Source organism: Saccopteryx leptura, chromosome 2 (assembly GCF_036850995.1).
Source record: "Saccopteryx leptura isolate mSacLep1 chromosome 2, mSacLep1_pri_phased_curated, whole genome shotgun sequence".
Classification (NCBI taxonomy): domain Eukaryota; kingdom Metazoa; phylum Chordata; class Mammalia; order Chiroptera; family Emballonuridae; genus Saccopteryx; species Saccopteryx leptura.
The window spans coordinates 34,662,998-34,735,086 of record NC_089504.1 but is presented as its reverse complement, the minus strand read 5'-3'; the positions used below and the strand labels follow the sequence as shown (position 1 = coordinate 34,735,086).

At 45.9% G+C, this 72,089-nt stretch overlaps 1 protein-coding gene and 1 pseudogene across 1 annotated transcript; both read left to right on the top strand.

Annotated features, from left to right (window-relative positions):
• The first annotated feature begins 22,813 nt into the window (after positions 1-22,813).
• LOC136391276 (melanoma-associated antigen B16-like) lies at positions 22,814-44,172 on the top strand (annotated as a pseudogene).
• A 10,546-nt stretch (positions 44,173-54,718) lies between these two features.
• Positions 54,719-59,439, top strand: FOXE1 (forkhead box E1). Its single transcript, XM_066367590.1, has one exon. It carries the CDS (start codon positions 54,862-54,864, stop codon positions 55,984-55,986), a length of 1,125 nt encoding a protein of 374 aa, XP_066223687.1. The 5' UTR covers positions 54,719-54,861; the 3' UTR covers positions 55,987-59,439.
• The last annotated feature ends 12,650 nt before the right edge of the window (positions 59,440-72,089 follow it).

The following is a 72,089-nucleotide window of genomic DNA, read 5'->3' as shown; positions in this document are numbered from 1 at the left end:
AAAGTTACACCTCCAGCTCCCCCATGATCTGGAACCACCCTCATGCCCCAGCCTCGCCTCTCAGCACTTTCCGTCACATACTCAATATTCCCACCATATTCAACTGCCCGCCTTACCCAAACAGGCCTCAGGCTCTTCTTGCCTTTGCTTACAATGTTACCTCAGTTGATATATCTTTACCATGAAAGAGCGCCTGCCTTGGAACTTAAAAAGCCGCAGACCAGCTACCTTATTTCCACCAATGGCCCAGAGAAGGGGAGCGGTCTACAGAGAAAGCAGAGTGAGTCCATAGTCGGCACCCACAGTGGCCAGTGTGTGAGTCCTGAGGTTCCCACCCCAGAAAGAGCAGGGCCAGGCATCCCGGGCTGGCTTGAAGCACGTTTGGCCATGATCCTTCAAGGCGGAGTATGGAGGGGGCCAACCACAGATTTCTAGGCCAAGTATATCCTTGAGCAAATTGCTCTCCCAGCCAGCGAAGAGAGGGGAGCGAGCATCTGCTGAGTGCCCAGCCTGGACTTCCACTGCATCCACTCCTTCGGCAACACTGTGGGGTGGGAGTTATTATCTCCACTTTTCAGACAAGGAAAATGAAGTTCAGGGAGGTGAACTTGTCTCAAGTCACACCATTAACTGTGGTGGAGCTTTTGAACATAGGTCTCTCTGATGACATCAGTCCCTGCCCTGGCAGGGCTCTGTGGTACAAGCAGCATTTTCCCTGGGCCTTAGAAGTTAGGTATCCTTGGTACACGGAGAGGGAAGACCGGGGTGGAGAAGGGGATGGGAGCATTTCAGGCAGAGGGAATGGATTGGCGAGGGGAGAGCGTAATTGTGGGTCTCTGGCTTTAAAAGTAGAGACACCTTTGCTTTAAAAAGAGTGAGAAAGAGAGGAAAGGAGAGACAGATAGAGGGAATATGTGCTGGGCATAGCTAAAGATCCGCCTGAGAATGCCAGTTGGGACCAGTTTGTGAAAAAGAGCCTTGAATGCCAGACTAAGGCAAGGGTTCGAGGAGCAGCTCCCTCTTCATGTATCCAGAGAGCTTCCAAGCTGGTGGCCTCAGTGGAGAAGGCAGAGTAGAACCGGACAACACAAAATAAAATGGTTTCTTGCATCATATCTAGCCAAGCAATTTTCGCAGTCTTTTGACTGCTAAAAAAAGAACAAACCCTGCCAGACTTTGCCTGATGGTGTCTACAAGGGAGTTATAGAAACAGACAGGCTGGTGGATCAAATCGTAATGCTCCCCACTTAAACAGCTTTATTTCTCAACAGATACACTAAGTCCCTAAGCCTCCCAACACAAGGGAGGAGGTAGCAGGCATCCCTGCTCCCTGCAGAGGACAATACCCCAGACTGCGGGCATCTTGGCCCCCGCTCAGACTCAGAGTCGGAAGAGGGACCCTATTATCAGTGGGTGGCTTTGGAAGGACCCAGGAGGGGGGCATAGAAGCTTCTGGGTGAGTAGGTGTGTCTCTTTAGATCCTGGATGCACCTTCAAGTCCCATCTTAACCTAACTGTGGGGACTGAAAGGGAAATATTTGGATACCTATTGGGGCTGAGGCATAGATCTCAAGTGCCCACCACTCTCAGCTCCTCTTTGAGCTTCCATTTGTTTTGCTCTAGACTCTGCCACATGATGTAGCCTGCAGGGAGCTGCTGAAGAGGCCGCCCCCCTACCCTCAGCCCATCCTCAACACCTGCAAGCCACCTACAAGGCCTCTCCTGAAGGTTAGAAAGAACAGTGGAAATGCAGCCACAGAACTGGACTACAAACAGAATTCCTCCAAGAGTCAAAAACCAAGACCTCCACAAGGGAGTCTCCTCATGTTTCTCACCTTGAAAACCACTTCCCGCCTGACCTGTGGTGGCGCAGTGGATAAAGCGTCGACCTGGAAATGCTGAGGTCACCGGTTCGAAACCCTGGGCTTGCCTGGTCAAGGCACATATGGGGAGTTGATGCTTCCAGCTCCTCTCCCCTGTCTCTCTCTCCTCTCTCTCTGCCTCTCTCTCCTCTCTCTCTGTCTCTCTCTCTCCTCTCTAAAATGAATAAAATAAAAATTAAAAAAAAAAAGAAAAAGAAAACCACTTCCCTTCCTCTCCTCTGTCAGGAAGCCTTTTGCTAGTTTTTCATCACAGGGATGAAACTAACCCAAAGTCAAGGTGATCCACAGTCCACAGTAACCCTCCAGTGGCATCCCCCCCAAAACCTGGGTCTACACTAACAGCACAAGGCCCCAGCAGAACAATATGGGGCGGGCTAGGGCACTCGAAGGACAGTCCTCATCAATGTGTCTCTACCAACATGAGCTAAAAAGGCCTAGTCATTCTCCCCACAGTCTTCCAAATGGTAATGTTTAGAACACACACACACTTTTCCAAAGCTAAACAATAATCCTCAAAGCTCTAGACTATCAGAAGAAAAGCATTTTTCAAAATCCATGTAATCTGCATGGATTCCTGTGCCCATAAGAAGATCCATCTTATATTATTACACAAAGCAGTATCGTGTCCCCCTTTTTGCTCAAGCCAGTTGGGATGAGTTTCTGTCACTTGAAACTGAAAGGGTCCTGAGGAACGCGCCTCGTCTCTCTGCATTGGTAAAAATAACTTTCAGCGGCAAATAGCAAAAACGTGTTATTCACAGAACAGAAACTCTAGAAGTGAGCTGGCCTTCAGGATGGGTTGATTCAGAGGTTCAATGGTGTCTTCAAGGTTCTTTCAAGTTCCTCACTCTGCCTAAAAACGAGATGATCATGGCGATTTCAGAGACCGCATCCATATGAAGTCATCCATGTGACATCAATCTGAGGAAGGTCACGGACCAGCTTTTACTACCTCTTTCTCAGGGAGCAGGTAAGGGCTCTCTCTCTCTCAAAGTCTCCAGCAGGCATCTCCTGTGCTTCATTGGCCAAAGCTGGGTCTCATGCCTTTCCTCAACCAGTGAATTGGGGCAGAGACGATGGCAAGTGAGATGGAATTTTTCTTAGACAAGGCGGGCTCATCTATGAAGTTGGGGGTGGGCAGAGTCCCCCAGAGGCAGGTAGTTTTGGCTGTGTATGCTGGGGCCACCTCAATCACATTAGGGTTCTGTTGGAAGGAAATGAGGGAGAGGGCACTGTGCCATATCCAATGGCTACTCTGGCCAAAGCTTTCCTTCAACTTGAGCCCCATCAGACCCTTAGGCAGGATGCTTTCTCCCACTCATCTCTGCAAGAGGATGGTGCTCAGTGAAGACATGCACATACCTGGCCTGGAACCAACCTGTAGGCAGTGATGTCTGCTCTTCTAGTCACTTTAAGAAGGCTCTCATAACTGACGTGGGGTTGAACTGGAGTAAGGTGGGGCTAGAGGCAGGAATGCCAGCTAAGAAATCAATCAGGCTGTCAGCCCAGGACCTGAACAAGGAGAGAGCCCAGCCCGTAGTGCCTGAGTCTGAGCCCGTAGTACCACTGAAGCCTGAGTCATGAGCAGGTTTTTGGCAGGAAGGCTGAAGACGAGAAGGGTATGCCAAAGGAAGACAGCAGACCCTAAGCCCATCAGTGAAGGCGAGGCAGGGAGACAAGGCCCTGTGAGGAAGGGGTGGAGGGAGAAGACCTCCCCAGAGCCGTCCCCACCACTTGTTCTACACGGTGCTGAGCAGGCTGGACAGACTCCTCCCAGGCCTCCCCCGATGGCCTCTCCCAATCAGCGCAGAGGTCATTCCTTGGGTGATGGAACAGGGAGCCTGAGATTTGATCTTGCCATTAGCCCTCCTCCATCCTCATGCCAACCTTCTCTCTCCAAAAATGCCATGCTCTTTCTTGTCTTCAAGCCTTTGCCTCTGCTGTCCCCTCATGAGGAAGGCCTCTTCCTGCCCAGAACACCCCACTCCTTCCTTCTCCTGCAGCCTCTGCAGCCCCAACGGAGTGAGTGGCTCCTCTCACACAGCTGTGGTCTGTGTATCTCTGACCCTTCACTATGGTCCTGTAAGGGTCAGATCCTCAATTTCTCCATCGGTATATTGGGGGTGTTGAATTCACAACTGGGAAATTTTGGATTAATCCTCCGAGATTGTGCAGACAGTGGCAGGAAGTCAGAGGGGAAAAATCTGTCCTAAATGGGTACAGTGTACCATGTTCCTCCATCCTTTAAAACCACTAATTAGTTAATCCCTATAGCAGCAGGGAGAGTTATCAAGTATTATTATCCCCAATTTACAAGCAGGAGGTGGATGAGAAGGATTGGCCCCAGGCTCAGGGCAGGGAAGACATCAGTGAAAAGACTACAAATTGCTCCACAATTGGGGGTGAGGGCAGTAGCAGGAAGAGGGAGGTCTGGAGGGAGAGAAACCACATAGGAATGTATTTCTGATCCTCAGGGAGTTGAGGTCCCTTGGAGGGCATCTGAGCCAAATCTCTCCTGCACAGATGGGCAGACAGAGGTCCAGAGAAGGGGAGACTAGCCCAAGGTCACATAGCCAGAATCGCAGACCAGGAGCACACAATGCCACGGATTCTGGGTGAGGCTGGGAGGGGATGTTTCCCCAAAGCTGGGCTCCCTCTGTAGCCCCCCCTGAATTCCTAGAGAAAGCAGCCAGCAGTAAACCCCCGGGGATTATGTGTGTACTAATGGCCTGTGACAAAGGCAGGAGGATAAGCTCCCTGCTCTGCAGACTAAACAAGGTACAAGAAGCCAAGTCAAACAAAAGCCCAGGTTTTGTGTTGGCCCAGCTGGTGGGCTAGAAGCTGCCGGGCCTCTTGGGAGGCCAGGCTCTGTGCCACGGCCCAGAATCTCCTCTGGTGGCCTTTTCCCCTTTGCCAGTGAAGGCTGGATGGAAACATGTCCACAACAATGACCATCTGTGTGTGCATAGAATGTACTTTCATCACATTATCCCCAAGAAAAAAAATTGGGGGCCAGAAAGGGGAAGAAAGTACAAGTCCTAAGTCAGACAGCCAGTCAGTTAAGAGGCTGGGACCCAATGCCTCCTGACTCCCTGCTCTTCCACAGCCTCCCAAACTCTTCTTTAGTGTTGACAGATGTATGAACACTAAACAGAGGGAAATACCATACTCTAGTTTCTATCTAAAGTATCATCCTACCTGATATGTCAATCAGTCCACAAGCCACAGGCTCGGGCAGCAGAGAGGCCTTGGTTCAAGTCCTGCTTCTGCCTCTTTCTAGCCCCATAGCTTTGGCAAATTGCTTCACCCCTCTGAGCCTCAATTTGCTTATCTCCAAAATGCAAGGAATACCGACACCTCCCTCACAGAGTTACTGGGATGGTTAAATGAGTGAATGGATACAGAGAGCTTTGCCCTGTGCCTGGCATACAGTAAGCACCCAATTATTGCTATTAGCAACCATGACACTGAAACACTGACTGGCCCAGGGCAGGGCCCTCCACCTCTATGAACTTCACGTTCTTCTCTTTCAAATGAGATGTCACCAACATTTCTTCTAAGCCCAGGGCTCTGTGGTTTCTACCACCAGCATTCCCCAGCCCAAAGGAAAAGACAGTCTCCGGCATCAGGAAGTGGGCTGGGAGCCTCTGTTACTCTATTTCCCTTCCTAGTCCAGGCTGCTGGCCCCGCCCCCAGTCCCACACACCTGCTCCAGGAGCTCTGGGTGTGAGTCCCACTGTAGGTAGCGTGTCCCTTCTCAGAGCCCTGCTGAGTCACGACTGGTGCTGTTCCAAACATCTGCGTGTCATTGCAAATTATGACACCTGAGCCTTGAAGAGCTGGGGAGAACTAGGACATCAGGGCTGAGGAAGAGAGCCAGGAATATTTATGCAGCACTGAGAGCATCTCGGACCTCTTCCCTGGACAAAACCTCCCTGTCTCGTTTCAGGTAAAAACAGCTGGAGAGAGGCATCCTTCTGCCTCCGTGGGACTTAAGGGTTGGTCTCAATCCACCCCTTCAGCCATGTGTCCAAGAAGGCTCTCCCCGGTCCTAATTGTGCAGGGACTGTTCTGGTCATTTTTAAATGCAGGTTCTTTTCTTACATTGTAGAGTCACTTCTGCAAAATAAGAATGATCTGACTTTGGGCCTGGGGCCATTTCTCGCTCCTTCCCTTCTGGTTCCCAAAAGCAGCAAGAAGAGATCTGCCTCGTGGGGATTAAGGTGATACTGTTTTCTACCAGCAAGGGAGGTGGCAACAGGACACAGGAGGAGATTACCTGCCTGCCCCTGCTTACCTGTCTGTGTGTCAAGTTTAAGCCCCTGGAGGGTTTGTGTAATACTGTTTAAGAATCTCAAAAAATAGAGACCCTATTTGTGGGATTATAGGGTGTGGAGGCATTCTCGCCTTTCACGTTGAGGCTTCGGATGGCTGCCAACCCCGCTCAGTCCTGCCAGTCGCTGAGCCCTGCTTTGCACAGAAGCAATTTATTCCAGTCTATTAAAAATGAGTCACATCCTAGGGGCCCCTTATCTTTAGAGCACATTCTACCATTGACCAGTGTGGCCTCTACGATTTCCAGACACAAGTGTAGTTGGGAAAATGCTGGGCTGCGTGAAAGGCTCTGCTCCTGTGTGACCTCAGGCAGGTCACTTTTCCTCTCTGGGATTCCATTTCTTAACCTGTTACCAAAACACAATAACCTCAAGCCACATCTGTTTTCATGGTTAGGTGACGGTGCTTTCTGAAATACATTTTGCGGCACAAATTCAGGGGCTTATCATTGTCAAACCTTAGAGAGTTATTTGATTTTTTAAACTAGTATATGTATAACTTTGATAAAAGTAAAACCTTTTTTAAAATGATGTGTTGATAACTGTTTTACAGTTTAGTTAAAACATTTTACAATAATTAGGGAAAGGACATAGAAAACTAATCAAAGCAATTATTAAGTCCAGGAAAAACAAAAAGTACAGGAATGGAAACATAGTACTTTAGTAGGCTTAGCCATAAACAATATTTACACAGTCATACTAATGAAAACACTAAATAGTGACCAAATTGACAAACATTGTGATAGTATAGCTGGAGGATGAAGGGAAAGAAAGTTGGGGAAAGTTAGTTAAAGAGGGTAAATGCTCTCCTATAAAAACAGGAAGTCAGTAGATGATGTCTAAAATTGATAAATCAAGAAAGAATGGTTTAAGCCTATCAATTAGAAACGATAAGTAGCAGAAGAAACAGCCAAAGGAGCTGAAAGTGGTTGCACGAAGGAAGCGGCCTGGGGAATAAGAAAGGGTAAGGAAGAGAAGTACTTTTCATTATAATCCAGACATTTAGTATAATTTGACTTTTTGAGTTATGTGTGTATATTCTTAGATTAAAATAAAAATTAATTAAAAAAGTAAAACTAGAAGCGAGTAACAGCTAATTTAGGTTCCAGATTTAAAAAGAACTTTCTAATCTATTCAAAAGTGGAACTGGCTGCCCCTACAGATAGTGAGCTCTCCATCATCAGAAGTATTTAAACAGGCCCTGGCCGGTTGGCTCAGCGGTAGAGCGTCGGCCTAGCGTGTGGAGGACCCGGGTTCGATTCCCGGCCAGGGCACACAGGAGAAGCGCCCATTTGCTTCTCCACCCCTCCGCCGCGCTTTCCTCTCTGTCTCTCTCGTCCCCTCCCGCAGCCAAGGCTCCATTGGAGCAAAGATGGCCCGGGCGCTGGGGATGGCTCTGTGGCCTCTGCCCCAGGCGCTAGAGTGGCTCTGGTCGCAATATGGCGACGCCCAGGATGGGCAGAGCATCGCCCCCTGGTGGGCAGAGCTTCGCCCCTGGTGGGCGTGCCGGGTGGATCCCGGTCGGGCGCATGCGGGAGTCTGTCTGACTGTCTCTCCCTGTTTCCAGCTTCAGAAAAATGAAAAAAAAAAATAAAATAAAAAAATAAATAAAAATTAAAAAAAAAAAAAAAAAAAAAAGAAGTATTTAAACAGAAACTAAATGTCCATGTGTCAGAAATAGGTGGAGGATTCCAGCTTCGGTTGGGAAGCCGGACTAAATAAACTTAGAAATTCCTTTCAACTCTAAGATTCTACCCAATTCTATGCATCTGTGGAAGTTGGGATATTATTGTCATTTATCTCCTAAGTAAATCATTGATCTGTGTATTTAATAAGCCAAATAAGCATCTATTTGGTTTCTGGTACTGTACCCGGTCCTGTGTTGGCTCCCATAGAGGAGCCAAGATAGATATGACATGACATATTGTCTGCCTACAAGAATCTCTAAAGGTCAGTATTGGAATGCTCCTCACTGTCAGTCTGATTCAACCCCTCATTATACAAAGAAGAAAACTGAGGCCCAGAGAGAGGCAGACACTTATACAATATCACACAGCATTAGAGGCAGAGGCAGGCTCACATCTAGCACTCTTGATTTCCATGCTAAGCACTCTTTTTGTCCGAAATGTCTCTTCTATAGAGCACTTCCTCAAAAATAGTTCTAACAAAAAAGCTGAGCCTGACCAAGCAGCGGCACAGTGGATAAAGCATCCACCTGGGATGCTGAGGACCTAGGTTCAAAACCCCAAGGTTGCTGGCTTGAGCCCAAAGGTCACTGGCTTGAAGCCTAAAGTCGCCGGCTTGAGCAAGGAGTCATTGGCTTGGTTGGAGCTCCCTGGTTAAGGCACATATGAGAAAGCAATCAATAAAAACTAAGGTGCTGCAACAAAGAATTGGTGCTTTTCATCTCTCTCCCTTCCTGTCTGTCTGTCTGTCTCTCTCTCTCAAAAAAAAAAAAAAAAAAAAAAAAAGGCTGATTCCTCATAGTTTTTACTGATCTCACATAGACATCACTGTGCAATAAATCTTATCATTTTAACTGTAGCAAGGTTTGGCTTCCTGAATATTTGCTTCAGAGGAACACGTGGTGAGCTTTCTGGAGATACCCATTCAAAGTTCACTGAACCCAAACCTCCAAGATCTAAAACAAAAGATATAAAACTAATTGGTATTGCTTTGTCTCACCATCTCGTGACATGCATGAGAATTCTTAGGTAAAGCATTATCGCCTGTGTCATGGGTAAAATTCCAAATCATTTTGTGCAGTCTGTTATTGTTCCAACAGCTATAAGAGCGCCAACATCTGCATGTACCAACATCTCTTTGTAGTATCACTTCCTGAATCCTTTTTGCTTGATTTGGTAGTCCTGTCTTTGTCACCTTGAGAAAAGTCCCATATCTTATTGAATTTCAGTTTTCTCTACCCATTTTTTGTTTTATAAATAAGAGTCACCATGGATATTAAACAAGACCAGTGGTTCTTAACCATGGCAATTTTGTCCCCAACCCCAGGGAACATTTGGCAATTTCTGGAGACATTTTTGGTTCTTACAGTTGGGGTGGGGCATCTAGTGGGGTAGAGGCCAGCGCTTCTGCTAAACATCCTACAGAGCACAGAGGAACCCCTCCCAACACAGAATGGTCTGGTCCAAAATGTCAATAATGCTGGTATTCAGAAATCCTGGGCTAGACTCTTTGGCTACAAGTAACAGGAACCCAATTCTAACTTATTTAAGCAGAAGAAGGAGAAAAACAATAAAAGAACAGGGTGGTTATTGGAAGGATATTGTCATTGCTTTAAAAATATATATATATATATATAAGAGCTCAAAAAACCTTCAGGATGGATACACCTTGGCAACTAGAATAAGTAATTCAACTCCCACCTAACAGAGAGAAGGAGAGCTACTCCTTCTCTGTCTTTCTTCTGTCATTCTTTCCATGTGACACAGGACTAGCCACCCTAGCTATGAGCTCATGTCCTCACGGTTTCACAACCAGAGAGGCTTAAAAATATCCTTTCCCGTCTGACCAGGTGATGGCGCAGTGGATAGAGCATCAGACTGAGATGCCGAGGACCCAAGTTCGAGACCCCAAGGTCACCAGCTTGAGCACGGGCTCATCTGGTTTGAGCAAAAGCTCACCAGCTTGGACCCAAGGTCGCTGGCTCGAGCAAGGGGTTACTCGGTCTGCTGAAGGCCTGTGGTTAAGGCACATATGAGAAAGCAATCAATGAACAACTAAGGTGTCGCAATGCGCAACAAAAAACTAATGATTGATGCTTCTCATCTCTCTTCGTTCCTGTCTGTCTGTCCCTGTCTATCCCTCTCTATGACCTTCTCTCTGTCTCTGTAAAAAAAAAAAAAAAAAAAAAAATCCTTTCCTAGATCCACTATCACAAGTCCCAGGGGAGGATTCTGGTTGGTCAAGCTTGGGTCATCCCCTGAACCAATGACTAAGGTCAAGGAGAGTGAAGTACCACACAGTGAGTGTCTTAGTCTGTACTACATGCCCACCTGTGGCCAGGGGTATGAATTCTGTTTGCTGAAGTAAGGGAAGGGGTTCAAGATGGACACAAACATTAGCCACCACAGCAGTGAGTAATTCATCTGAATGCTATTCTTGGCTCTGCTTCTAACTTGCTGTGTGACCTTAGATAAGCCCGTTTCCCTTTCTGGGCCCATTTTGCACCTGTACAATGAAAGGTGGAACCAGAAGTCAACGGGATCTCCCTTCTTTTCTAACATTTAATAACTTTTGGTTAGTTGTTAAGTAGCATTCATCACCCTAACAATGACGACTTTTGAAAATACTTGCTTTTAAATTGCTGGCTCAGAATATACTATCTAGTCTACAAATACATAGAAATTTTTCATATTTAGCTTAGTTTTCTGATCTTTCCCAACTCTCTAATGTTAATGAAAACAGCACCAGCTAAAATGCTTTAGCATCTATTCATATTTTCAAAATGGTCCATGTATTTCTTTGCTTTTCTCTATTATAATACTCAACTCAACCCTTGTGGGGAAAATTTGTAGACTCACAAAAACCACTTACACATTGTTTTTCTATTAAAAAATAAATTATTGGTGATTATTTTAAGAATAAATAAATGAATAAAATCTTTTTTGAACTTGGCATATAAATTTTACCTTATTCTTATTATAAAATGTACACAATCAAAAGAAATGGATTGGTGCTGGGAAATCCCCAACAAATGGAAGAAAAGGCAAAGATTGCAGTAACACTGATCAATCATCAAATATTTCACAAGCACCTTATGTGCAAGACACTATTTAATGATCTGCCCCCATGTAATAGGATTCTAGTGACTGAGGAAGGATTTCTTAAATGCTAGCCCTTCCTTCATCAGGGAGATGAAGTCCATGTTGCTCAGCCCCTTGCCAACTTCTCCAGCTTGAAGAGAACTCCCACTCACACAGCCGGCACCTCACCAAACAGAACTCTGGGTTGCCAACTCCAGAACTCAGCAGCTCCTTCACACCTCTTCCTCTTGGGGTTCTCCTGCCTTACATTTTTATCACCACCTCTGGGCAACCTCCTCAGATGGCTCTTTCTTCCTACCCTGAAGATTTAGTACCACCCCCCTCTGTGCCCCCAGAACCTCATACAGTGGCTACCACTCAGCACCTCTCATTTTATGTCAGAATTATTTATGTCAGTGCTTCCCTCATTGGACTACAGGTTTCTCTAGGGAAAGGAAAGGTTCCCATTTACCTCAGAATTTTCAGAGCTTGACCATCACCCCCCCCACACACACACACACACACACACACACGCGTGCCTCAAACCTTCTCTTCCATTGCTATTCCTCTCCTTGGCGAGCGGCATCCCACCCTTCCAGCAGCTCAGAAGACTGGCCATCATCCTTAATAAAGCCCCCTACCTCGCCTCTCAGATCCAAACAGCTGGCCAGGTCTATCTCTGTGCACCCCCTTCCCTCTGGATAAATCAATCACTTCCCTTGGCCTAGATAAATCTTACCCCACCCCCCATACCCTGGGAGCTCATTATTCAGGGTCCACTTTAACTTTGACCTCCTCTAGGAAATCTGCCTTAATTCCTTGCCTGAACAGGAGTATCTGTTTTCTGGGTAGTTTAGGTCTCCTGTGCTTCCTAGTGTATATGGCAAATATTCTTTTTCCCTATTAGACCATGAGCTCCAAGAGGGAAGGTCCTTATTTATGACTGCATCCCAAGCTCCTAAAACTATTAACTGAGATGTTCTAAGTCATCACTAATGGCTTTTTAAATAAATGCAGAAACAAACTTATTTAGACTCAGAAAGCTGGATTCTACTCAGATCTGCCATTAACTAGTTGGGTCACTATGCACTTAACTTCTCTGAGCCTCAATTTTCCCATCTGTGAAATGGTCATAATTCCTACCCAATCTACCTTTAGAGTTAAACATAAGGATCAAAAGAGAAAATAAATGTGAAAGCTATTTATAACTTCTAAGTTGGTTTATACACATAAGGGGTTATTTCTAAACATTTCAGGGTTGGTTTTTCTTTCGTTTTTGCATTTTCTCTGGATTATATCAGATATAATTAGGTATTGCTAGTACTTGTGAATTTCCTGTAGATACAGAATCCAAGACAAGAAATGTTGCTGCTGTTCATTTTTGAGACTATTTAGAAGTTAAGTGTTTTGATTTTTAAATGGTTCCTTTTCTTTAAAACTGTACAGGAGATTATACTGGAGGCATTACTGGAATTAACATAAATCCACTTGAGTAACCAATACCACATTGATACAAATTAAACAAAATAACCTCTTATAATATTAGTATAAGAGAAAAGAACAACTTAAACAAAATAGAAGGAAACATTCAAAGCAAACTTAAATTCATTTTTATACCTACTAAAATACTCATTTTTATACCTACTAAATTTGCAAAATAATTTGAAATGATAACTCTCAGGATTCTGACTCTATATATACATACGTACATTGCGTGTGGGGGGGGGGGAGGGTGTGGGGGTGTGTGTGTGTTTTAACACTGACTGGATACTTGATGAAACCATTTTAAATGTCTAGGTATAACAGGGTATTATAATTTTTTTGATTTTTTTTTTTAGGAATAAAACATACATATATCCCAGGTGCATCTGGTATTTCCTTCAAAATAACCCAGTGGCAAGGGGCTAGGAATAGATAGGGTGTAAATGAAGCAAGATTGGCCACATATTGACATTATTAAAGCTATATAATGGGGATACGAAGGTTCAGTATATTAATATCTCTATTTTTGCCTATAATTTAAATTTTCATTAAAATTTTTAAATAATAGCTCTAGCCAAAAACATGGGTGGTGGGGAGGTGTCTTCAGGGATGCATCTCTGAGTGATGTGAGTATAAGAGAGACAGTCTCTACCTCTTCCCCTCTCACCAAATGCCCCTGCACTTACAGGACTAGAAACCTAAAGAGGCATCTGAAGTCACATTTTAAGGATGCATAATGGAGGGGAGTTTGGAGAGGGAACAAAATTATTAAGGAGGATTATACTGTCACCACTCGACACAATGGGGATTGATGCTTTTAACTTCTTTAAACAAGTCTTACTTCATACCAGAGCTTCGACTCAAGAAGGCGTCGCCATGGGAAGTGGATCCTGCCCAGGAGATCAAATCTTTCTTCCTGGCTGGGTCTTTGAGTGCGTGCTCCTTTCCTACCCAGCAAGAGAATGGAGGTGGTACTTAAAATGCACTTGAAATTCTTTGTTCCTCTTCATGGTGTCCTTGCAGCCAGGTGTCTTGGAAGGTCCAGGAATAAAGGCGCCTCTGCATCAAGTGGCCATCCTGCCTGAGGAGCCGGGGGCCCACGGCGCGTTTCTGCCTTCCTGTGGCTCTCTATTTCTTCCAGATGCAACGAGGAGCGGTATGGCATAAGGTCGGCCAATGGGCTCTGGACACAGCTGGTTCTGCAAGTCACCAGCTGCGTGGCCTTTTGCCACATTGCATCCCTGAAAGCAATACAGGTCACTGGCAGCTTTACTGGAGCTACCAGTAAAAATTCAGCCAGAGCTCACCCTCTCTCTGCATCTGCTCAAACTGACACTGTCTGATCCGGAAATACAGCCTCGATCGGGGCCTCCAGCTTCCATTAGTATTCAAAAGATATTCTTCATCAAGTTGGACTCTGTGTTCCTTCCTGAATAGATGTCCGAGACACCTACCTGATGAAAGAAATAATGCTAGCTAGCTCTTTGTACACAGAAACTTTTATAATCTAAAAAAAAATTGATATGATAACTTCCAGTTCACATTGTTGTTAAAAGGATGAAATTAGGCTCTGGCCAGTTGGCTCAGTGGTAGAGTATCAACTTGGCATGTGGAAGTTCCAGGTTCAATTCCTGGCCAGGGCACACAGGAGAAACACCCATCTGCTTCTCCACCCTTACCCTCTCCTTCCTCTCTATCTCTCTCTTCCCCTCCTGCAGCCAAGGCTCCATTGGAGCAAAGTTGGCCCAGGTGCTGAGGATGGCTCCATGGCCTCCACCTCAGGTGCTAGAATGGCTCTGGTTGCAATGGAGCAATGTCCCAGATGGACAGAGCATCGTCCCCTAGTAGGCATGCTACGTGGATTCCAGTCAGGCACATGTGGGAGTCTGTCTCTCTGCCTCCCAGCTTCTCACTTCAGAAAAAAAAAATGACAAAATTAGGTAATCTATGTAAAATGCTCAGTATGAGTCCTAGCATAGAGTCAGCTCTCATTAAATAGTTATTACTATTATCTATTTCTCCATAAAATATGGATTGGCACTACTGAATGTTAGGGGTCCTCCTAATTCTAACATTTGAGAAGCCATTCATTTATACAAGAATTTCTTGTCAAACTGTACACCAGGTGCTCGTGCTAAGGTAGACAAAACGAATATGGGAGTTGGGGCTAAACTTAGCACAGAAGGCAAAAACTCCATATAAATCAGAATTACTTTTTTTTTTAAATTACTTTTAAGATTCTTCCACCATCAGCTGATTTCCCGATCATCTACTCCTGCATTCAGAGATGATGTCAGAGGTATTGCTGGAGGGAGGCTACACGGTTTGGGCCATGGAGTGATGGTGGCTGAGTGAACGAGGCAACTTGTTTCCTTCCAGAACCTGAAAGGTGAAAGCCCTAAACTCTCCTCCATTCAGATCAAAGCTGCTCCCTCCTCCCTCCTTTGCCTTTGAGCCCTCAGCCCCAGTCTGGATGAGAAAATGGAGAGCAGCCTCAGGGGTCACCATCCACCAAGTCACCATGAGACAGTCATAACTGTAGGCTTCCCACATCTCCTGTTCTCATCATTCCACACAAATGTACTGAGCACTTCCATGAGTAAAACCTTGTGCTGAGCACTGGCAGGAGTGGGGTAAGCAAAAGGTGGCTTTCCCCAGGGCTGTGTAGAAGCAGACTCCAAGCACAGCAAAGTACGGTTGACAGGGCCGCAGGAAGGGCCAGAGATGGGCTGTGGGGAGCTGGGGGACAGGAAGAGGGCCATCACCTTCCTGGGAGGTGTGATTAGACCTGACCCTTGGAAAACAGAGATCTGAGGGGCAGAACATTGGGGAAAGAGCAGCCGGGGTAGAGACAGGCATGAGGCAACGTCTGGAGGCAGGAAAGGTGTGCTGTATCCAAGTATTGCAGGTAGATCATGGTTGGTTGAAGGTGGAGGTAAAGTTGGAGAAGTCAATGGGGCCAGGGGGCAAAAGACCTTAGGGTCAGGCCAAGGACAGTGGACTTTACTATGCAGGCAGCAATAAAGAACTAGGGCTGGACTTGGAAAGAGGACCCCAGCTGAGTGTGAAGCTCTTCTCCCTATACCTGTGCACACCCCCTCATGGGACCTTACACAGCACCCTCCCAGGTTTGTAAAGCCTCACCAATAAACCTATCAACGCCAAGATCAATCTTTTCCATAGTGGCTTCAGCAGCAACTTTAGGGTCATGAGTGGCAACTGTGTGTTGGCAAGGATATGGAGGAACTAGAACTCTCCACCATATATCCTTGGTGGGATTGAGTGTTACAATCACTTTGGAAAACAGTTTGGTAGTTTCTTTAAAAGTTTCCCATACACTCCTGACCTGTGATGGCGCAGTAGATAAAGCGTTGACCTGGAATGCTCCGGCCTCCGGTTTGAAACCCCGGGCCTGGCCCAGTCAAGGTACAAACGAGAAACAACTATTGTACTTTGAGCTGGTGCTTGCCCTTCCTCCCTGCCCCTTTTTCTCTTTTCTATCCCTAAAGTCAATAAATAAAATACAATTCAAAAAGGTTTCATTATACCAACTACCATATGACCCAGCCATTCCTTTCCTACGTATTTCAAGAGAAATGACAGCAAATGTGCACACAAAAAAACTTGTATACAAATATTCGTAGCCAAAAACTGGAAACAACCAAAGTCTATCAACAGAGGAGTGGATAAACAAATTGTGGTATCTCGTACAATGGAACATTATTCATATTCAGCAATATAAAAAGAATGAGTTATTGACACATAGAACGATCCAGAAGACTCTCAAAAGAATTCTACTGAGTGATAAGAAGCCAGACAAAAATGAGTACATACTGTATGATTCCATTTATAGAAAATTTTAGAAAATGCAAATTAAGCTATGGTAACAAAAGGAGATTAGTGGTTGCCTGGTGACTAGGTGATAGGGTAGATTGGTGGGAAGGGACAGGAAAGAGGTTTCAAAAGGACACCAGGAAACTTCTGTGAATAGGGGATATATTCACTATCCTGATTGCGGGTAAAGGCTTCACAGGTATGTACATATGCTAAAACCTATAAAATCAAACACTTTAAATATGTGCAGTTTATTGTATTTTAATTGTATCTCAATAAAGCTTTCTGAAACATTTTTAAAGTATATATAATAAGAAATCTTTAGGAAAGAAAATATAAATATTTTCTACTAGATTGTGCAGTTATAATTTTTGTCTTTAAAAAGTTTAATATTGCTCCAAAAGATGAATGTTATATTTTAAAAATTAACTAGTGTGGCCTTGGCCGGGCCAGTCTGTTGGTTAGAGCATTGTCCTGATATGCCAAAGTTGTGGGTTTGATACCCACAACAGGGAACATACAAGAACCAACTGGTAAGTGGAATAATAAATTGATTTTCTTTCTTTCTCTCTCTCTCTCTCTCTCTCTCTCTTTCCTCTCTTTCTATAAAATCACTAGATTAAAAAAAATTTTTAATTGACTGTGTTATATACTCAATGTGTTGTATCAATTGCTCTACTGATGAATGTACTGGTCAGAATAGGCTAGATTAAGCTACAGTTAACAGCCCAAATGTGAGTGGCTTAATACCACCAAGGTTCTACATATCCATAACAGCTAATAGAGGGTTATTTTTATGGTAGTTTCCCTGTAACCCAGGCCAATGAAGCTCCAATATCCTGGAATATGGCCTCCTCCATCAGTATGGCTGGGATAGAGGAAACTAAGGAGTCGAGCATTTGCAATTCAATGTTCCAGTCCACGAGTGCCAATAAATCAGATTTATTAGCAAAAAAAATAGTCTTGTGACCGTGCTTTACTTCAAGGAGGCAGGGGAGTATATGCCTCCATGTACCAAGAAGTAGCGAAATAGATATCATGAACATTAAAAATCTACCATAATAATCCATAAAACCAGAAATTATCTCTACACCAACATATATATGACAAAGGAATTGAAACCAAATGTACGCAAAGAATGTGAACTATGAACCCAGAGTTCTGCCCAGAAGAGTTGGGAGAACTGCAGCTCCATCCACACTCAGAAGTGCCCTGTTCTCTCAATACAGTCCTTGAAGTTCCAGATAACCAGGGACAGCTGGGTGGCGATTCTATTTGACTTTTAAAAGTCTCTTAGCTGCCTAGAAATCAGCTCTTTTACACTTGCTGTACATACCATCAAATACCTCCACTACTCATTTAGTATGTGCCCCCTACGCCCAGGTACTGAAAAAACCCACCAGGTGGGGCTTACTCACAAGAGGTCTAAACAAGGTGCTATGGGAACACAAAAAAGGGGGCAATGAATATTTTTTAATGTTTTAAATGTGAATAGCTTTTTTTGTGCATGCTTTTGTGATACAAATCTGTCTCCACCTGCCAATTCTGCTCCTTACCAGCTCTGTGGCCAGACAAATCCCTTCACCTTTCTGAGGCTCAGTTTCCTCACCTGTAAAATGGGAATAAGACTTACCTCCCAGAATTGTTGAGAGACCATGAGATCATGTCTATGGCAATTCTTTGTAAAGTTTTGTGTCAGTCCAAGTTATCATCACCATAACTATCACCATCATCATGGCTGTCTTGCTCTGTCTAGAAGGAGGCCCCTGGGTTAGGGAAGGCCCACAGGAGAGAGGGGCTCTCAGTCTGACCCTGAGACCCTGCTGGAGTCAGGGCCTCTCTCTAATTAACTCTTCCTGGCAGAAGTTCCTTGCTGGACATGTTTGCCTACCAGCGAAAAGCCAGGTGAGGCTTCCAGGGGCCGCCCACTGGCCCTGACACACCGGGGAGGAATGATGATTCACCAGCCCTCTAACTGCCTCACTGACAGGCCTCTTGGCCCAGCCCTGGCAGAGGATATAGAGGGCTAGCAAGGGTGCAGTGGGGCCATTGGGTTTTTGAGAACAGAAAGACAAAAAGAGGGAAAGGGGGAGAAGAAGAAAAAGGAGAGGTAAAGGAAAAAGAAAGGCACAAAAAAAGGCAAAAGAAAGAAATGAAGAAAAAGAAAGTAGAATGTGCTTTACCAGAGGCTGGGAGGAAAGCGAATTGGGCAGTTGTTATTCAATAAATATGGTTTGTTTTGCAAGACAAGAAAATTCTGGAGATTGGTTACACAACAATGTGCAAATACTTAACAATACTGAGCTGTACATTTAAAAACGGTTAAAAGGGTAAATTTTATGTTGTGGGGTGTTTTTTTTACTACAATTAAAAATTGAATTTTAAAAATTATTTTTAAAAGTGAAGAAATTAAAAGGGAGGGAGAGGGGAAGGAGAAAGAGAGAAAAAAGAAGAAAGGAGGGAGTGGAGAAAGAAGAGAGGAAGGAAGGATGGAGGAGACAGGGAGGAAGGAATAGAGGATAGGAGAAAGAATAGGGAGAGGAAGAGTAAGATGGAGGGAAGAAGAAAAGAAAAAGAAAAAGGAAGGAAAGAGGAAGGGAGGAGTGTAAGGAAGAAAGGAAGAAAGGAAGAAGGAATCAGAGGGATGAAGGGAAAATTTTAAAGGATGAGGAAGGGGCTAGTATAGCTCGTGGTCACTGAGGGAAGCTTTTAGGCAAGACGTCTGGAAAACATGAGGAAAAAAAACAGGTATACATCATCACTGAGATCAAGTAAGTACATAGTCTTTCTGCCATGTCACTTTCTCTTCACAAAATGTTTGACACCTGAACCACACCCAGTCACCTGGCCACTTCCAGATTTGGATGAAATCCACACCATCTGCCAGAGAGCCATGGGAAGCATTCTGGAAGTGCATGGGAGTAACTTCATGTGACATAAACCTCGACGACTAGAAACAGGAAATGGGAGGGAGCCAGGAGCCTGTTTTCTCTCTACCCAAGCATAGTTTCTCTTCGCAACCCTTCGCACATGGAGAATGACCACGTTCAATAAACAACCTGCTATAGCTCTTTGAAGCTAGTTGCAAAACAATAATCAGACAATAATAACAATAACACATCACACTGCATTCTATCTTTCCTTCCCTCGCTTCTCTTCCTCCCTTACCTTACTGCCCTTGCCGGTACATCCCATAGAGAAAAGGAATGTCTCTCAGCCTAAACCTGGTAGCTCAAGGCTGGCCCCTTCCCGCTGTCTCCCCTAGGTCTGCCTGGAGCGCAGGGGGCGGAAGACTCGGGGGCGGGGCTGCCGAGCGTGACGTCATCGCGCCGTGCCGTCTCCCAGCCTTCCGGTCCCCGCAACCCGGCGTTGTGCAACCTCCAGCCTCGCCGGTGGCGGGCTCCATTAGCGGTTGCGGCTCTCCATGGGTGGCTGCGAGTCCCCTGGCTTTTGGTCGTCTGCCCGGCCAGCCCCGGCGGCAGCAGCGGCGGCAGGGCGATAATTGCCCAGAGACGCAGCACTTATCTGGGCGGGTTGTGCAAGGCGCGCGGGAGGGAGGGCCCCGGGCGGCGGCTCTCACGCCTCAGCGGCCTGGCATGCGCGCGGGGGCGAGAGGCGGGCGAGGGTCCCAGGGGGCGCCTCCGGGTGTTCCCGCTGAGGGCGCTGCCCCCTCTGTGGAAGGAGCTGCCGCTGGACTGCCTGATCATGGTTGGGGATGGGGAAGATCTGAGTTCTCAGCCCGGCCCTGGCACCTGCTTAGCTTCGGGGCCCATGGCTCCTCGGCAGTCGGAGTAAAAATACTACCTCTCGAGGTGGTTGTGAGGATTATAAATAATGCACGTGACGCCTAGAGCAGTGCCAGGAACACATTAGGTACATGGTGAGTGGTACATTATTTTCTTATCACCCACGGGAAGACCTCACGCTAAAATCTGTGTGCTAGGCTCACCCACTTGACCCCACACTACCAGTCAAGACCTGGGTTCAAGTTTTGTCTGCCATTGACTTGCTGGATGACCTTGGGAAATTTGCCTTTCCTTTCTGGTCTTCAGTTTCCTCTTCTGAAACTGGTGATGAAATACCTGCCTCACCAATCTGCTGGGAGGATTACATGAGGTGACCCTTAGAAAGTGTTAGGGACATAGCCCTATCAGGTTCTGCCAACCACTGTCCTTGAAAAGTTCCTTCGCTTGGCTTCCATGGCAGCAGATACCTGGGTGGGGGAGAGGTTCCTGCCTCTGGCCGCTCCTTCCCACTCTTTCCCAGGCTCCTCTTCCCTGGCACATCACTTAGAAGTTGATATCCCTCAGGGTTTTCTCTTAGACATTCCTTGGTGATTTGGTGACTGCATCCTCTCCAAGACTTAAGGTCCCAGCAGCCATGTGCAGCCCAGACCTCTCTTCTATAGATCCAGATATTTAGAGGACACCCACTTGGATGAGTCCCACAAGGACCTCACATTTTAACATGTTCCAAGCTGAAACATCATCTTCCTAGCCCCAAACCACAGGACAATGTCTAAGTCTCCCCAGGTAAGATAGAGACCTAAGAGCCATCCTTAAGTTTTTCCTCTCCCATCCTCATAACTGTCCAAATAAACAGTAAGTCCTGTCTTTCCTACTTTAACGTCCCTCATTCTGTCTCATTCCCACTGTCACTATCTCAGTCTTGGCCACTGCCATATTGCTCACTTGAGGAAATGCAACAGCTTCCTAACCTGTCACTCTTTCCAGTCTGCCCCCTTCAATCCATTATCTGCACTGAAACCAGTATAACCTTCCTAAAACAAATCTTATCATGTCACTCCACATGTTACTTGCCAGCCCTTCAAACTCTAACCATATGGAACTTATTTCTGTTTTCAGTGCCATACGTCTGGGCCTTCTCACAGCTGTTGCCTCTGTGTTTGTCCTACAGATTTCTACCTAGATACTTCCTTTGCATAGCTTCCCCTGACCTGTCCAGTCCCTAACTAACTTAGACATCCCTCCTCTTTGCTCTTAGAATGGGAATACATAAACTCCTCTTACAGTGAATTTGTTTTGATACAAATACAAACTTTCTAAAAAGCAAACGGAACTGTGTGACAAATCTTTTAATATGCCCGTACCCTTCAACCCAGTAATTCTTCTTTTCAGACATTTAAGAAAATCTTAAAGATATACTCCAATATCTAAGGACACTGATAATCATCAAGTGAAAACTACAAATCAAAAAGGTCCATTAATGGCCCTGGCCGGTTGGCTCAGTGGTAGAGCGTCGGCCTGGCGTGCAGAAGTCCTGGGTTCGATTCCCAGCCAGGGCACATAGGAGAAGTGCCCATCTGCTTCTCCACCCCTCCCCCTCTTCTTCCTCTCTGTCTCTCTCTTCCCCTCCCCCAGCCGAGGCTCCATTGGAGCAAAGATGGCCCGGGCGCTGGGGATGGCTCCTTGACCTCTGCCCCAGGCGCTAGAGTGGCTCTGGTCGCAACAGAGCGATGCCCCGGAGGGGCAGAGCGTCGCCCCCTGGTGGGCGTGCCGGGTGGATCCCGGTCGGGCGCATGCGGGAGTCTGTCTTACTGTCTCCCCGTTTCTAGCTTCGGAGAAATAAAAAAAAAAAAAATAAAATAAAAAGGTCCATTAAGGGCCCTGGCTGGGTAGCTCAATGGATAAAGCATCAGATGCCCTGAGGTCGTGGTTTCGATTAGATGGTCAGGGCCCATACCAGAAGCAATCAATGAGTACACAACTAAATGAACAATTAGTTGATGTTTTTCTCTCTCTCAAATCAATGGGGAAAATTTTTTTTCTGTACTTAAAAAAATTTTTTTAATGTATTCAGAAAGGTCCAATAAGGTATTTGTTAAATATTATACCCATACAATGGAATATTATATAGCTATTAAAAGTGTAGGAGAGTAGGGAAAATTGTTAGGTGGAAAGGATAGTTGCAAAAAGTTAAGTATGTCCACTATGGATCTAATTTTTTAATTAAAATTAATATAGAAAAAAGTACCTGGAAGGGCCACATAGCAAAATGTTGAGAGTGTCATCTCTAGCTGGTGGGATTTTAGATTATAATTTACTTCATTTTACTTATCTGTGTTTTCTCCCATAATCTTGTATTTACTCTTTATGTGATTTTTTTAATTAAAAAAAAATGAAATAAATTTTTGTTGACTGATTGGATATTTTTATCCAGAGACCTGAACCAACCTGGCTGGGATGGTTGGGCCTTTCGTAGCTCCTCACCAACATGAGAGGGAGAGGCCCAAACAGTAAAACCAAATGCCTCTCACCCCTGCGTGCGGAAACCAATATGTAGCAATGTCAGCAGGAAGGGAAAACAGTTGCCGTTTGGGTAGAAGTGGACACTGGAGGAATTTTCAGTCATTGAAGAACTTGGCTTGGGAAGTTCTAGACTAGTAGTAGTCAGTGAGACCTTGGAAATGTTCAGATTCCACCCCCTCATCTTGGAATCAGGGAACATAAACACCAAAGGTGATTGGCAACTTGTCAAAGCGGCCAGATCGCACATGAAGGTAATGGCAGAGCTGGAATTTGAACATGTTTCCTCACCCCCTGGTCCCTACTCATTCCTATATACCTACTCATCCCCAGCGACTGACACCAAAACTACACGTACACACACACACACACAGAGGCAACCTGCTTGAGTTTCATCCAAAGCTCATACATCAGAAAGCAGACCACACTTGGATTCATTTAACGTTTACCATGGGGATCTCTAATGCTTGAGAAGTTGACACAACGAAACCCCCATCAAACTCTGTTCTAAAGAATTTCCAACTCTGTAACGATTATATTCCAAACTCCACTGCTTTCTCTGTGGCAAGCCCTTTTTCCATAAGGTAATCTCTCTTCTTTTATTTTTTTATTTTAGTCTCTCAATAGCTATACAATATTGGTATTACAGCACATCCTCAAATAACATCATTTCATTCAATGTCATTGATGAGATGCCTTAGGAAATTAACTCTTGTTTATATCAATTAGGCAATGGTAAAATTGGTTTCATCGTACATTTTTCACTTAAAGTCACAGAACATATTGATGACATTAAGTGAGGACTGACTTACTGTGCTTTTGCCCTATGATGAAACTGAGATTCAGGGAAGTTAAATAACTTTCTCAAGGTCACAGCCATAAGTAGCACAGCAAGGATTCAAGCTCCACTCTCAGCAGAGTCTGTCCTATACTAGTGTGAACCTGTGTCCCTGGTGTACACTGCCACGCCAGAGAAGATATCCCTTTTTATAGTCTGCTGATAGGCATTCTTAAGACTCAGCAAAAATTAGAGCTAAAGAGACCTAGGATGTCCTCATTTCATATTGTTTCATTCTTCAAACAAACTATGTTGTACAGAGTGGTTTACACCATGAACTGTGCACAAAGGATCTAAACTTAAAATCTGGCTCTGCCACTTCCTAATTACATGACTTTTGAGCAAGTGACATACTAAACCTCTCTGTGCCTCAGATTCCTCACCTGCAGAGCGTAGATAATAATAATTGAGCGTAGATAATAATAATTCATAGAATTGTTATAAGGATTAAATGAGTTACAACATTAAAGCACATACAATAGTGCTTGACACACATTATCATTACTATGCTATTATTACTACTAATGAGAGTTTATGGTGCACCAGGTGTTAAAATAGTGAATGGGAAAAATGAAGATAATGTAGATATTGTCCTCTCTTCAGGGTACTTGTGGTATGGGAGCAGAGTACAGAAACCATATATAATTACAGTTTAATAATGTAGTAAACACAATAACATAGACATTTGTGGGCACTCAGAATGGATGTGACTTGTACTAGGAAGCAACAGAATCAGGACTTGGGTTCAAGTACCCTGAGCCTCTTTCTATCCTACCTCATGGATTAGGAATTTGCCAATGGCATATGTCCAAAGTCTTTCCACATGGCACCAAAAAGAGGCTCCTGAGGCCATGGCTGCCTCAGCTGAAGATGTTACTAATGTGTAGGGATAGTCAATAAACATTTGCTGAATGAATCAATGAGTTGAAAGTATTTATTAGTGAGAAGGCAATCAACTTTCCCTTCAGCTCTCACTTCCTCAACGTGTAGACATGAGGCCGTGGCACAGGGCAAAGCAGTGATGAGACCTGGGGGACAACAGGTCACACCCTCTTTACCCCCCAAAAGGGTGGTTCATTGGAGCACCACCAGTCATTGGCTTGGCTCCTCCTTTGCCACAGCTGTTTCTGATGCCTTCAATGGAAATTTTTACTTCACTCAACATAATCACTTTTATAATTACATATCATTTGTATGTGACCAACTCTGCACAGAGGAAGGTGAATCAACCCAAATCACTGCCCTCGAGGAGTTTGCATTCCAGTAGAAGAGATGAACCATGACAAATTGCTATCCTACAAGGTAGAAAGTGCTGGAGCCCCAAGAAAGGGACAGACTAACCACATAATAAGAGCCTCAGGAGGAGTGTAGCAGGCTGAGTAATATCCCCGAAGATGTTCATTTTCTAATCCTTAGGATATGAGAGTATTGCTTTATGTGGTAAAAGGTCTTTTTTTTGCAGGTGTGAGTGAATTAAGGGTTGTCCAGGGTGGGCTCTAAATATAATTACAATTACCCTTATAGGAGAGATGCAGAGGGAGATTTGACTATGAAGAAAAAGTGGTGATAGAAGCAAGAGGTTAGAATAATTACTGAAAGGGGTCATGAGCCAAGGAATGTAGGCCACTTCCAGAATCTAAAAAAAAATAAAGGAAATGGATTCTCCCCAAGAGCCTCCTGAGGAATCAGCTCTGCTGATAATATGAATTTAGTCCTGTGAAACTGATTTTGGACTTCTGGCCTCCAGAAATATGAGAATAAATTTGGGTCATTTTAAGACACCAAGTCAGTAGTGATTTGTGTCAGCAGCCATAGAAAGCTAATGCAGATAGCTTACTGACTGTTAGGCACTCTATTGGGGTTTTATACATGAGCTCTGGAGCCAGACTGCCAAGCTTCAGTTCCTGGCTCCACCATTTTTCATCTATATGGCTTTGATCAACTTACTTCTCTGGGCTTCAGTTCCCTCATTTATAGAAGAGAAAGACTATTGAGTACCTCTCTTCCCTCCACAGGAATGGTGTGAGGAATAATGTATAGGAGATATTACTAATGCTCACCATTATTTGGTTCTCCTTTCCTTCTGTGGGCTTCTACACTCCCTGCCTCCTTGTAATAAGGTGGCACCACCAGACTGGTTCTGGCCAATGAAATGTAGGCAGTGAAAAGCCCCTGTGGGAGCTGGACCATATGCCCCCGTGGGCAAGTCAAGGGCTCTCTCAGACCCAGTGGCATGATTAATGTCCCTTTCAATACACACTTTCTAGGACTCTGAGCATCATGTGACAAAGTAGACAGTAAACAGAGAAGAAGAGAGAAGAGATTTAAAAGGGGTAGTGTGAAACATGTGGGGTGCATGTGATATGGAGTCCCCAGAGCACATATATATGCACACCATGAAAGGTGGCACTGGGGTGAACTTAGTTATTATAATAGTTTTTACCTAATTAATTATGGCAAATGATACTGGGTTTCCATCTAAAGTTTCTTTTTAGAATAAATTTATGTTTTTTAAAAGTGAGTAGATTCAAAGAAAATAAATATCGAATATCCTCAAGCCCATGGGTGTTTTGTGGATAAGGTAAAAATCATAAAGGAAGAATCAGAAGACTAAAATACGGGCAACTTCCCCAAAACAATGAAAAGAACATGGGCTTTGGAATCAGACAGGCCAGGGGTTGAATCCAGTTCCTCTACTTGCTGGCAGTGTGACCTCAGTCAAATTACTCAAGCTCTCTGAGATTGTTTCTTTGTTGTTTTTTAGTGGGGATTATTATTCCTATTCCACCAGGTGGTATAAAGATTATAGCTTACTTTCACTATTGCTGACCTTGTATTCTTTCTTCTTACTGTTGCCTGTGGGTCTTGATCCAATTTGTAAATTGGGGACCAATCTAACCCACATTCCCAGAAGGCCTAACCAGGTTCTGGGGAGACAGAGCCCAGTCGGGGCAGCTTCCTTCTCTCCCAATTTAGTGGAGCAACTGACACAGATGCAGAGATCCGTAGTCCGCAGCCGAAGTGCTGGAATAGACAAACAGACACAGTGGCCCGGAGGCCCCGAGACGGCTCCGAGGAGAGCCACGCGTGCCAGAGCTGAGTCTCAAGCTATGAGTAAGCTTTCAACAGGCAGATGTGGGCAGGGAATGCATACCAGGTTACCTCATCTCTGCCTCAGTTTCCTCTTTTGTAAAACACAAATAATACCACCTACCTTTTCAAGTACTGCTGTGAAGATTAAGTGGGATCAAATCTGGAAAGAACCTACCACAGTGTCTGGTTCATACTAGTATTGGATAAATGGAGGCAATTACTTCACTATTATGCTGGATTAATAAAGCCCCAGTGGGTGGCCCCTTCCATAATAGAATTTCTTCTCCTTCCCTGTGACTCACCTCCAGAAGCTGGCCCAGGGACTGGGATGTCCCAGGCTCCGGGGTACGTTGGAACTATCAAGTTCCTTGGAATAAAGTCTTTAATCAAAAGAGATCAATGATTAGAAGAGCTCATCTCATCCCTTTTGCAAACACAGACTGTTGGTCCCCAGGAAAGGAAACAGGATTTTTTCCCCCAGTGTCAGAGCTGGGCCTCAAGTCCAGATTTCCACCATCTAAGAGGAGAAAGACTGTACCTGAGTCAGCTCAGGTCCTCTCGGCCTCGTCTTCAAAAGCCTGCTCTGCAGGAGCCCAGGGAACCCTGCTGGGAAGAGGCAGAAGTATGGGGTGCTGGAGACCAGGTTTAAACTCACCCAGTTGCTGTCTGAACCAGGGTCACAGCCCTCTCCCCCTCTAGCTCAGTATTTTAATACTGAGTGGGGTGGGTTGATACTCCCATCTGTGACTATCAAAATACCCCCAGGATAGCACAGACCGATCAGATCAGACACTGGCAGGATCGCAGTGGTTCCCTCCTGGCAGCTACACACCAAAGAAATTCCGACAACCCCCCATAAAGTCCTGTACCTCATGCCTTGTGGGAGAGGCATAGAACATTCCATGTGCATTGTATGTGCTTGCCGAAGTGAAAATGAACTAACCATGCATTCCCCTTCCTTTCCCTCCACCTCCCCTCAAGTGCCTAGCACTGTGTCTGATACATGCTATCTCACTTCAAGTGTGTGTCCTGCAAGTTCCTCTTCCTGGGGAAGGTCTGCCACATTCCCAATAAAGAGGCATGAACCTCGTGATTTTTAAAAAGCTTTATTGAAGTACAATTTATATACCATAAAATTCACTTATTTTAAGTGTACAATTCACTGATTTATAACAAATTTACATAGCTGTACCACCATCACCATAGTCCAGTTCTGGAACATTTCCGTCATCCCACTAAGACCCCTCATGCCCATCACTCCCCATTTCAATCCCCAGCCCCAAACAATAATCTGCCTTCTGTTTCTATAGATTTGCTTTTTCTGGACATTTCGTATAAATGGACGCATATAAAACGTGGTCCTTTGTGTCTGGCTTCTTTCACTTAGCATAATCTTTCTGGAGGTTCATGCATGTGTGGCCTATGTCAGTATTTTATTCCTTACAGAGGTCTTTCATATCCCTGACACCCTATCAGTGCCCAGCACATAGTAGGTGCTCAGTAAAGGGCTGAAGAATCTCACACAATGACCAGAGGCCCTTGCAAAATGAAGGCAGCTACATGCCAAGGAAATTCTAGTCAACCCCGAAGCTTGCTGTGGACAAGACGCTGATCCCAATACCTGCTGTCAGTGACATGAACACAGCAATTTGTTTTTAACTCCGTGATTGTACACCAGTTGAACTGTCACGCCCTTAAGTTCAAAGCGGTGCTGCAGTGTCTCATCCACTTATTTCAAATTTGCCCTTATCTGCCCCTCTCCTAGCTCTGAAAGCCATGGTGACCCATTGCTCTGCAGTTGACTCTCCTTCAGCCTTCAGTTTCCTGAACTAGTTGAAGAAGATTGACACTCCAAATACAACTAATCTCCAACTTTTATTGTAGAACTGTCCATCTCTCCCACCAACTCTGTCAATTTTTTCACATATATTTTGGAACCCTATTTTCAGGTGTGTATATGTTTATAATTATTCCATAATTTAATGCTTATGGATGGACTAAATTTTTATCATTATATTTTGTCCTTTATGTCCTCCAAGCTTTTTTACTTAAAATCTAGTTTGTCTCCAAAAGCACAGGCAGCAAATGCAAAAATCAATATGTGGGACAGCCAAGGAAATCATCAACAAAATGAAAAGGCAACCTACCGAATGGGAGAAAATATTTGTCAATCCTATATCTGATAATGAGTTTACATCTGAAATATATAAGGAGCTCATACAACTCAATAGCAAATACCACAAATTACCCACTTATTAAAATGGACAAAAGACTTGAATAGACATTTTCCCAAAGACATACAAATGGCCAATAGGCATATGAAAAGATTTTTAACCTCACTAATCATTAGGGAAATACAACTCAAAACCACAATAAGATATCACTTCACCCCTGTTAGGGTGACTATTATCAAAAAAATCGAAAAATAACCCATGTTGATGAGGATGTGTCAAAAAAAAAAGAAATCTTGTGCACTATTTGTGGGACTGTAAATTGGTATAGTCGATTATGGAAAACAATATGGAGGTTCCTTAAAAAATTAAAACTAGAACTGTATGATCCAGCATTCCCACTTCTGGGCATATGTGCAAAGGAAATAAAAACACTATCTCAAAGAGGTATCTGCATTCCTATCTACATTACAGCATTATTCACAGTAGTCAAGATGCAAGAAACAACCTGAGCGTCCATCCATGGTAGAAAGGATAAAGAAAATTATATAGCTCTGGCCGGGTAGTTCAGTTCATTACAGCTTTGCCCCAACACGCCAAGGTTGCAGGTTCAATCTCCAGTCAGGGAATATATAAGAGGCAATCAATGAATGCATGAATGAGTGGAACAGCAAATTGATGTTTCTTTCTCTTTCCTTCTCCTTCCCGACTCAAATCAATACAATTTTAAAAAGAAAATTATATTTATATATAATTATGTATCACTTATATGTTAATGAAATACACATGTAAATAAATAAATATTTGAATATATATTATTTAGTATCTATATTATTAATATAATATAAATTATTTGATTATATATTATTCAGCCTTAAAAAAGGAAATCCTGCTGTTTCCAACAACATGGATAAACCTGAAAAATATGCTAAATGAAATAAGCTAGACACAGAAAGACAAATATCGCGTGATCTCACTTACACATGGAACCTAAAAACTAACAACAAAAACAGTAGAACTCATATTCTCTGTTAGTTGGAATGCTGGTTACCAGAGGCTGGAGGTTGGGGGAAAAGGAGAGATATTTATCAAATATTTTTAAAAATCTATTCTTGTCTCCAGTTCCTAGCACAGGGCTCCTAAAACTCTTTGGGGAAAAAAGAAAAGGAAAGAAAACACTTTGGATTTTCTGAGTGTTATGGTTGATAGGAGTGTCTCTTGTTATTCATAACAAGCTCCTTTCAATCTTACCTGAGTGTATACTAACCAGGTCACTCTTGCAGGCCCCAAAGAGCTTCAGGATGGGGTTACCAGAAAGACCAGGCAGATTAGAGGGTTGAAACTTTCAGCACTAGCTTCTCACCCCTGACCTGAGAGGGGGTGAAGGGGAGATGGGTTGGAAGTTAAGTTCAATCACCAATGGCCAGTGATTTAATCAATCACATGTATTGAAATCTCCATTAAAGACCCCTAAAAAATGGACTTGGAGAGCTTCCGATTTGGTAAACACAAGAAGGTGCTGGGAGGGTGACACACTCTAATTCTATGAGGATAAACACTTCTCTCTACTCAGGACCCTGTGTACCTGCTCCTCCCGCTATTTATTTAGATCCTTCATAATAAACTGTAAATTTATTATGTATTTCTATATGTGTGTATTATGTATTTATGTATCTTATGTGTTTATTCATTGTCAAGCATAGCACTCTCTAGAATTTTGTGAGTTGTTCTAGTGAATTACTGAACCTACGGGAGGAGTGGGGTTGTGAGAACCCCTGACTTAAGTAGCCAAGTCAGGCAGAAGTGCAGGTAACCTGGAAACCCACTCTGAGTGAGTGCAGCCTGTGGGATGAGCCCTTAACCTGTGGAGTCAGTGTTAGAACGGAACTGAATTGCAGGACACCTAGTTGGAAAAAACACCACATTGTTGGTCTTGGGGGAGAAAAAGAGAAAACCCTTCTTCTCATTTTGCAGATGAGGACCCTGAGACTTGACCCGCAGTCTCATCACTGGCACCAGCTGAGCCAGGGGGTCTGCTGGACCAGGCTGAAGTCCTAAATTTGCCATCAACTCTCACCTTCCACACATGTAAGGCAGAATGAGGGACCCCTGCTGTCTGCCCTAGCAGAGTGGCTTCAAGGAGCCATTCAGATGATGACTGTAGAACCCCTTTGTGACTTGGGGAGGCAAGAATTGGAATACAAAAGGATCAAATCCCAGCTTTACCACTTATTTCAGGGGTGACCAGGAATGAGTTAATCTCTCTCGATTTGTGTGCCCACCTACAAAATAGGGGGATAGCATTGACCAGTGAGGATTTAATTAGATATCAGATGTCAGGTACTTGGTGCACTCCTTGACACAGAAAGTTCTAGTGTAAATATTATCTCTTAATAATAGAATGTGAAATCCAGGAGCTCACCAACCACAGTATTTTTCTTTTTTAACCAAAAAACAGGAAGAGTTAAAGCCAGGTTGATATCAGGGAATGTGATGTACGTAAAAATAAGTATATTCTGAATAAACAAAACTGGCCAAGCCAGGTGTGAACAATAAGGATCCTGAGGCCCTGGTATTTTTAGAAGCTTTTTTGCCTGTCATTCTTGTTTCATTTCCCTGGCGCTTTGTGGGGATGGGTTTTTAAATAATTTGACTGCTGATCTTCAAACAAATCTTCATTCAGGGCAATCAACAAATGCCTTCCATTCGTTTTCATTCATTCATTCACTAATCTGTCCATTTAGCAGCTGTTTGCTCAGGACCTGCTTCAGGTCAGGCACTGCAGGAAGTGTTTGTGGCACAGTGGCCACCCAGCTCCATTCTTGGCATTGATGAGATCAGTCAAGTCCAGAAAACAGACAAACCAATCACCACCACAGAAGGAGATAGCTTCTCTGGAGAGGTGACACATGAGAATCACTCCATGAAAGATAAGGGAGAGGTGAGGGTAGGTCCAGACCAGGTAAGAGAAAAGCCAGAGAGATATTTGGGGAAAAGGCGCTTTCCTTTCCTTGTCCCCTTATTCTAGCTCAAGCAGATGTTTAATCTGATGCAAATTTCCAGCAGCATCCTTCAAGATCAAGATTCTTCCGACATCTCCAGGCTCCCCTTCCACCACGCTTACTTGGTGTTCTTTAAGAGATTAAAATAAATGAAACAAGGTGTAATAAAACCTATAAAGACAGGACTTTCCAGAGATAAAAAATGACCTAGGTGGAAATTGATAGGCTTTATCACTTCCTGTACAAAGTCAATGAAAGAGGCCCCATTTAAATATATTCCGGGAAATATAAATATATTCCGGGAAGTATAACCATAAATAATAAGAGAAAAATCTCTGCAGACAGAAAAAAGTAAACACAAAAGAATGAAACTCAATCTGGCTTCAAATGTCTATCTGTAAGAGTAGTGTGAAAGATAATAACGTAATATACAGTTTTAAAAGTAAAAATGTTGTGATCCAATAACTCTACATAAAACCCACTTGACCTTCACATAGGAAGAGAACAGAGAAACTGAATAGTTCAACTTGTTAAAATAAATAAAGAGGGAGAGGATATAAAGCCCAAAGAATTTCCAAAGATAAAGTTCTAGTAAAAATTAATCTCACAATCAGAAATGTAACACACACACACACACACACACACACATACACACACACAAAAAAAAAACCAACATGGCTGATTGGAAGTGCAATAACTGTAGACTTAGGCTATTAGAATTATCAGTATAATTATGTAATAAAAAAAAAGTCTTTCCCTGACCAGTTGGCTCAGAAGTAGAGCGTCAGCCCAGCGTGTGGAAGTCCCAGGTTTGATTCCTGGTCAAGGAACACAGAAGAAATGATCATCTGCTTCTCCACCCCTTCCCCCTTCCCCTCTTGCAGCCATGGCTCGAATAAGTGAGTTGGTCCTGGTGCTGAGGATGGCTCCATGGTCTTGCTTCAGAAGCTAAAAATAGCTCGGTTGCTTGGTAATGGAGCAGCTGCCCCAGAGAGGCAGAACACTGGCCCCAGATGGGGAATGCTGGGTGAATACCCATTGGTGCACATGCAGGAGTCTGTCTTTCCACCTCCCTGCCTCTTACTTGATTTAAAAAAATTCTTGAAAATATAAACACGAAACTATGATGATAACTCAGCATGTATAGAATGCTTCTCCCAACAACAACAAAATACACATTCTTCTCAAACTCATATGGAACAGTTATCACAATAGGCCACATTTTGGGCCATAAAACACATTCTAAAAAACTTTTAAAGAAAAAAAATCATAAAGTATATGCCCTCAGACCATAATAGAATTAAACTAAAAACCAGTAACAAAGTTCCAGCTGATGCAATAAGACAAGAAAAGGAAATAAAGTTACACAGGTTGGGAAGGAAGAAATAAAACCATCTTAGCTTACCTATGACATGATTGCCTATGTAAAAAATCCCAAAGAAAGGATCAAAAAAAAAAAAAAAAAAAGCTTCTCAAACTGATAAACAATTACAGCAAAGTTGTTGCAGGATACAAGGTTAATATGCAAAAGTCAATTACTATCTGGGTGAATGGGGTAGAGAGGTTGAATAAAAAAGGATTAACAAAAAAGAAAAATAGTGTGGTGACTGCAGTGGGGGGAGGTGGAAGATATAGGAGGGATAAATGATAATGAACCAAGAGTTGACTTCGGGAGTGAACACATTATATGGTATACAGAGATGTGTTGTAGACTTGGGCACATGAAACCTGTATAATTATGTCAAACAATGTAATCCCAATAAATCAGATTTTTTAAAACATTCAACTGCTTTCCTTTATACCAGCAATAGACAATTGAAATTTGAAATTAAAATATACCATTTATATTAGTAGCAAAAGATAAAAAAGAAATATTTAGGTCTAAATCTAGCAAAATATGTACAAGATTTATTTAAAGGAAATTTAAAAACTTTTATAGAAGAAATCAAAGAAGAACTAAATAAATGAAGAAGTAGACTATGTTAGACTATGTACATAATTAGGAAGACTCAATATTGTAATACATCAATTCTTCCCAACTTTATCTACAGACTCAATCAACCTCAATCAAACTGCCAGAAATATATTTTGTAGATAATTACAAACTAATTCTAAAGTAAATACAGAGAAGTAAAAGAACCAGAAGTGCCAACAGAATATTGAAGGAGAGAAAAGTCAGTGTACTGACACTATGCAACTTCAAGACTCACTATAAAGCTAAAGGAATCAAGACAATGTTGTATAAGCAAAACAAAACAACAAACAAAAACCCAAATAGATCAATGGAATAGAATAGAAAGCCCAGAAATAGACCCATACAAAAGTCAAATGATCTTTAATAAAGGTGTTAAGGCAAGTCAATGGAGAAAAAAAAATAGTCTTCAACAAATGATGCTAAAACAACTGGACATCCACATGCAAAAAGATAGAAATGTAGATGCAGACCTTGCACCCATGTCAAAAGTTAACTCCAAATGGATCATAAACCCAAATGTAAAATACAAAGTTATAATACTTCTAGAAAATAATACAGAAGAAAATAAAAATGACCGTGGATTTCACAAAGTCTTTTTTTTTTTCTGAAGTTGGAAATGGGGAGGCAGTCAGACAGACTACCACATGTGCCCGACCAGGATCCACCAGCATGCCCACCAGGGGACGATGCTCTGCCCATCTGGGGCGTTGCTCTGTTGCAACCAGAGCCATTCTAGTGCCTGAGGCAGAGGCCATAGAGCCATCCTCAGCGCCCAGGCCAACTTTGCTCCAATGGAGCCTTGGCTGCGGGAGGGGAAGAGAGAGACAGAGAGGAAGGAGAGGGGGAGGGGTGGAGAAGCAGATGGGCGCTTCTCCTGTGTGCCCTGGCCGGGAATTGAACCCGGGACTCCTGCACACCAGGCTGACACTCTACCGCTGAGCCAACCAGCCAGGGCCACAAAGTCTTTTTAAATACAACATGAAAGACACACTCTATGAAAGAAAAAATGGATAAATTGGATGGACCTCACTAAAATTAAAAACTTCAGCTCTGTGAAAGACATTGTCAAGATAATGAGAAGACAAGTCACAGTATAGAGAAAAATATTTACAAAAGATGCATCTGATAAAGGACTGTTATCTAAAATATACAAAGAACTTTAAAAACTCAACAATAAAAAACCCTCAATTTTTTAAATGGGCAAAACATCTGAATAGACACCTTACCAACAAAAGATATACAGAGGGCCAGTGTTATTATACATCATTAGGGAATTTGCACAGTAAAAAACAGTGAGGTACCATTACTCATCTATTAGAATAGTAAAAATTCAAGGCACTGACAACATCAAACACAAGCAAGGATGTAGAACAACAGAAACTCTCATTCCTTGCTGGTGGGAATCTGAAATGATACAGCCACTTTGTAAGATAGTTTGATAGTTTCTTACAAAACTAAACATATTATTACCATATAATCTAACAATCAAGTTCCTTGGTATTTATCGAAATGAATTAAAAACTGATGTTCACATAAAAACCTGCATACAGTTTAGAGCAATTTTATTAGTAATTGCCAAAACTTGGAAGCAACTGAGATTTCCTTTAGTAGGTGAATGGATAAATAAAATATGATACCTCTATACAATAACTATTATTCAGCACTAAAAAGAAATGAGCCATTACACCATGAAAAAACATGGAGGAACCTTAAATTCATAAGTGAAGAAAGCCAATCTGAAAAGACTCCATACTGTATGATTCCGACTAGATGACATTCTAAAAAAAGAAAAATTGTGGAAACAGGAAAAAGATCAGTGTCAGTATAAAGGTGGTTGCCAGGGGCTCACAGGGAGAAAGGTGTGAATAGGTAGAGCACAGGGGATTTTTAGAGAAAAGATTCTGTATACCATAATGATGAACACATGTCCTTATACATGTGTCAAAACCCACAGAATGAGCCTGACCTGTGGTGGCGCAGTGGATAAAGCATCAACTTGGAATGCTGAGGTTGCCGGTTCAAAACCCTGGGCTTGCCCAGTCAAGGCACATATGGGAGTTTGAAGCTTCCTGCTCCTCCCCCCTTCTCTCTCTCTTTCTCTCTCTCTCTCTCTCTCTCTCTCTCCTCTAAAATGAATAAATAAACAAACAAAAAAAACCCCCCACAGAATGTAAACACAAAGAGTGCTCCCCAATATAAACTATGGAGTTGGTTGATAATGATGTGTCAATGTTGGTTCATCAATTGCAACAAATGTACCAATCTGGCTGGAGAGATGTAGATAATGGGGAAAGCCAGGGAAATGGGAGGGGGAGGGAATATGTAGGAATTCTCTGTACTTTCCACTCAATTTTGCTGTGAACCTAAAATCACTCTAAAAAATGAAGTCTATTAATTTTTTTAAATGACCTAAGAAAAAATATAGAACTGAGTAGTCCCATGATCAAATACATTGAATTAAGGGTTGAAAATATTTCTACAAAGAAAACAACAAACCCATATTTGAATACCAAATTCTATCAAACATTAAAAAAATAATTCTAATAAAAATATGAGACTATTTCCCAATTATTTTGTGATTATACAATAATTTGATGTAAAAACTGGAAAATAACATTAAAAGAAAAGATAATTCAAACCAATCTTATAAATCAGCTAGATGCAAAACTTTCAATAAAAATATTAGCAAACCAAATCCAGTAATATATAAAAATTATAATGCATAATGTTCCAGTTAAGGTTTATCCCCAAAAATGCAAGGCTAGTTAACATTTTAAAAAATCAGATTAACATTAATAGAAAGAAAAGAAACAAACAAAAGAAAAACACTATAGCACAATATTTAATTATGAACAAATTAAAGCATTCTTTTAAGATAGAGATCAAACCAATGATGCCCACTATCATCAGTTCCATTCATCATTGCATTAAAAGCAATAAAGAAAATAAGAAAAAGAAAAAAGATTATGTATATTTAAAAGGAAGAACCAAAAGAGTCATTACTCATTATCTACATTGAAATCCCAAAAATGTTTTGAGTAAATTATTAATTTCTAAGCGAGTTTAACCAGCTGCTGGATATAAAGTCAATGTAAAACAAATCAATTTATTTTTGTATTTGTATCCATCAGCAACAAACAGAAAATTTAAGACAATTTAAAAACAACTAACATTTCTTCACTTGATCTTAGCCAAAAGGCTGGGAAGTGATAGCTAATGTTTTTTAAGTGAGAGAAAGACAGTTATGGTAGGATCTCACATGTGGAATCTATAAAAGCCAAACTCATCGAAACAGAGCAGATTCGTGGTTGTCAGCAGCTAGAGGGTAGAGGAAATGCAGAAATGTTGGTTAGAGGGTACAAACTTCCAGTTATAAAATGAATAAGTTTTGGGGGTCGAAAATTCAGCATGGTAACTATAGTTGATAATACTGTATTATATACTTAAAAGTTGGTGAGAGTAGATCTTAAATTTTTCTCACCACAACAACAAAATATGGTAGTTATTTGAGGTGAAAGATGCATTAACTCACTTTGTTGCAGTAAACATTTTGCAATACATACATGTATCCAGTTATCACATGGTATATCTTAATCTCGCACAATGCTATCTGTCATTCATTTTATAACTGGGTGTTGGAGCTGGACAATGGGAACCTGGGGGTACATCATAGTATTTGTCTTTGTACATGTTTAAAATTTAAAAATTTTAAGTAAAAATAAAATATATATTAAATATACACACAATTCCCTTAATTCATTCATAGATTCAGTACAATCCTAATCAGAATCCCAACAAGAAACTGATTAAATAAATGTAACATCTACAGGTTAATAGAATACTAGGCAAGACTTTAAAATGATTGTCTTGAAAAATATCTAAGTGCATAAAAAGTTGTTTATACATATTATTAGAAGTCAGATTATACAGCTATGCATAGTAAATGGCTGTTGATGTAAAAACTAGACCAACTGAGGACCAGAACTGAGATAAGTTTCTGTAGAAGTTTAAGTATTAGAAAGGTTAATTTAGGTGAGTGATTCTTAACCCTCACTATGCATCAGAATCACCTGGGAGAATTTTTAAAATATCCAGATGGCCAGGTCCACGCCAAAAGTGTATATTTCAACTGGCCTGAGATGGGGTCCAAGAATCAGAAGATTTTAAAACCTTACCTGAGGACTTTAGTGTTCAGGTCTGAGAGTCAATGATCTAGGTTTACAAAGAAAAGCACAGAGGCCCTGGCCGGTTGGCTCAGTGGTAGAGCATTGGCCTGGCGTGTAGAAGTCCCGGGTTCAATTCCCGGCCAGGGCACACAGGAGACGTGCCCATCTGCTTCTTCACCCCTCCCCCTCTCCTTCCTCTCTGTCTCTCTCTTCCCCTCCCGCAGTGGAGGCTCCATTGGAGCAAAGATGGCCCGGGCGCTGGGGATGGCTCCTTGGCCTCTGCCCCAGGCGCTAGAGTGGCTCTGGTCGCAACAGAGCGACGCTCCGGAGGGGCAGAGCATCGCCCCCTGGTGGGCAGAGCATCGCCCCTGGTGGGCGTGCCCAGTTGGGCGCATGCGGGAGTCTGTCTGACTGTCTCTCCCCATTTCCAGCTTCAGAAAAATACAAAAAAAAAAAAAAAAAGAAAAAAGAAAAGAAAAGCACAGATAGAAGAATGGAGAGTAGGAAGGTGGTTAAATGAGATAGATAGATAGATAGATAGATAGATAGATAGATAGATAGATAGATAGATAGATAGATGATAGATAGATGAAGGAAAGAAAGAAAGAAAAAAGAGAGGGAGAGAAAGAAAGAAAGAAAGAAAGAAAGAAAGAAAGAAAGAAAGAAAGAAAGAAAGAAAGAAAGAAAGAAAAAAAGAAAAAAAGAAAGATGAAAGGTAGGTTTGATAGGCAGTAGATCTGAAGGTCTGAAGGAAGGGGGGGAGGGGAAGAAAGGAGGAAATTTGGAATGACACAACCAGATCAGAAAGGAGCCAAAACTCCATCCTTAATTCAACAAAGCAGAAAATGAAATAAAAGAGAAAGTGGGAAAAATAAAATATAAAGAGAATGTGTCTAGCTAGTACAATGAAATTTACAAGTTGTTTATTCTTTTTTTTTTCTTGTATCTTTTAGTGAGAGGAGGGAAGGCAGAGATAAAATCCTGCATGCGCCCCAACCAGGATCCACCCAGAAAGCCCACTAGAGGGTGATGCTCTGCCCATCTGGGGCCCTTGCTCCATTACAACTGGAGCCATTTTTTAGTGCCTGAGGTGGAGGCCATAGAGCCATCCTCAGTGCCCAGGGCCAACTCGCTCCAATTCAGCCATGGCTGCATGAATGGAGGAGAGAGAGAGAGAGAAAGAGAGAAAGAGAGAGAAAGAGAGAGAGATAAGGGAGAAGGGAGGAGGAGGGATAGAGAAGTAGATGGGCTCTTCTCCTGTGTGCCCTGACTGGGAGTCGAACCCGGGACATCCACACACCAGGCCGATGCTCTACCACTGAGCCAACCAGCCAGGGCCCAAGTTGTCTATTCTTTTATTTATTATTTTTATTTAGAACCCATACCCCCTACTCACTTTATAAGGATATCTGTGATGTCTTAAAAGTTAAAGAATGGGGAACGACTGGTTATGAGTAGGCAGTTTTCTTTTGGGGTGATGAAAATGTCCTGTAACTAGATAGTGGCAGTGGTTGTACAGCATGTCAATGTAGTAAAGGTCACCAATAGTAAATTTTATGTTATGTGTCTTTTACCACAATAAAAAATAAATTTGAAAAGATTGATTAAAGACAAAGGCAAGAACAAATTTAAAGAAGTGCAGGATGTTACCGGGCAATTGGGATGAATCAATTACTGTCTCCATTACTGAATTTGTTACAGGTCTCCTAGCAGTTAAAGCAAAAGAAGAAATCTGGCAGGTCTCTGAGTTCTCTGCACATGTTCAGGGCTCTTTGTATATCAGGATCCCCCCTCATTACATTTTGACCACTCCATGTATCACATGCCCTATGAGTGAAAGGCATGAAAGTGGAGTCCTCCAGAAGGTTTGATTGAGCTAAGAAAGGAGGATTTGCCTCCACTGGGCTGGGACAGGCAAGTCAGAGCTCAGCTCCATCCCCACTGGAGTGTGTGCATCTGCTCAGAGCCTGTCATCAAACAGCTCCTGGAGAATAGCAGCTCTGCCACTGCATGGCCTCTGCCTTGGCTGGTGGCTCTAAATGGCTGTTTGTTCAGAACCAGCCCTGACAGTGATGGCCTGGTGGGTATTATGTAAGGGGGTGGGGGAACCCAGCTTACCTGCCCTTGGACAGACAAAGCAGATGATTTGACAGGCAAAACAGAGCCAGCCTCTTCAGTCCTAGGCAGCCAAGGGGCTATTCAAAGCCAGGACCTGGAAGATTTTCATGAGGTGCTGACATACGAAGCCGGAATGCAGCAGGAACAAGGCAGAACTGACACCCCATGCAGTCAGGCATGGCGAGCAACTCAGGGCATCCAAACTGGGCCTTCAGCAGCTTTGACTGGGCCCCACCCATGTATGAGAGAGAGAGACTGTGTTTTGGGGGAGGGGGCTCCAACTTTCAGGCATGGACCTTCAGCAAACCCCATCTTTGCCAACATCCTTATTATTGTTCAACTGAGGAAAACCTTCCAGGCATTTCCCGTGGAAACACAGAGTGCAGAGAGCCAGGAGTACTTGGCTCCTCTGTGACTGATCAAGGCACCAACATCAGGAGCTGGTAGGGGCAGCAAAGGAACACTCCCTGCCAGGTGCTAGCTATGGGCTCCACCCTGAGACCCTCTTGTCACCTTCACAGGAACCATATAAGACATAGTACCCTCTTATCTGTCTTCAGAAGAGTAACCTGCCTAAAGTCACACCACTGGCAAATGGCAGACCTGGCATTTGAACCCAGGTCTGCCCATCATCCAAACTCATGCTCCTTTCTATGGAAACTGAGCCAGTTCACAAGACCCACAAGGCCCTGGAATCATACTCTATTTTCAATAGAAGTGGCTTTGGCATTTTCCAGCTCTGTGATCCTGACTGTATTTGTCTCCCTTCCCTTCTTGAGGCCTCCAGGTTCCCCTTTGCAAAATGAGATGCTTGTGGAAACTGAACAGGACAGGCAAATGAAGGTGCTTGGCTGTTCCCAGGTGTCAGGTCAGCCTCCCTGAGCTTCATCACCTCATTTTTTCACTGTTCTCACAAAACCACCCCCTACCCCCAAAGGAGGTCGCTGGGATTCCCTGGAACACCCCATGATTCTGAAACTAAAGAGTTAAAGCCTCAAACAGCAAGAATGAGGGGTCCTGTCTTAACAAGTTTCCATTCTGATTGGATGCCTATTTCAGTGCATACATTCTGATTGGTCAATAACCCTGACATAGTAGTTTAATTATCTTCCTTTTTTTAACTGCTTGATTGAGGTATCACAGAACAAAAAACTACACATATTTAACGTACACGTTTTGATGAGTTAGACTATGCATACCCATTGATTCTATCACTAAGATCAAGGTAACATAGATATCCAACATTGCCAAAAGATTCATTGTGTCCCTTTTTGTGTTTGTGTTAAGAACATATAAGGTGAGATTTACCCTCAACAAAATTTTAAGAGCACAACTCCATATTGTTAACTACGGGGTACTATGTTCTAGAGTAGATCTACAACTTATTCATCTTTATAACTGTAATGCTATACTGGTTCTTGAATTTGTTTACTATTACTCCATCTGGCTAGAGAGACCAGGGGAATCTCAGCGCGTCTCAATCATTTTGAGCGTGAAGATACTTTTTTTTTTAAATTTTTTTGTTTGATTTTTTTTTTTTTTTTTTGCTTTTGGATTTTTTTTAAATTTATTCATTTTAGAAAGGAGAGAAAGAGGGAGAGGAGAGAGAGACAGAGAGAGAGAAGGGAGGAGGAGCAAGAAGCATCAACTCCCATATGTGCCTTGACCAGGCAAGCCCAGGGTTTCGAACCGGCAACCTCAGCATTTCCAGGTCGACGCTTTATCCACTGCGCCACCACAGGTCAGGCAGAAGATACTTTTTTAACAGCTATACAATGCATAGTTCTCACAACATGCACACGTACATGTAAAGTACATAGACTTTTTATAAACATTGATTGAGAAATTTCATGTCTAAAAACTAACCAAAATTTTAAATGAATTTGTATTTTATTTATGACACAACTTTAGACATACTTGAAAAGTAGTCATAAGTATACATGCAAGACCTGTGGGGAAATTAATCAATAGGCCAAAGTTAGTGCTCAGACGGACAGGAGCATGTATTTCAGTCTTTTCTTCCTTGGGGTACAAACTACGACTAATTCTTCCCCCTCAACTCAACAGCGAAGAAACTGAGGCCGGAGAGGACACCGGATCTTCTCAAAATCATTCACAACTTGGCGCTAAAACTTGAAGCAGTTTCAAAAGATTTATTGTGTCAGGGGTGTTGTATCAGGGGGTGCTGACTGGGAAAAGGACGTCATGGGCAGGATCACCAGTGACTTGTCCATTATGGGGCAGAAATCATTCAGGGAGCAGGCAAAGACCTGCTGTCCTTAAACCTGTTAGATTTAGGGGAAAGGGAAGGTTTTGCAACATAGTTCAATCTCCAAGGAGAACCCAGACTACCACAACTGGGGACCTGACTGATCAGAGGATGTGCACTTCTTACTGCCCACTACGACTCACTCAAAGAGGTTTCGTGGGTCCTGGAGGCAGAGGACACTGTTAGGCAGAGTTGGAAGTGTAACAGCACATTAATACACTAGGTACCACTGTGAAATACCAGACGCCTTCACAAGAAACAGAGGGAATTCAAATCCATCTCCAGTATATGACCTTAGCCAAGTTTTACCCAACTTTCCAGATTTCAATTTCTAATTCTGTAAAATGGGACTGTTCTGAGGACTGGCTGAATCAACTGACAGATGTATGGCTCAACAAACATTCAGTTTCCCAGCTCATCAGGAAAATTCAAACTCCTCCATTCTGCAGAAGAACTATATAACCTGACAATTGGCTTAAGAGCCACTTATGAAGAACTATATAGCCTGACAATTGGCTTAAGAGCCACTTATTGTTCTGAAAAGTAATTCTTTCCAGTCCCTTAATTTGACTTTTCTTCTGTCCACTTTCCCACCCCTTTGCTCTTTCATTCCCCCCCCCCCCCCATATTCAGCACTTCTCCAAAGCAACTGTAAACCCACATAGGTCAGTTCAGCTAGCCACACCCAGCTAAGCCGCGCCCAAATTCCTGACCCATTGAAACTGTGAGATAATAAATGTTTGTTGTTCTAAGCCACTAATTTTGGGATAATTTGTTACATAGCAATTGATAATAATTATATTGTTAGTCATGCGGGAAATCCAAATTAAAGCTACAGTGGGATACCACTATACACTCACTAAAAAGGGCAAAATGTAAAAGACTGAACACATCTCCACCTGAGGTGTGGGGGACTGTGCTCGGCCAAGGGGCGAGCCCCAGAGCTGCTGGTGCCAGGCAGTGGTGTCCCCGCTGCCATCCTGTTCACACTCCTGATTACCACATCCACAAACGTCGTCAAGCTTTTCGTCACAAGAATCCACAATGCTCACCTGACCCACCCCTTCAGACCCACAGTGAGACCTGGGGCCGGGAGGTGGCCCAGGAATCCGAGGCTCTGGAGGAGGTCTGTCTCTCCTCCCATCTTCCAATGCCCCGCAATCCAAAGAAGGCTGGCTCCCAATGCTGGTATCCCCAGGACTCCTGAGAGTCCTCAGAGTTTCCCCTCCTCCTCCATTACCACCACAGTCACCTCATTAAGCAAATCTGGTGAGGGCTCCAATAACCAAGAGGAGGAGGGCAGCACCTCAAAGTCAAGTCCTGACCCCAAGAATGTGCCCGTAGATGCTCTATGAACAGGTGGCTTCATTGGTGAATTTCCTGCTGCTCAAGTATCAAATGAAAGAGACAATAACCAAGACAGATATGTTGAAGATTGTCAGCAAAGAGTACAAAGACCATTTCACTGAGCTCTTCCTGAGAACCTCTCTGCGCATGGAGATTATCTTGGCCTTGGTGTGAAGGGAGTGGATCCCACCAACCACTGCTGTGCCGTCCTCATCAAAATGGGCCTCGCGTATGACGGGATGCTGCATGGAGAAGAAGGCATGCCCACGACCAGCATCCTGATACCTACCTTGGGTGTGCTCTTCATGAAGGGAAAACATGTCACTGAAAAGGAAGTCTAGGGAGTTCTGAGTGTGATGGGGATATGCTCTGGGAGGAAGCACTATATATTTGGGGAGCCCAGGAAGCTTATCACCAAATATTTCATGGAGGAGGAATAGCTAAAGTACCAGCAGGTCGCCAACAGTGATTCTGCACAATCTGAATTCTTGTGGGGCCTGAGATCCCAGGATGAAACCACCAGTTTCAAGATGCAAGTCCTAGAGTTTCTGGCCAAGGTTCATGGGTCTGACTCAAGTTCTTCCCATCTGAGTATGAGGAGGCGTAAGATGAAGAAGAGAGAGCCTGAGCCGGAATTCTGTCTGGGGCTGGCTTGACTTCTGTGGCCACTGCCAGTTCTTAGGCTGAGCCTAGCTGCTCCTCCCACACCTAGGGAAGTCAGGGAGAGTATCCTCATGCTTTGTTTGAAGAGGCAGTTTGTGTGCATACAATTTAAGTCTCAGATGGGGCTAAAAGGAACACAGTGTTCCTCTTTGATATGTGTAACTTGAAAATTATTCATTTGCTGACATATGTATTATTCAAATATTGATTTTTCCATATAGATTTAATTAGCTTCAAAATCTTGAAGCTTATTAATGACATTGGTCACCCACATAATGCTCTAAGGAGCTTTTGTAGTAAGACTTCTGTTATGTTGGAAAACAAAATGTGAATCCACCCATCTGATGTTGTCATCTGGAAAATGACAACATGGCATAGTTATAGCCATGTCCCTGGAAATGTAAAAGAATGAGCATTAAAAAGTTGAGATCAATGGAGAAAAATAGAGAAGAAAATCTAAACGGTATTCAGTTCTTGGGTTTCTTATCCTTTTTAGTTCTAGTTGTTTAAAATTAAGTAATACATAATGTATTTGCAAAACCCTTTCAAGAATATACAAGATTCCAGTCTACCTGAATCATTACCAGCTTAGAAGCAGCGGTCACTGGGACTTGGACATGAGCTGCAAAGTATAGAATGGTGACAACTCCAGTGCCATGCGGACTTTTCCTGGATGTGGACTTTTCCTGGACTCCTGCTCCCTGTGACAGCTCCTAACAGACTGAACTGTGGTTGGGTTGCATTTTTCAGGGATTTGGCATGGTGATGGGGCCAACTTGGACTTGGTGAACATGTTAAGGACACTACTCTTTTATGGATGCTTGCTGTATTGGCCAAGAGTTTGCTTAAAGGCTTTTAATCACTGTAAAAAAATTAGAAGACTGGATAAAGAAGATGGGGCACATATACACCATGGTATACTATTCAGCTAGAAGAAATGATGACATCAGATCACTTACAGCAGAATGGTGGAATCTTGATAACATTATGCGGAGTGAAATAAGTGAATTAGAAAAAAACAAGAACTGCAGGATTCCATACATTGGTGGGACATAAAAACGAGACTAAGAGACATGGACAAAAAAAAAAAAAAAAAAAAAAAAAGAATGTACAAGAAATAAATCTTAATAAATTAGAAAAAAAGGAGACTGAACATATCAAGTGTTGGTAAGGAGATGAAGCCACCAGAACTCTCACATACCACTAGTGGAAACAAAAGAAACACAGACTCTTTGTGAAGAGTTTGGCAATTTCTTAAAAATTCAAACATATACCTGCCACCTGACCCACACCTTTCTCTCCTAGGTATTTTACCCAAGAGAAATGAAAACACCTGTCTGCACAAAGACTTGTACACAACTATTCAAAGCAGCTTTGTTTGTAATAGCCAAAAATGGAAACAACCCAAATGTCCATCAACAAGTAAATGGATAAACAAATTGTGGTGCATCCATATAATGGTATGCTACTTAGCAAAAAAGAGAGAGAGAGAGAGAGAGAGAGAAAGACTTGACTATTGATATTACAGTATGGATAAGAATCAAAATAGCTATGTTGAGTGAAAGCAGTCAGACAGAAAGAATACACTGTGCTATTCCATTGAATAAAATTCTATGAAGTGCAAATGACTATTGTGATATAAGCAGATCAGTGAAGTTAATTATTTTGATTGTGCTGAGAGGCAAGATGTCTTGGGGGACAATTTGGTAGCACTGTATTAAGAATGATAAAAATGTTCCTAGCCCCATAAATCTCACTCTTAAGAATTTGTCTTAAGGATATTTCAAAATAAATAAAAACCTCTTTATACAAACACATTCATAGCAGCATCACCTTTATCAAAGATACTGGAAATTACCTAACTGAGCAGCTGCCAAGAAAGGGTTAAATCAACACTAGACCTTTTCATTCACAATTACAGGTGAAAAATGGGAAGTAAATGGCAACATTTAGTTATGTTTACAAAACAATGCAAATGCACAACGTACAAAGACTATATACTTGTACATACACTATGGTTACACCTATGTAAACGTGTGTGTGTGTGAACACAAAGGAGAAAAAATAGAACATAGGAAAACGTAGTAGATGAATGATAGGTAATTGGCATGTGGGTGACTTTTTTCTTCCTGTTCTGTTACCCGTAATGTTACAATGTTTTCATAACAGTTTTTAAAATGTCTTCTTGTTAGTTTTGGCTCAGCCTCCCAATCCGGTGATTGTTCCAAGTCTTGCAACTGTCAGCGACCAGCATCAGCACCTCAGTGTGGTCAGCCGCAAGCCCAATCAGCTTGCCTTCTCTGTCTTCCTCTAACTCACTGATAAAATGCTGAACAGTGCTAAGGTGTGGTATGAAGAACACACTCTTTCCTTCACTTGGTGGAAATCTTCCATCGTTGCTAATCTGTTTAGATTTTTTTCAGTACCATAAATGACAGAAACCAGTTCCCAACGGAGGAGTACTAGGTGACCAGCAAAGTAAACCTGGAGAAAGAGGTGGAGCTGCTTACCTACGCTTTGCCGATTTACTCACTCATTGGGTAAAGCCATTGTCAATCATCTCTGGCAAGCAAATACTCTGACAGTCAGAGGCAGTTCCACAAACCACATATAGGAAATAGTAGATGATCTATGAGAAAGTTACAACTTTGAAAAAGGAAGTGATAGAAGCATTGCAAAATGTCCTTGGAAACAATTTAGTAGCACTCTAGTAAGAATCATAAAAATATTATGGGCCCCATAAATCTCACTTTTAGGATTTTGTCTTAAGGCTATTTGAAAATAAAAAGCTCTTTATACAAACACAGTCATAGCAGCAGCATCTATATTAAAGGTATTGGGGTCCTGGCTGGGTAGCTCAGTTGGCTGGAGCATCATCCCAATATGCCAAGGTGTAGGTTCAATCCTCTGTCAGGGCACATAAAAGAATCAACCAGTGAATGCATAAATAAGTGGAACAACAAGTTGATGTTTCCCTCTCTCTCCCTCCTTCTCTCCTAAAATAGATGATTGATAGATAGATAGATATTGGAAGTCATGTAATTGCTAAGCTACCATGAAAGGGTAGAGGTTTCATTATTGTTATTCTACTGACCCACAGCCAAGTTCCAACAGTCCATTTGGTCCTACCACCTAGGTCCAATTTGGCCTGGTTAGGGCTCAAGGAAAACAGAGGAACCAAATACACCACCCACCAAGGGTGAGGTTTCTTAAAGAGACCCCAGCAGCAGTCTTCCACCTTTCCCTGCTCCTGGAGTATGTCCAAACCCAGATGAGGAGGGCAAGCCCAGACCCCCTAACCTGCCCTGTGACCCTGGAGTCCTATCTTTCTGGGTGGTAGCACATGGATGGCTACCACCATGTCAGAGACTAGCCTCTGACTATGCCCAGCCCAATGCTGAAGCTTGCCCCACCTTTCTGCCAAAAGATAAGACCAGACTTGCCTGGACAGAAAACCAGGGCTGCGTGCACATCCACGGTCCTAAGCTTTGAGGATATTAAGGAACTAGGCTGCCCCTGTGAGACTCTTACATCCCAACACAGTAGGGCTAAGTTGGCCAAACTGTGCCTCTAAGATGATCCCAGGATCATCCTAAAGGCTCTGTATCCAGATCTCGGATAAGAGGCTGTTCTGAGTCTAAACTTCCCTCATGCCCTCATTACCTGTGAGACCTCTGTTTCTGGGCTTTTTCTGCAGCTGCCCACCTGCTTAGATGGCATAGCCAGTCATTATGCCTTCCAGGTCCAATGCTGTGCCTGTTCTCCTAGATGTATCCCCAATGCCAAGTTAGTGACTGGCCTGAGACTGGGCCCCAATCTCCTGATAATGTTAGAGTATTTAATGTATATAAAATGCTTAAAACACTGTCTGCACATAGAAGAGTTTTTATGTGTTTGCAGTTCATATTAGTAATCTTCACAACTCTTTTATCACATCAGTATTATTCCCATTTTATATATTAAAAAGTTGAGGCTCAGACTGGATAAATGGCCAAAGGAAACAAAGATAGAAAGAGGCAGACAAAGAAACTGACCCAGGGCTGGGTGACTCTAAGTAACTGACTCTTACATCAGGGCCATATTGTGCCCTGGGCCAAACCTCACGCTGGTGACTCAGGTGCCCAGTTGCAGGAAGCCATGCTTCCTGCCATTGAGGAGCTCCCAAAGAACAGACAGTCACATAACCAAATTATTATACCATAAAATGTGTGACAAGTATCAAAATTTAAAGACGCTGGGGCATGCTCAAAGAGGGAATGTTTGACCTACTTGGACAGATCAAGGAGGACTTCCTAGAAGAGGAGGCATTTGAGCTGAGGTGGGAGAAGAGGGAAGCTTTTCCAGGCTGAGGGTGTGAACTTATGCAGATTAACTGGAGAACTTTTGGTGGGGAGCCCTCTGCAGCTGGGGGTAGGGAGACTAAGGGAGAGAAGGGGCTGCATTGTGTACGGAGGGCGCTGGGGGCCTTTGAGCAAACCAGCGGCCTAGTTTGTGCAGAGACAACGGAGCACCTTCCTGGGAGGCCGGTTTTGGAGCCTTACACTTGTTCAGAAGACTGGCATGGGGCAACCCTGCGTCACCCAGCAATCCCCGGGCCGGGCTCAGCAGAGCAGGGGGAGTGGAGGGCTCGCTGAAACCTTGGGCAGAAAGGCCCGCCTGCTCCAGGGTCCTCGGCTGGACGTCAGTCCGTCCAGACTTGGCCACTGTCCACACCGGCCTCCAGGAGGGAAGAGGCTATGGCAGCTGCATTTGGCTGGAGTTCAGAGCCCGCTCCCTTTCGCCTCCGAAAAGGGACATGTGCAAGCCGACGCATCACTGAGGCCAAAGGACGGACGGTGAGCCCGAGACACACACACCTTGAGACGGAGAAAGAGGCCCTAAAACCCGAAGGGAAGGGGCCGGAAAGGAGCTCAGCCGCCCCCCAGTGCTGGGGTACAGGTGTCTCCGGCCACGGCGCCACCTCCCGCCTCAGGCCGGGGGCTGAAGGCAGCCAGCCCCGCGGGGCCCCGGCGGACCCCCCGCGGCCCTGCGCCCCGCTCTCGCCGAGCGCCCCGGGCCCCGTGCCGCCTCCGCCGCCACCTCGGGAGCCGACCGGAGCTCCGCGGGGCCTGCCCGGCGGCTGCGGTGCGGCCGGAGGGGTCGGGGCCCCGCTCGGAGGCCTGGGCGGGGGCAGGTCAGTCTCCCTGCGACGGGCGGTGAGCTGGAGCCCGGGCTACATCGCCCCTCGGGGCCCTCGGGGCCCTCGGGGCCCTCGGGGCCGCCTGCAAACCCGCTTCTGTCGCCGGAACGAACGTCCACAACCTCTCGCACAAACTCCGGGCTTCTCGGGTCCCCAAGATGAGCAGGCAGCTGGGAAAGCCCGAGAACCCGCGCGCGGGACGATCCTGGGGCGGCCCTGGCTCCCACCGCCCCGAACTTAGACACCTCCCCCGCCGGGGCTCGGCCCTCCCGGGGAGCCCGTCGCCAGCACCCCGCTCCGTCCACCGCGCTCCGGGCCAGCGGCCGGGGTCGCGCCCTGCGCTCCCGCCTCGGGCGCCGGGAAGCCCGCTGAGCGCTGCGGGGAGCCCGGGGCGGTGCCCGGGCGCGGGGCAAGGGCCAGCCCGGCTGCGGCTCCGGCTGCGGCTCCGGCTGCGGCTCCGGCCCCGCTCGGCCCTGCTCGCTGCGCGCAGCTGGGGGCCCAGCTCTCCCGGAGCCGGGGCGGCCTTCTCGCCGCCGTCGCGGAACTCCGGGCCGGCTCCGGGCGCCCGGCTCGGACGGCCCGCGGGCAGGGCTGGGCGAGGGCACCAGGGCAGGGAGCGGGGGCGCAGGAAAACGCCAGGTGCCTCCTCGAAGCGAACCGGGAGGCCGGTGGTGGGGAGCAGGGGGCTTCCGTCTCTGGGCCCCGGTCCCTCGTCCGATCCCCGGGGTGATGATAATTCTCAGTTCGCGGTGCTAAGTAAGCCGGTGGCAGAAAGCACCCCAAACCGGGCTGCCCCGCAGAGCTCCTGGAGTCCCCGCAGCCGGGCAGGGGGCAGGAAGTGGCCAAGCTCTAACGCACCCCAAACCCCTAGGCCACAGAAAACATTTTAATCAACTGCGACTTCTTCCAGGTGGAGGAATTTTATCTCTGCCCATGCGTGTGTGTGACTTGAATCTTCCCCTAGCCTGTCTTTTTTCCACATCCAAGTTCAACCTGAAAACAATTTTAAAAACAAAGAAAACGATCACGGGTCGGCTATGTGCCCCACTTCATCCTTTCCACTCCCTGGAAGGGGGGTAACAGGTTGGGAACCCCCCCACTCAACAGATAGGAAACGGAGACCTCAGAAGGGCAGTGGATGGCTCAGGGCCACTGGGCCAGTAACGAGGTAGCTAGAGTGGGCGCCCGCGCCCGTGGCACTGCTGCAACCACAGGCAGTGCTGTGACCCGGGACCCTCTCCGTGGCATGTTGCTCCGATGCTCTCTGGGGCCCAGCCTGAGTCGGACTGACTGTCCCAGAGTAACTCAGACGGTCACTGTGTTGCCTCCTACCCAGATTCTTGGACTTGATTTGCAAGCAATGGGGCCTGGAGTTTCCATTGTCACTCGATAAGGCAGGTGGCCCAGGCCAGGCCAGTAAGCACAAGCAAGGCTCTGAGAACTCAGAAAGAGGGGAGGCCGCCGGCCAGGAGGTAAGGGGCCCCAAGACCTAAGCTTCCCATTCAGGCAGAAACTCCTCAGCAAGAGCTTCAGACTGTCCCTTGCCAGTCTGGGCCTCGGTTCCTTCCAGTTTGAATTTCTACGGTTTCCTTAAGGAGAAGAGCTGGTTACCTCCGCATCTGCATGAGGGGGAATCTGGGTCAAGGGATAGGGAGGAATTTTCCGTGACTCCGTGGACCTCCTCCTTTATATTTACAAACCCTTCAGGGCACTTCAAAACTCAGGAAAGAAGTCAGAGGAGGAAAGCTGCCAGCAACTTCTCCAGATCACCAGCGCTACCACTCACCCCAGAAACTGCACAGAAAATAGCCTTCAAGGGGGCAGGTTTTTCCAGCGAGTCCTGGGGATTCACGCAGAACTGAAGGAGACACAAAGCAGATGTAAATCACCCACCAGGGCCAGCCCACCACTGCTGGAGTAGGAGACTGATTTCCAAGGGGCTGGAACCCACTCTGTAGCTTTCAAATGATTTTCCGTGGGGTCTGTTACCCCTTACAAACGTAAGTAGCAACTTGTCAGGAAAGGGGGGGAGACTTGACCAGAGAAAAGGAACTAAATGCCCAAGCACCGAGGAGGTCTTTTTGTTTAGTTTTGATCCAAACGGGTAAACTGTCTCAGCTCACTCATTGGATCCTTTAATTCAAAGTTTACATCGTGGATTCACAGAATCTTCAAAGTACAAAATTGTGAAGTATATATATCATTAGAATAAAACATAATATGAACCAGAATCTTCAGGACCCTTTGTTCAGGAAAATCTTGGAATCTTGGGAATTTGAATCTCAGGATGCTAACCCCTGGTCTGCTCTGTAGTGGCAGCTTGAGAAAAAGGAATCAGAATTCTAGAAGTATGGGTCCGCAGACAAGGAACATTGAGGATGAAGAAATCCTGAGACATGGAGGCTTCTAACCTTAGTCATGGGAGCTTAAAAGTGGAGATTCATAAACTTATGAAATGGAATCAAAGTCATGACCAATCAAAGTCGCTGGTCGTAAATATTACAAGAATTATTAGATTTAGATTTTTTGAGTTAAAGAAAAGTGGATTCAGCCCTGGCTGGGGAGCTCAGTTGGTTAGAGTGTCATCCCAAAATGCTACCATTGCAGGTTGCGGGTTCCTTCCCAGGTCACGGCACGTATGACCAGTGAATGCATAAATAAGTGATAAGTGAAACAACAAATCGATGTTTCATTCTCCCTCTCTCTAGAATCAATAAATTTTTAACAATTAAAAAAATACTAACATTTCGGGATTGAGGAAGAAGACAGTTGTGGATTTATAAGAACTAAATCTTCCAATTATATTCATAAACAAATTCAAATTAAGTAATATATAACTTAGAACTGCAAATATATCTAAAATCTTAAGAAGCTGCAGTTCCCAGTAATGGTATCACATTCTCAGGCAGAAAACTTAGTCCCAGCATCTTTAAATATGAGGAACACAGTATTACTCTTGACCAGAAGCTTAAAGTCACAAGAATATAGTCGCAAAGAATTTCTGGTTATGGAATCTTAGATTTACAGACTGTGAATTCTTTGATTTATGGCATCACACACGTTAGGATAGCAGTCCAAAATTTAAAATTTGGAAATCTTAATCTTAGAACCTTGGAAATACAGATAATCACAAAATCAAGTATTATACGATTTATACGATGTATCTTTTTTCTCCTTTGGAAAAACATAACTGGATGAAACCTATATTTTCGAGTCTGCATTACTTTGGAAGCAGGAAGCTGGGAGTTTTGTTGGGCAAGTGAAAAGAGCCCCACTTCAGTCGTTCTAGCACCCTTCCGCAGAGAAAGGTCGTCACGCAAACCGCGCAATCGCTTCCATACCCTGGGTCGGCTGAGCCAGGACCTGAACTCTCTGCCTCTTTCTTCCGAAGTTGCCGCCCAATGCTGGGCGGGGCTGAGCTCACCCCCCGCTCAGCGCCACGAGGAACACGACTAACCCTCCCCCCTCCGAAGGACGTGCGGCTCCCTCCGCTCCGCCTCCCCGCACCCCTGCGACCGCAGCCCCGCGGAAAGCTGCGTCCCAGCTAAAGCCTCCGGAGCAGGCACCAAAGCCTGGAGCCCTAAGGATAAAAGTGGCCTCCCAGGTCCGTGCGTGCCCTTCCTCCCCTTATTCACTGAGCAGAAAACTGAAGTCCTACGACGCGGAAGGTACACCCCAAGGCCTTTTCGCAAACCCAGGCCGGCCGGGCTGCCGCCGCAGTGCTGCTGGGGAAAGGGCCGAGGCTCGCCCTCGGGGGCTGGCAGGAAAGGAACTCGGAAACCAGACACCCGAGGGTTCCGGCAGCTCGCCCCTCCCGGGGAGACGCACCCAGCCGGAGCACGCTTGGCCAGCACCTCTCGCAGCCCTCACTCCCCGCCGAAGGAGGGATAGCTCGGAGGTCCCGGGATCTTGGAGTGACTAGGAGACGTTCTGACCCGGGCGAACCGTAGGAGGAAGTGACCGCGAGAGGGCAGAAGCCCAGCCTTCACCCTCGCTTAGCTGTGCGCCACTCTCCATCATACACACAGAGAGGGCTCTCGAGTATCCCAGACATGATTACAGGTCAGGAGCGGCCTTTCCCTTAACATTGGCAACAGAAGGGCTTTAGAGATGCAAACACACCCTAGAGAGGAACTTAGGATGCAACGAGAAACAGTGGCTATCTCCAGCACCTATCGGGAAGCGCAGTTCGAATAGGCACGGGTGTGAGGCTGCGTTACGCAACGAAGTGGCGATGGGGCTATGGCAAGTCACCTCCCCTATCGGGCTGGGAATCCTCGTGAAAGATGAGGTACTGGATGGGGAATGGGAAGGCAAGCCTTGACTGGAGTTTGCAAATCATCCTTGAAAGACCTTGGGAACCAGTCACCTGGAACGACTTCTCCTTTCCCGGTCCCCACCCCACAAGAAGCAAGCGCCCCCTGGCCAGGTCTCACCCTATGCGGATAAAGTGCAGCAAGCCCTTCCTTTCGGCTGCGGGTCCCAGCCCTCTACAGGAGCTGGGAAAGTCCGGAAGCACTGAGTTACGGCGCCCAGATCTCTCGTGGCAGACCCTGGCCTCTCCCGGCCGCAGCCTCCCCGTCGGCGCGCGGAGAAGGCCGGCCCGGGGTGGACGGATCTCTAAGCACCCGCCCGCTCTGGCGTTTGGGGCTCCTGCCCGCAGCCACGGCTGCTCCTACCTGGGGAGGTGCGTCGGGGCCCAGGAGGCGGGCAGTCGGGGGGCGGGCGGGGAACGGGCACCGCCCCAAGCTTCCTGGCGCCTTTAAGGAGAAGAAGCCGGTGGAGGGAGGAGCCGGTCCGGGTTTGTGCCGGGGAGAGCCTCGCCAGCGGTCTCGGCGGTGGAGGCCAGCGCTGCGGAGAGGGAGTAGCCGGCTGCCCCGCCTGCCCCGCGTCGTGACCTCGACGCCGGCACCTAGCTTCCCTGACCTCCTCGCCACCTGCAGCTGGCCTCTGGGTGCAGTCTAGGCGGCCCCCACCAGAGGACACACGCCGTCACTAACTGCCCTTTCTTCTGGCCTTCAGGTACAAAGCACGACTTCGACGGTTACCCTCAGATCCGCGGGAAACCCAGACCAGCTGCAAGCACCCCCCCCCCGGGACCACTTCCGGACCCCTTGACCACCTGGCACCAGCGCGCAGAGGACCCTTCAGCTCGCGACGGGGGCCTGTCCCGTTCCCAATACGACTGCCGCCCCCTGGCCTCAGGCTCCAGAGCACGAGCAGAGCCGTCGGTGGGCGGGACACTCCTGAACCTCTGTCCCTACCGAGCCAGCCCGGAAACCGCGGGTGCCAAGCCTCCAAGGCGCCCCCACCGGGGAAACTGCGCGCCCAGTGTCAGCCCGCGAGGACCCCCTGCGCTCTCCGCGGAGGGGTGCAGCGTCGGTCCCAGTGACCCGGCGTGCAGGGTCCGCGGTGCGCAGGTCCGCCCCCCATCCTCGACAGAAGCCGGCGGCGAGGACGCGGGACGGCTGCACCATGACGGCCGAGAGCGGGCCGCCGCCGCCGCCGCCGCAGCCGGAGGCACTGGCGACCGTGAAGGAGGAGCGCGGTGAGGCCGGGGCCGGGGTCCCCGCAGAGGCAGCGGGCCGGGGCGCCGGCGGCCGGCGGCGGAAGCGCCCCCTGCAGCGCGGGAAGCCGCCCTACAGCTACATCGCGCTCATCGCCATGGCCATCGCGCACGCGCCGGAGCGCCGCCTCACGCTGGGCGGCATCTACAAGTTCATCACCGAGCGTTTCCCCTTCTACCGCGACAACCCCAAAAAGTGGCAGAACAGCATCCGCCACAACCTCACCCTCAATGACTGCTTCCTCAAGATCCCGCGCGAGGCTGGCCGGCCGGGAAAGGGCAACTACTGGGCGCTCGACCCCAACGCCGAGGACATGTTCGAGAGCGGCAGCTTCCTGCGCCGCCGCAAGCGCTTCAAACGCTCGGACCTCTCCACGTACCCGGCCTACATGCACGACGCCGCCGCCGCCGCCGCCGCTGCCGCCGCCGCCGCCGCCGCCGCTGCCGCCATCTTCCCGGGCGCGGTGCCGGCCGCGCGCCCGCCCTACCCGGGCGCCGTCTATGCGGGCTACCCCCCGCCGTCGCTCGCCGCGCCGCCCCCCGTCTACTACCCGGCTGCGTCGCCAGGCCCGTGCCGTGTCTTTGGCCTGGTGCCTGAGCGGCCGCTCAGCCCAGAGCTGGGCCCCGCGCCGTCGGGACCCGCCGGTTCCTGCGCCTTTGCATCGGCCAGCGCCTCTGCCACTACCACCGGCTACCAGCCCGCGGGCTGTGCGGGAGCCCGACCTGCCAACCCCTCCGCCTATGCGGCCGCCTACGCGGGCCCAGACGGCGCATACCCGCAAGGGGCCAGCAGCGCCCTCTTCGCGGCTGCCGGTCGGCTGGCGGTGCCCGCCTCGCCCCCGGCGGGTGGCAGCAGTGGCGGCGTCGAGACTGCTGTGGACCTCTATGGGCGCACCTCGCCCGGCCAGTTTGGAGCGCTGGGCCCCTGCTACAATCCTGGTGGGCAGCTCGGAGGGGGCAGTGCAGGTGCCTACCATGCTCGCCATATGGCCGCCTATCCTGGCGGGGTGGATCGTTTTGTGTCCGCGATGTGAGCTGAGCATACAGTCGAAAATTCATAGATGCCTCGGCTGTTTACACGAACAAAGTATCCCCGAGATCTGAGAACAGGACTGGAGAGAGGGCCGCATTAAGAGCCACACAGAAGAGACGTGGGCAAAAGAGACGCAGCCATCAAGTGCATGGCTTACACATCTGGTTCACTTTGTTAATGGGAGGAAGTGGGGAGACGCAGCCTCAACCCACGAACTGAGACAAAGGACCCTCAATCGTGAAGCCCCAAAGAACATGCCTTTCAGGGGGCGCAGCGTAGTGTCTGCACCAGACTCTAGGATCCGAATTGTGGGGAATTACCTGACTCCACTCTTCCCTGTACCGCGGGAAACTGGGACCTTTTAACACGGGTTCGGTCTTTTGTGCCTTTGACAATGTTACTGCAATAAAAGTCTCCAATAGCGCCTTCTTAAGGTGAGGAAGACAAGTTTGCAAGAAGCAGGATTTTGTTGGGGGTGTTATGTTTTGTTTTAATTGGAGAAATCGCCCTGCTTCTCGTGGTCTGGGGCTAGTTTTTCCTGCCTCTGAGAGTGGTAGACCCGGCGGCTCTGAGTCTGGACTATGCCTCAGCTCCACGGTGTGACCCTGTCCCATCAACCCATACCTCCAAGTTTCCTCATCTGTTATACAAGAGGGCTGCAGGATTCAACCCCCCATATGATCCTTAAGGGCCCCATCATAGTGGATGCTATCCTGCATATTTGCCAGCATCCGTGGGCCACCCAGGGCCTAAACTAACCCTACTCTAGGAAATGAGAAGGGAGCTCATGGCAAGCGTCTAATCTAAAGTCTCTGGATTAGCTCCAGGCAATGATTATATAACAATTTCTTGAATCTTTGAGCATGATATGCTGATCATTTGGCAGCTGTTTAATCTGGGTCCTAAATATGGTTTTCCAAGGAGACAGGTAGAAATACATTTGTCTGTTGTCCACTCTTTCTTTTCATCAAGCAGCCCTGGATCCAGCGGGTGAACTAAAGTTCAACGAGATGATAAGGATTCAGGGAACCTATTGGTGACATCCTTCAGTTTATAGGATTGGCTGTTACATCCGGGCACCCTCTGCCATACCTCGGCAGTCTCCCCATGCAAAAAGGAAAGTGAAAAATTAATGGCGTTGGTTAGGGCAGTGAGCTTTAGAAAGAAACTGAGCTTCTAATTTTGTTTTTTATCTGTTTGTTTTAAGCAGCAAGCTAACCAAAAGCAGAAAATCCAACAACTTTCCAGCTTTCTCTTGAGAAATCATCTAAGTTTCTATTCTGGAGCAAAAATGTCCACTGTTAACTATTTCAGAGGCTCAGCACAGCTTTCAGATAAACCTGAGTGTTCAGATGAACTTTTAATAAAAAGAAAACAACCAACAACACTTTTGAGCAACTGAGTTCTGGCAAGAGAAACTCAGCCTCTTTCTGGGCATTAACTTGCTAGGGAAGGGTGGGGGGTATGTGAGGAAGATGCCCGACCGAAAACCACTGGTACTTACTTTAACTTGGGGGATTGTGCGGTACCAGTCATAGACATGTGAATGTGATTCAGTCCAGGCGGGTATTTGTCTAATTAAGTGTTGTCCAATAGAAATACAATGCAAGCTACTTGTGTAATTTAAGTTTTTCTAGTAGTCACATTAACAAAATAAAAAAGGAAGATTAATAATATTTTGTACTTAACCCAAGACATCCAAACTATCTTTCAACGTATAATCAATATAAAAATTGTTGAGATTTTTTTTTTCATATTAACTTTTTTTTTCATATACACTCCAAAATCTGGAGTGTATTTTACACTTACAGCTCATCTAAATTTGGACTAGCCATATGCCAGGTGCTCCATAGTAGGGTGACCGAGGGCGTCTGTACTGGACAGTACAGGTCTAGATGCTGGTCCTAACTGCCGTGGTGGTAAATGGCCACCTGGAAGCAGAAAGCAGCTGGAGCGCTGACCCTGCTGTCAGTGGGGCCGGGTTCAGGTCCCAGCCTTGTAACCCTAGAGAGTTCCAGGCGTTGGGCGTCATCCCCATACGGATGCTTGCTGGTGGTTCTCAGTGCACAGCGAGGCAGGCGGGCTCTCCGCGCAGAGGGCAGGATGTCTCGACTAGTTGGCGGTGGACCCGAACTGGACAGCCCTCCACCCAGGGGTGTTATCTTTGGCTGGTACCAGCCCAGCCAGGGGATTTGGTCTGGAAAAGGATGGTCTCTGCGCCCTGTTAATACAGGAGTGCACCCTTTCTCTTTTTTAAATTTCAAAGTCGAGTGCTTTTACAAGGCCATTAACCTTAAGACAGTCTCTTCTCTAGTGTCATTTGTGAGTGGGAATGTGTGACCACTACCTCAGAGAGTCCTCATAAAGTTAAACAAGACAGAAGAGGTGGAAAACCTCTTTTTGTAAACTGGCACATGAGGGAGAAAAGGCTTTAAAATAAAAAAGCGCCCCCTTATCCCGCAGCCTTCAGACTGGAGCATCACGATAGAGCCCCGGGAGCAAGAAAGATGGGGTGGGCAAGTGCGCGCGTCTGTGCCCCGCACGCTCCTCGACAGCTGGGACGACCGTGAGCTTGTGCCAAAGAGCGAGGGTCAGTGCCCAGAAAGAGAGCCCGCGGTGAGGAGGGAACTGGGCGTGGCGAGCGGACACCGGGAGAGACGAGGGGACCCGCGAGTTTGGGGATCAAGGCGTTGACAGAGCGTCGGCCCTCTCAGCCTCTCGCGGGCTGGCGACACGCAGAGCTCGCCTCCCACCCGGGCCTGGCCGGAGCAGACGCAGCGCAGGCGAGTGAGCGCCGCTCTGGCTTCCGCGTGAATGTAGGATCTTGAGAACGTTTACTGCAGTGTCTCGGAACATTCCAACTCCAAGACTCCCCAAACCGTGGAACAGGGCCTCTTGGTGCCCCATCTAGGGGCTCCAGGGACGGGAGGTGGGTTTCTTTTTGTTTTTCTTCTTCTTCCTATTATGAAGCCAGAAAAATCGTTCGCCCCTCTCTGGGCCCTGCACCCCAGCGTCGTGTGCAGGCGCCCCCGGGCCCTGGATAATTAGATGCCTTCTTACCTAATTGCCCAAGGCTCGTTAGAATTCGCCCCAGAGCTGTAACATTTATTTTCTTTCAAATTAACTTTGCTTGCAATTAAGCTTAGGAAACCGACAACTAAAGCAGATTGGCCCGAGGTCGTTTACTACGAAAACGGATTAGGGCACTTTCTTCCCAGTTTCAGGGGAAAGATTCCAGTTTTGACAGCAGAGGTTGAAGGGGCGCAGGAAGCTGCTCGCGGAGGGTGTTGATGGGGAAAGTGCTGGCGCTCCTCCTCATCTTGGTGATTCGTGTGCCCAGAAGAGCAAGGGTAACTTTGCTGAAGGGAATTCCAGAGGTTTTAACTGAACTAAACACTTGTGACACGAAGTAGCTATATGTAGTTACAGTTTACTCAGCGCATTCATAAACATAATCTCATTTACTATGAACCTTGTAAGAATTTTCTTTTATTAAAATGAATTTTCTTCTTAATACAAATTGGAACATGTTTATTTTTTTTAAGCTAGGGGAAAAAACCTCAAAGGAACCCATGGTTCACCCAGAGAAAACACAGCAGACACTTCAGTGAGTATTTTTTCTCGTTTTCCTTTTTGCTATGTAGGAGGCCTGAGCAGGAACTTTGTCACTGAAATGCTGTGAGATTTTTTTAATAACTTTTTTTATTTTTCCATCACAGTTGAAATGCTGTGAGATCTTGAACAAGTTCCTTCCTGCACAGGGTAGGATCCAGGTCCCCCTTCACCCTCACATTCTCTAACTCCTCCTCTTGGTTATTGGAGTCTAGGATGCACTTCTCCAAGGGCCAGAAGCGAGGCCTGGAGAGGGGCTCAGAGCTGAGGCATGCCCTCCCAGCCATTTACCCAGAGACTGAGGCCCGGAGGCCTGTAACTCTAAGTGTGGGCCCCAGACCAGCTGTGTGGGCATCCCCTGGGAGCTGGTTAGCCGTGCAGACTCTCAGGCCCCACCCCAGATCTACTGGACCAGAACCTGCATTTCAACAAGCCCCTCGGGTGATGCATGTGCTCTAGGCAAAGAGGCAGAACTTTAGAGAAATAGAGTAAAAATGTGTTATGTTGTTGAGATAAGAGATGCAGAATAACTTCCAGGAGCGTCCTGTTTCTGACCAAGAACCGTGAGACAGTGCTATCTTGTGGCTTTGTCTGCACAGAGAGAGGGGACAGGGCGCGAGTGGAGCTCTCCACCTTCCTCCCTAGGTGTGCTTTCTGAGCCTTGGGACCCTAGCCCTCAGAATGCATCTCACCTCATATTCCCAGCCTTGCGGTGACTGTGAATGCCATTTATTGAAAGTATATCTAAAGGCATCTTGAAAGCTGGGTGCCAGTTAAAGCCAGGGCAGGAATCCAGGCTCCCGAGGCATTCTGGGACCTGGAGTTCTGGCCTTCCTACCCTCCCTAAGCAGCAGCCATTTGCCCAAGCGTGGAATAAACTTGGCCTTTGGTCCTTCAGCTCCAGCCCCAAGTCCGGGGTAGTCGGGGGCTTAGGAGAAAATGAAGCTCTCTTCTCAGGACACAATAGCCAGCCAGAAGGGGCCCGCCCCTGGTCCGTCTGGGCTGGCTGAGGGGTCCTCTGCTAGAGCATTTGAAGTTCCCCTCGGACTACCCCAAATCCTGCGCACCCAAAGGAGTCCTTCCCTCCCCCAAATACACACACCTTTCTGGGAAACTCAGTTTCTGTGTTTATTCTGTTCCTGAGAAGTGCTGACTCCTGGGCAGGGGTTGGCATGACAAGGTAACTGGGCGGGGGGTAGTGGAGAATGTCTCTAACTAAAAGCAGTTTAAACAGGGGAAATGTACCATGAAGAACTAGAGCCCAGATTAGGAAGCATTCTCCCCAGAATTACACAGCAATTCACTGGGGCTCCACGACTCTCATCTCAGTGCTCACATGAGTTCTCAGTAATAGGGACAAATAGGAATACCATGAGTGTGCGGAGAGCTTCTATAGGCTAAAGAAGGGGCACATGACTTACCCGAGCTCTAGTAGCTAAATCCCTCACCGGACTAGAACCTATGCCTCCCCCCAGGGAGGCTGCATTTGATTACCATCTTAATAGAAAGGCAACGTGGAAATGGAAGTAATCAGACAGGGACGGAGTGAAGGTGGAGGTTGGGGGTGCAGTGCAGCTTGGGGGAACTCCCTGATAGGGCCTCCACTGTGTGGATGGGTAAACTGAGCCTGGGACTGGGTTAACAAGGAGCTTAGAACAACCTAGAGTATGGGCAGTATGGGCTAGTGCTTCTCCGTCCAAACTGAGCAGCGAACTAAAGAAAAAATTGGGGTGAACAGGTGGGTTAAGAGGGAAGGATAGGAGGTCCTAATGAGTTTGCCACTGGTCTTGCCCTGACCCTGCCCCTCCCAGCAGGGCCCCTGGAGTGGCCCTCTGCTCCCAGGAGAGGAGGACTGCTTCCTAGAGCTCCTGGCCCTCTGTCAGCCCTGCAACCTCTCTTCTGAGAGCCGAGGCTCCGCTTTCCAGCTCAGTCCTGAAGGGTTAACTAGATGCAAAAGCACGGAGTCAGGGATCAACTGTCAGCCCCTCCCAGATGAGGAAGGGATTGGGAAGCTGGAATCAGGGTGGATCTCAGCTTTGTTGTAAAGAACCAGCTTATCTCGCTATCTGAGTGTGGGCAGAACAGAACCCCAGCCATGGTTTTTCAGGCATGGAGGCACTCAGCAATGAGATAAAGTGTGAGAACCACAGCCTCGCAGAGCCTCCTTTCCCTCTCTGTCAGTCCCAGCGGTTCTCCTGCCTCCTCCCTCCACTTTGCCCCACGGCCACTCTCTGAAGCTGAGCTCAGGCCTAGGGAGCAGCTCCCTGCCATCTGCAGCAGAAAACCCAACCTCCTCACCGGGCACTCAGGGCCCTCCTCCATGACCCCCATGCCAACCCTGTTCCCAGCCTCATCTCCCACAGCTGCCTTTCCTGTGCTCCTAGACTCCAGCCAACTGCTATTCCCCAGACATCACCCTGTGTTCTTGTCACCATGAGCTTGCTCTGACCATTACCCCTCCAGGAAGCACCTAACCCCACCTTGTACCTCCAAGGCTCCCCAGTGGGAGGCTTCACCCTCTCTCTCCTGAATCCCAGCAGCAGCCTCCTAACAGAGCTCCCTGTCGCCTCCACCCCTCCCCTCAGTCAGTTATCCCCACACAGCAGCCAGTGTGACCCACTCAGACACAAGCAGAATGGACCTTGTCACTCTCTCACAGAGGTCCAGACCTCAGGACCAAGGAGCAAGACGTGGAGCCTGGCACGTCTGTGGGCAGCCCTGGGAAGGGTTTCTTGCATGGGGAGAAAAGTGTATTTATTATGAACCTTTTCAAAGTTTCCCCCTCCATGTAACACTTCCCTTTCACCTTAAATTTTCACCAGAGCCTCATACAACTACTCATCTGTGGATGAAGTGGGGTCCGCTCACATTCTCCCTGCACCGCTGCTCAAAAGGAAGAACAATGTCCTATCATGGGGACTGGACACACGGGCTTGATGGCAGAGCTGACAGTGACCAAATGGAGCATACTGAGGACAACAGTACAGTGGGTGACTCTGAACAGAAATAAAACATCCCACCCTCCTCCTGGCGTATTCAAGAAGGTGTGCAGACACTGCCAGTTGTCCCTCTGAGGTCTTCTCCCCTTCTACTCTGCTCACAAGGCCCTGGTTTGTCCAAGTTTCAGTTGGTCATATGTTTCAGGAGGAGTGTTACCCCGTGGGAGACCCCTGGCTCAGTCTGAACTTGTCCAGGGAAACATGGTGATGATTCCATCACTCTGGCCAGTGATTATTTAGAAATGGGCATAGGATACTTTCCAGGCCACTGAGACATCCAGAAAGTCTGCTGGAGTCTTCTGGGAAGTGTTTCTTTGTTCTCACAAAGAGATGGGGGAAGAGAAATGCTCTTTTCTTGCTCTGAATGTTGTTGGAGCCTGGAGCCCGGGAGTGTGCAGCCATGTTGGACCGGAGGGTGCCAGCCTCGGAGAACACACCAACCTGCTGAGGGTGGCAGAGCAGAAAGCTGGGAGAGCCTGGGTGCCCGATGCCATCCCTGAGCTGCTGGAGGAAGCAGCCCCTGGACCATTCATTATACCTGTGGGCCCCTGTTGTTAAATTAAAGGCAACAAATATCCTCCCAGTTTGAGCCTCTCTTCTTTGAGCTGTTACTTTCAGCCAAATGCATGCTGACACAGAAGATGACCCTTACGGGGAAGGGAAAAGACTGATCTTGGTTTATTCCCTTTGATATTTCCTTTGCCATTTTTATAAATAAATACGCGGCTGAAAGGTTACTAGTCTGATCTTTCATTTAACAGAAGGAGAAACCGAGGCCCGGGGAAGGTAACTTTCCACGGCTGCACAGTGAGCTACCCTCTGAGACCCCATCCAGGGCTCTCCTGTCACACCACTTCTCTGCCTCAGCTTCAGGTGACTCAGCAGTGGCACAGCTGACTAATCATAATCCTGACATCATCAAAGAGCGGCTGCGCGCAGGGCGCACCAAGCACTTCCACGTGTTATCGTTTGGATCCTTACAACTGCCCAGAGACAAAGCAGGTTCCAGCTGCACTTTTTCAGATGAGGAAACTGAAGTCTAAAAAGAGAGGACAAGCTCAAGGTCACACGGTCTTTGCATGGAAGGGACTCAACCCAGATGTAACAAAGTCCACAGCAAAATGAATCTGAGGATTTTCCTCCCTGCATCTGGGAATCAGGAGGCTTGCGTGTCTGTTTTGACGTGCTGCAGGGAAATCCTCTCTCTTTGGCCTCTGATTGGGGTGGATCCTCCACATGCCCCGCACTGATCTCCACGGGGCATGTGAGGTTTAAAGATAATGTTCTGAAGTGTGTAGAGCTGGTAGCTTCAGATCATACAAAGTAGGATGGTTCGTTCCAAAGGTGAAGGAGTGTGACTGCTGCTTAGGACAAGACCATCATGGGACCATGCTTCCTGTCACGCCACCCCGACCCTCCCGGCTTCTGCCAGCATTGGTCCCACCAAGGCAGAAGCTGCAGGAGCGGGCCTGTAGGTTACAGAACACCTGGGAGAGGCTGTGGGCAGCTGGGTAATTTCCAAATTAATTGTAGGAGAAACCTAACAAAACAATCTGCAGGCTAAGCGTCCTGGGAGCCCTGCCGTGAGACTGACAGCCTGGAATCCAGCAAGTACAATGCTGCCAACCACAGACGGGAGGGCCCTTCCTCCTTGGGAGAGGAGGGCTGACTTCCTTCCAACAGGGGCCCGTCTGGGCCTGCAGCCGCCTGATAGGAGAGCAAAACCCCAGAACTGCAACAGTCTTTCCACCCAAATCCCAAACTACAATGAATATAAACAGCCTTCCTGAAACACTAATGCACGCTGGCTGGCCCAGGGAGTTAAATGCCCTGGCAGACACCTCACTTCTTTGCAAGGGGCTTTCAGGTTTCATTTTGAAGATTTCCTCCTGAATGTATAGTAGGGAAACCTGAGCTGTCTCACTGACCTAGAGACTACACACATGCACGAAATGAACCTGGAGTCTATGACATATTATTAATAAAGGTCAAATCCTACCTTTGTTTGGTTCATTCCTGTTTTCTGAGAGGTGCCTGCCTTTGTCAGAAAAGCACTGGTTCGAGTTCTAGGTCTGGTACCTGCGGAAGTCTCAGCCTCAACTTACCCAGCAGTAAAATGGGTATAACACTGCCTTCCCTCTCTAGGAACAACTGCAATGGCTAACATTCAGTGAACTATGTGGCAAGGACTGTTTAGTGTTTTTCAGTCTCTGGGAGGTAGTGACCACGAACTAGGAAATGGTGGGAGCAGAGTTTGAAGCTGGGCAGTTGAGCATCAGAACTTCTAAGTGACAACACTTTGCATCATGAGGCTCCTGGTTCTCAGAGAGGCACAAGGCTACAAGTCAAAACACTCAGGGCCTCACCCTCCACAGCTACTAACTTTATGTGTGCTCTTGGGTGAGCTCCTCACCTTTGGGAGTCTCATCTGCGCTGGGTGGGTGTGTGTGGCTAGGGGCGATCAAATGGTCTCCACGTCCCTTCAACGCAAAGTCTGGCGAGTCCGAGTCACTCTTCCCTGAACACTACCATGAGGGCAGGCTAGCATAATGTGAAAGTCTTTGTAAATTGTAGTGTGATCATTTATTTCCAAGGTCTCTTCCCAAAGTGAATGATATGGGGGCGGTTACTGCATTTACAGCATGGAGAACTGAAGCCCAAAGGACCCTACTCACCATCAGCAAGTAGGGTGCAGCCCACACTAGACTCCTGAGGCCAGACTCTGACCCGATGCTCTTGTTGTTACACTGTATGACGTTTTGCAAGTGACTGGATACCCACAGCATGTTACTAATCCAGGCATAACGCTGTGCCTGGCATCGTGCCTTGCCCGCAGTGGAGCTCACAGCAGGAAGATCTAGGAAAGTGGGTGGCTTGGCAGCAAGAAGTGGGAGAATGAACTCCCACCTTGGTTACTGGGCCTGGGTCCAGGGGGTCTTAGGACTAGCACCTACCCAGATCTGAGCCCAATCTGATCACATGCTCATGCCCATGGTGCCCAGGGATAGCCCTCTGTCCTATTATGGTCACCTTCTAGACATAGCCCTGGACTGATGTGCCTCATTACCCATCTGTCTCTCCTGCCTCCTCCATATAGTCACACAGTGTGGCGGCAGCTGCTGACACGGCTCCCAATGATCCCCCCTGCTATTCACAGCAGCCTGTGTAATGCCCTCCCACTGAGTGTGGGTTGGACCTCTAGGGACTTGCTTCTAATGAATATGGCAAAACTGATAACATGTCTGTTCTGTGATGAGGTTATAGGAGACTCTTAACTTCCACTTTACCAGCACCCCTCTCTCATTTGCTCTAATGAAGTAGGATGCCAAGTTGTAAGATGCTGTGTGGAGAGGCCTAGATGGTAAGGAACCATGGGCTTATGAGGAACTGAGCCCTTTGTCCAACAGGCCATAAGGAACAAATCCTGCTAGCAACCGCAAGAGTGAACTAGAAAGTGGAGCCTTCCTGGTCGCACCTTGAAACAGCCAGAACAGAAGGCCTGTGAGAGAATAACGCTGTTGTTTTAAGCCACTAAGTTTTGGGATACTGTTATGCAGCAGGAGACACAGAAAGCACTCTCACTTGTACCACAGTCTCTGGCCCAGATTAGCCAGAAAACACACACCAAACACACACTTCTGGTGGAAGATTTGGGGCCTTCTGTTATATCAGCAGAGACTCGTTGAAGGGACCTTGAAGCCTGGGCATTCCCAGCCTTCTGCACTCCTAATACTCAGAGGAACTGAAAATCCTGGAGAGCCCCCCTTCCCCGAGATGACAGGGCAGGAGAGCTGACCCTCAAGGAGCCTAGGCCTATGCTTAGTACCCCTGGGTATACAGCCAAGTGACATTGAGAGTCACTCCACTACTTCCACAAAGAGGACCCAAGTTTCACAATATCCAAATCTACCTTGTAGCCTTTGGAAAAAATGACCGCAGTATCAATAAATGCAGATTCAGTCCGTTTGGCCTTCACCTCTGACATTAATATTAGAATGAACTGCTCCCAAAAGGAAGCGAGTGACATGACTTACAAACTTAAGTGAGAGGCTTACCCGTGGAAACCTCAGCTAACCCCAATCTGGGCTGAGGTTCTTCTCGGAATGGAGACCGTGACTTCTGCTTCACGCTGTGTTTGGACATTGTCTGAGAGGCACAGTCCCTAACATTCCTTCTTCTGCGTATTGAGAGAAAATACTCCAAGAAGAATCCAAAATCTACCTGACCCCATGGTAAGATCTTTCTGACTGTGCCATAGAAAAATTATGCAAGATCTGCCATATTTTTAAGTAGGGCTGTAAGTTCAGAAAACAAACAGCACAGGGGCCAGCTAGGGAAGCCAGGATGGGCAGCAGCATGTGTGAAGATGGCTTAGCCAATGCTATGCTCACCATGAGTCAGAAGTGTCGTGAGGCTACCATAACAATTCATTTTATTTGAGGCTGCATGAGAAGAAGTAGAGTGCTCAGGGTAAGGAGCTGATGGCCCTGCCTGACTTTCCCTGTCCAGAGTGTTTAGATTGCCTCTGAGCTTCACATATTTTAAGGGAAACTGATGAACCGAAAAGTACTGTGAGAAGACAATCAGGATGTGGAAGGGGCTCCAACCCCTGTCCTGGGAGAAGCAGTTTGAAGAATTAGGCTTGTGTACCCCAAAGAAAGGCAGAGGCATTAAAAGGGGTCGGGGGAGGCGCAGCCGAGGCTCCATTGGAGCAAAGATGGCCCGGGCGCTGTGGATGGCTCCTTGGCCTCTGCCCCAGGCGCTAGAGTGGCTCTGGTTGAGGCAGAGCATCGCCCCCTGGTGGGCAGAGCCTCGCACCTGGTGGGCATGCCGGGTGGATCCCGGTCGGGCACATGCGGGAGTCTGTCTGACTGTCTCTCCCGTTTCCAGCTTCAGAAAAATACAAACAAAAAAAAAAAAAGGGAGGGTCGGGGGAGGAGGAGTGGGCTCATAGATAGAATTAATACTCTGCAGCATCAGACTTCAGTCAATAAAAAGAAGAAGTTTCAAATAGTCATAGGTGGTAGAAGCCAAAGGTAAAACTGGCTGCTTATGGCAATAATAAGCCCCCCATTCTGGAGGGATGGCCAAACAGAGCTAAAAAAGCAGATGGGAGGGTGCTGTAAAGGAGTCCATTCCCTGGATGGAGGTTGTATCCAAAAAGCATTTAGAGACTCTATGAGCACTAAGACCCTGCTATATCAGGATTTGTGTCTGGCTTTTGCCAGGATAAGTCAGCAGAACTTGTCAAGGAAACTCTAAAGTCTGTTCCTCCAGGTATATGTCCATTACATCTCAATGAAGCAGAATAAAACCCTGTTCCTTCAACCTTTTCCATTGCCATGAGAGTAACTATTCCCCTTACCCTACAAAAGGCACACACACTGTATCAAGGCGAAGGCCAGGGTCACACTGGCACTTTGAGGTGTGGGTACAGACATCTTGGTAGACAGAGCACTAGAACTTGTGCTTCCGTCAGCAGCGAGGGCCAAACACCTCTGAAGAACTTTCCAATGGAAACAACTAACATATCTACATAAAATGTCTTTTAAAACCATTGCTGAGGCTCTGGCCAGTTGGCTCAGCGTTAGAGCGTTGGCCTGGCGTGCGGGGCACCCGGGTTCGATTCCCGGCCAGGGCACATAGGAAAAGCGCCCATTTGCTTCTCCACCCCCCCCCCCCCTCCTTCCTCTCTCTCTCTTCCCCTCCCGCAGCCAAGGCTCCATTGGAGCAAAGATGGCCCGGGCGCTGGGGATGGCTCCTTGGCCTCTGCCCCAGGCGCTAGAGTGGCTCTGGTCGCCGCAGAGCGACGCCCCAGAGGGGCATAGCATCGCCCCCTGGTGGGCAGAGCGTTGCCCCTGGTGGGCGTGCCGGGTGGATCCCGGTGGGCGCATGCGGGAGTCTGTCTGACTGTCTCTCCCCGTTTCCAGCTTCAGAAAAAATACAAAAAAAAAACCAAAAACATTGCTGAGTGGGCAAGAATTTTTTTTTTTTTTTGAATCCACAGAAGCCCAAAATGAAATAAAGCAGAAATTCTGGTAGGTGAACAAGCCCTGAAGGCAGCTCTTGCCCTGAGGGCATTTGCCAAATCCCAGCCGAGCCCTTCTGCAGGCTTTGTGAGGGGCAGGAGACAGAATCCCAGCCAGCCCTTCTGCAGGCTTTGTGAGGGGCAGGAGACAGAGAGAAATCTAAGGTCTATTCTAGGGGAGTGCATAGGAGACATACAAAAGCTGAGATTCCCAAAGATATATACACTCAGGGAAGGATGAATGAAAATAAATTACACTTCCTTTTGCTTCAAACATCCCAGACTTGAAGCTGAAAAAGCTAGCAACCTGAAAACATCCAATTACAAAAAAGAATTTTAACTATCCCCCCCCTAATTTTCCTGGCTCGGATAAATCCACTTAAGAATTCTACCAAATTTTTAAAGAATTAACACTAGTTATACAATCCTTTCCCAAAAAAATAGAAGAGGAAGGACTATGTCCCAATTCATTTTATGAAGCTAATATTACCAAAACCAGATAGCCATATAAAACCCCCCAAAGGCGATAGACTAGTATTCTTCTTCCAGATTGCAGTTTGCCAGCTTCTCATTGTATCCTCATATGGTAGGACAAGGATGAGAGAGCTCTCTGGGGTCCTTTTGAAAGGTCACTAATATCATTCATGAAAGCTCCAATTTCATGACTAATGACCTCCCAAAGATGCTACACCACCTAATACCCTCACCTTGGGGTTAGAATTTCAACTTGTGAATTTTGAGGGGACAAAAACATTTAGCCTTGCCCTGGCCAGGTAGCTCAGTTAGTTAGAGCATCATCCCTATACACCACACTTGCTGGTTCAATCCCGGTCAGGGCACATACAAGAATCAACCAATGAGTGCATAAATAAGTGAACAAGGAATAGATGTTTCTTTATCTCCCTTCGTTTCTCTCTAAAATCAATCAATCAATCAGTCAATCAATCAATCAATAAAAACATTTAGCTCATTGCAAAGTGAGAGAAATTACACGGCCAATTTTTTATTTTATTTTATTTATTCATTTTAGAAAGGAGAGAGAGAGAGAGAGAGAGAGAGAGAGGAGAGAAGGGGGAGGAGCAGGAAGCATCAACTCCCATATGTGCCTTGACCAGGCAAGCCCAGGGTTTCAAACCAGCAACCTCAGCATTTCCAGGTCGACGCTTTATCCACTGCGCCACCACAGGTCAGGCATACACGGCCAATTTTAAGACTTCTTATGTTCCACAGTATCAAGACTGTGGTATTGGAAGGGAGACAGACTGCACCAATGAAGAAGAATAGAGAACCCAAAACCAATTATAATAATAAACCTCAACCTAAGTTTCAAAATTTATACAAAAATTACTTAAAATAGATTATGAACTTAACATAAAATGCAAAACTATAAAACTTTTAGAAAAAAATACATAGCGGTGATGGACGGAGACTTGACCTGGGGTGGTGAACAGATGATTGTGCACCTGAAACCTGTATAATTTTGTTAACCAGTGTCACCCTAATAAGTTCAATAAAAAGAAAAAGGAAAAAAACATAGTGGAAAATCTTTGGGATATAGGACTAAGCAAGCAAAAAGTTCTTAGACTTAACACCAAAATAATCTATAAAAATAGAAATTGCTAAATAGGACTCAATTAAAATCAAAAACATTTGTCTGTGAAAGACCCTATTAAAAGGAATAAAAGACAAGCTGCAAACTGGGACAGAATATTTTCAAACCACATATTACACAAAATATTTATATCTAGACTATATAGATATATTCCCAAAATTTAACAGTAAGAAAACAAACAACCCAACTAGAAAATGGGCAAAAGATACACTGCACTGAGAGGAGATACAGATGGCTGGCAGATAAACACATGGAAAGACGCTCAGCATCATTAGCCATTAGGGAAATGCAAATTAAAACCACAGGGAAATATTATTGCATACCCTGTGCATATCATTACACAATGACTGAAATTAAAAAAAAATAGTAACAACACCAAATGCTGACAAGAACTCAGATAAACTGAGTCACTCATACATTGCTGGTGGGAATGCAAAATGTACCGCTTCTCTGGAAAACAACCTGGCAGTTTCTTGTAAAGCTAAACATGCAACAACCATACTGCTCAGCAATTGCACTCTTGGATATTTATCTCATAGACATAAATACCTCTGTCAAAACTAAAATGTATACATAAATGTAATAACAACCCCCCCCCCCCATAAAAGAAAGAAAAGAAAGAAAAGGAAAAAAAAACTGGGAAAAAACCAGATGTCTTTTCATGGGCAAAAGGAATACTAGTTAGCAAAAAAAAAAAAAAAAAAAAAAAGAATGAATTATCTCAATACACACAACTTGGATGAACCTCCAGAAAATTATGCTGAGTGAAAAAAAGTCAATCCAATAGGTTACATGTGGTATAATTCCATTATGCAACATTCTTGAAAAAAGTACAGTGATGGCGTACAGCTTGGTGGTTCCTAAGGGCTGAAGAGCGGGTACAGGTTTTGGGAGTGAAGTGGGTGTAGATATAAACACACTTCAGCCTGACCTGTGGTGGCGCAGTGGATAAAGTGCTGACCTGGAAATGCTGAGGTCGCCAGTTCGAAACCCTGGGCTTGCCTGGTCAAGGCACATATGGGAGTTGATGCTTCCAGCTCCTCCCCCTTCTCTCTCTCGGCCTCTCCTCTCTCTCCCTCTCTGTCTCTCTCTCTCCTCTCTAAAAATGAATAAATTTAAAAAAAAAAATTTAAAAAAAAATAAACACACTCCAGGGGGATGCTTGCTATTTCAGTGTTCTATATCTTGACTATGTGAACGTCACTACCTTGGTTGTGCTATTATATAGTATTGTTTTATAAGATGCTATTAGTGAGGGTAATTGGGTAAAGGGTACACAGGATCTCTCTGTATTATTTCTTGTATGTGTATATGAATCTATAGTTATCTAAAAGTATTCCATTTTAATATAAAATATTTCAGGTTAATAAAATAAACCTTGTGTAGCCGTGATCTATCAGACAAATATATTTCGTGGAAAAAAAACTTACTAGAAATATGGTGAGCCACTTCATAATAATTTTTCAATCACCAGGAAGATAATGATTCAAAACTTGTGTGCATCTAACAACATAGCTTTAAAACATAGAGAGCAGAAGTTGGCAGAACTAAAAGAGTCTTTAACAAATACATCATCACAGTGAATACATCTCTTTCAATAATAATAGATCAAGCAAACAAAAATATCAGTAAATATGGAAACACTTAAACAGCTCAATTAATAAGCTTAAGGTCATTTATGGAATATAGTACCTAACAATAGGGGAGAACACATTCTTTTTAGTAGCATGGAACATTTATAAGAATTGACTAGGCCCTGGCCGGTTGGCTCAGTGGTAGAGCGTCGGCCTGGCGTGCAGGAGTCCCAGGTTCGATTCCCGGCCAGGGCACACAGGAGAGGCACCCATCTGCTT

Excerpts from the sequence above, each read along its gene's own strand:
- FOXE1 (XM_066367590.1), top strand. The coding sequence starts at position 54,862 with ATGACGGCCGAGAGCGGGCCGCCGCCGCCGCCGCCGCAGCCGGAGGCA.